This window comes from Diadema setosum, chromosome 8 (assembly GCF_964275005.1).
Source record: "Diadema setosum chromosome 8, eeDiaSeto1, whole genome shotgun sequence".
Taxonomy (NCBI): domain Eukaryota; kingdom Metazoa; phylum Echinodermata; class Echinoidea; order Diadematoida; family Diadematidae; genus Diadema; species Diadema setosum.
Window position 1 is genome coordinate 19302026 of NC_092692.1, and position 72089 is coordinate 19374114.

A 72089-nucleotide genomic window follows, 5' to 3' on the forward strand; every position below is an offset into this window, starting at 1 on the left:
GGGTAGCCGCCAGACGCCCTTAAAGACCCAAATTTTTCCAGCTAGGCTAGCCTAGCTGAAAAAGTAACCTCATGAAACCCACTGGAACTTGTTCGTTACACTTACAGGATAAATGAATGACCATTGCCAGACGTTTTAAGTGGTGGGGGGTAGCCGCCAGACGCCCTTAAAGACCCAATTTTTACCAGCTAGGCTAGCCTAGCTGAAAAAGTAACCTCATGAAACCCACTGGAACTTGTTCGTTACACTTACAGGATAAATGAATGACCATTGCCAGACGTTTTAAGTGGTGGGGGGTAGCCGCCAGACGCCCTTAAAGACCCAAATTTTTCCAGCTAGGCTAGCCTAGCTGAAAAAGTAACCTCATGAAACCCACTGGAACTTGTTCGTTACACTTACAGGATAAATGAATGACCATTGCCAGACGTTTTAAGTGGTGGGGGGTAGCCGCCAGACGCCCTTAAAGACCCAAATTTTTCCAGCTAGGCTAGCGTAGCTGAAAAAGTAACCTCATGAAACCCACTGGAACTTGTTCGTTACACTTACAGGATAAATGAATGACCATTGCCAGACGTTTTAAGTGGTGGGGGGTAGCCGCCAGACGCCCTTAAAGACCCAACTTTTTCCAGCTAGGCTTGCCTAGCTGAACAAGTAACCTTGTGAAACCCACTGGAACTTGTTCTTTACACTTACAGGATATATGCATGACCGTTGCCAGACGTTTTAAATGGTGGTGGGGGGGGGGGGGGTAGCCGCCAGACGCCCTCAAAGACCCAATTTTACCAGCTAGACTAACCTATATATACCTGGAAAAATAACCTCCTGAAACCCACTGGAACTTGTTCTTGTGATACACTCAAAGGATAATTGAATGATTGTTGCCAGACAATAGCCGCCAGACGCCCCAAAGACCAAACTCTTACCAGCTAGGCTAGCCTAGCTGAAAATTAGAAAAGTAACCCCATGAAACCCACTGGAACTTGTTCTTACACTTACAGAATAAATGCATGACCGTTGCCAGACGCTTTCAGTGGTGGGGCGTAGCCCCCAGACGCTCTCAAAGACCCAATTTTACCAGCTATAATGTTCACATATTTCAGAAATAATAGCAGTGTAATTCCATAACTATACCGCTTGCTTGCGAGTTCACCTGTCTATGCATACCTTATTCTTTTGTTCTGCTTCCTTGAGCCCCAACTCATGCATTCTTATGGTGACTCTCCCATGTCATCATCCTTGTTCATTGCAGTTTGTTCTATTTTTTGAAAATATTCTTATTCTTCATCCCAATTATCACAAATTCTGAAACTCTGTCCTCAGTATAACTAATTCATAGTTGTACAAATGTAAAAATCTGAGAATCACCCGGAGGTCTCCTTTAATGGGGGAGTTTCTTGAGCGCACAGGGAAGCATACTTTGAAATATCAATAGGGCAAGTGTTGAGACGAAATACTGTAGAAATATGAGAATATACAGTGCTGTGGTTTTGGTAGAAGAAATAGGGTATCTGTATTTGTCCTCAGTGATAACCAAAAAACTTATGTGGAAAGAATGATAGACATCAAAAAAGAATTGCCCAATCAAACATGTCGGGAATTTTCTCAAACATCAGTGTTCTCATTTTCTTTGCAGTGTAAAACAAAAATAAAAAACAAAAAAGCAGGGCCGGATACAGTACCCGGATGGAAATTGGTGGGATGGGCGTAAACCCGCGGGTATTATAACATACTGACGTGAAAAAAAAAAAAAAAAAAACAAGACCAAGAACTACTTTCTTTCTGTGCCCTGGGGAGAAATATTCATCAATTGCATTTTGGAAATGTTGGAAATCACAACTTTTGATGAAATTGTCTCCTACAGTATCTCTTCTTATATCATGAAGGCTTTTTTTTATAATTAAGTTTCTTTCCTCTATGACCATGATAAAACAAACCCCTGATGATTAAAACAAAAGACAATCAAAACTTGGCAAATGAACTCTTTGGACATTAGCAAAAGGGAATACATTAACAGTTTTTGCAAACACTTTATACAATTGTCTAATACTCCATCAAGCTCATAAAAAATACAATTCTACTGCAACAAGAAATCCATTCAGTAAGACTCGTCCTCGGTGTACATCGCTTAAAATGCCAACTTTTTAAAAATAATGCCCCAGCTCTTAAATTTACTTTAAAAAGGGGAATTAAAGCTCAACACCTTTGGCCTATGACTTTTTTTAGGTACCGTATCACCTTACGGTTGAGGAGATGGGTAAAGAAAAATTATTAACGAAATAAAACTTATAGGAACATGCTTCACATGACCTCATCGTTTTCTTCTCTTAAGAAAGAAACGAAATCTGAAAATTGTTCAAGAGTGTTTTTGAACAAGTACATTGCAAAAGCAGAAAAAAAAATCAGTGTTTTTAAGAAACATAACTCACAACAACAAGGAATTCCTGTCGTGTCTAGTATTGCACGTATTTTGGTTTGGAGGGTTTAGGATGCTAATATTTCAAGACAAGTTTATGCTCCCGGCACTTCAATGAACTTAACTGTAAAGTAATGATCAACCTCTCTTGGCAATAAACTCAACATTTGCTGTTCTTCAGTAAAGCACATGACAGAAACATATGAGAAACATGTCTAAAATTCATGTGAAGAAGGTCACAGCAACAACAAAAATACTATGTTATCTATAAACTAATACTGCATGTACTTAGTTTCGAGGGATTTAGATGCAAAATGTTATGACAAAAGCCCCTACGTGGCTACCAGCAATTAAACATCCTTCAACTTCTTTAGCAAATGAGCTCATGTGTATCATCTTCTTGTTGAGAAGACGAAGATGAGTAATGATAAAATAACCAAACTATCAACTTTCCTTAACATGTTTTACATGAAATCATTATTGCCTTCTCGTAACGAAATAGGAAAAAAAACAGAACATCTTAAATTGTTCAAAATCGCTTCTTGATAACGATGAAAGCAAAGGAAACTTAGTGTTTGTAACCACTATGACACGTGTCTACAGATCTGTCATGCTCATAAGAAACGTAACTCACAGGAATATGATTTTATACAGTGTAAAAAGTACTTGGTTTGGAGGACATTTAGATGCCAACTTTTCAAGAATAATACACCAGCACTGACATTAACTGATGAAAAAAAGTAATGCTTAGCTTCTTTATCCAATTAGCCCATAGGTAATTCCTTGTAATTGAAAAAAAAAACCCGAGTACACATAAAAATATAGACTTTCCGTAACATGTATCACAGGTCATGATCTCCACATTTTTGCTCCTCTTAACTTAAAAGAAATAAATATATATCTAAATTTGTTTTAAATGACCTTTAAACAATATGAAGAAAAAAAATTCTGTGTCTGCAAAGGCTTGACACGTGTCTAATACTGGGTCACGCTCATATTAAACGTAGCTCACAGGAACAAGGAATTCACGTGTGTATAAAATAATACTGCAGAGAAGGTGCAAAGTTGAACCCTTTATTGAGGGTGCGAAAATATTCCCTCGGATACATCTTTCCACCCACACTAAGTGGTGCTAGGTTGCACCTCTTCTTGAGGGTGCATCTTTCCACCCACACTAAGGGGTGCTAAGTTGCACCTTTCTTGAGGGTGCGATCTTGCACCCTTTACCTTTCGGCGCACCTTTGCACCCCGTGTAGCCTTTTCATCTTGGTGCAACTTTACATCCTTTCGTGAGGGTGCAAAGTAACACCCAAAGTTCCAAGATTGTGCCTTGTTTTGAGGGTGCAATCTTGGAACTTTGCGTGCTACTTTGTACCCTCAAGAAAGGGTGAAAGTTACATCCTCGGGAGCAACTTTGCCCCTTGAAAAAGGCGCAACCTCTTTCCTTTAGGTGCAACTTTATGCCCGAAGGATGCAAGAATGTACCCTCTCTTGAGGGTGCAATCTTGTGCCTTATTGGTATGATGTTGCACCTATGTGGTGCTTATTTGCTCCATGACTGCTGCAAAATTGCTCCTTTAAAGGAGCAAGTCAGTGTCACCGCCTGCTCCCTTATAGGGGCAATATTGCCCATCATCTCAAGGTGCAACTTAGCATCACATAATCGGGTACGATTTAGTTCCTTAACTACTCTAAACCTTGAATAGTGCGAACTGATGTAAGCCTATTTGCTCAGAATATAACTTATGTTGTTGCACTCTGCAAAGTAAATGGGATTAGTGTAACTTAGATCTTGTGAATCATGAAATGTGTGTGCGTGTGGAATTTGTGAGTTGTGAAAATGTTAATGTAAAAGTTAACTTAGTTGTGTTTGAATAATATACTGAAACCAAAAATTTACCCAATTACCTTTTCAATATTAAAAAAAGGTGAGCACTATAGCTATCAAACAGTTAACCTTCTCGGCAAGAGTATACATCTGCATGACGGAAGAGGTGAAAATATGATATGCAGTTGTCTGGATACTTTTTATTCAAAACGTTTGAATGCGTACTTATTCACATAATCTATAAGAATAACATATTATGCTTCTTACCAGTACTCAAAGCCTCTAAAACAAGAGCATGCTTCTTACACTTCTAAAGTATACACCATATCTTAAAAACAAAATGTAAGAGGATTTAAGAAGCTGTTTGTATACATTCAAACGAATCCATATTTCCATCTAAAATCTAAAACGTGTCTTGTTAAAGGGGAATTCGTTTTATAATGACGATGCCAATTGTCTGAAAGTCCTTATCACGACATGTCTTGGAGTTCACGCTTATTGAAAACATGAGATTCTTGGCACGTAGATTACAACTATGGTTTAAAGAGTTAACTGAGATACGCATACCGTATACGGGCATTTCGATAAAAACATTTAAATACAAGGCACTGTAAATAATATGAAAATCAAACTTGATACCAGCCCTTATCGGCAACCAATAGAGACTATGGAGGACTGCAGTTATAATTGTGTTCAGATATTGTTTTGGGTGATACACGCATGCCAACTGATTTGGGATCAATTCCGAGTCCCTCGAGCTGAGATTCCGGAACTGCAATGAGCAAACCATCATTATGCATAACAAAGTGACTGAGAATAATGCATGCACCAGTTTCTGTTTCGTTGTTCTATACACAGAAAGTTGTTTCGTTTTCCAATCCTGTGCAGGCACACAGATTTTACAGAATTCAATCATCTTTGGCTATAACGCCATGGTCGCGTGCAAAATGAATGCAGCTTATCTAACTTAACCTGTAGTTACTGAATAGGGGACTACTGTATATTCAATTTATACATTATTAATCGGATGATAGAACCTGTCAAAGAGTAAATTGCGGATATCATATACCATTGTCAAATTCACTTTAATTCTATAAATAGTATCAATGGAATGTTATGAACCACTTCAGCATTAACAATCATTATCATAATCATTTCCCTGAAACGGCTGCATTTGTATGAGAGGGAAGAGTTTGGCATCATACATAGCAAGAGTCGTGACTACAAAACTAAATACATGTATTATACAAGGTTTTAGGACACTTTGAATCATGCCCCCCCCCCAAAAAAAAAAAAAACCAACAACAACAAACAAACAAAAAAACAAACCAACAACTTAGTGAAATGTTGTACAATGTATGCCCTACTTCCATTAACCTATGATCTTTGACCTTTGAATACATGGCCCGCATTTTTTCAACGAATAGGCATTTGGATGCAACGTAGGTAATATATAAAAGAAAAAATGTTTTAGGAAAATACATTCACTTCAGAAATGATTATGGAACAAATAGCAAAATATTGACACGTTCACTTCTTCCGTAATGACATGACAGAAAACTTTCCTCACCGAATCGTTCTGCCGTAATTCATGAGCAAGTCATGGATATATACTTAGTTCGATTAAAAGTATACATTGAGTCATTGCAAAAGCATTTAATGAAAAGTATGCTTCAGAACTACATCATTGTCATTTATTCTATAACACTAATAATATAGAGCTATTGGTCCGCCATATTGCCTAACAGGTCGTTGTCCTCCTATCACTATACCACGTTTGTTTAGCAAATAAGGCACAGAATTTAATTTTGCACTTGTTGCCAAAGACTCTAATCTTCTTTACCGCTATTCCCAGACATGTATGTTGGTGCTGTATGAATTAGAAACGGAAGCTTACAAATATTCACCATCTAACAAGGCAAAAGCGAAGTGATGTCTCGTCCACGTATCGACTTTGTGATTACAGAGATTTTCAAATGGCATAGGCCTAGTTCATTGACTTTTTGACTGTTAACGTAGTCGGACTTCACCAATATTAACACTTGACAGCAATCATTAGATGATCTGAGGAGTGAATTTGGTGGTCATATAGCTCAAAAGTGTGGAAAGTTATTGAAAGAACACCAGAATACTATGTCGACAGTGTTTATCAGGTGAGATACAAACATAGAACAAGTTCCAGTGGGTTTCAGGAGGTTACTTTTCCAGCCATCAGGGCTATAGTCTACTCTCTAAAAAAAAAAATCGAGTGAAAATATTCACTCTAAAGAGAGTGAATGCAAAAAAGAGTGAATTTCGAGTGAAAATGTTCATTTTCACTCATTTTGGAGTGACGTCAGGGATCACTCCAAAATCTTCGAGTGATCCCTGACGTCACTCCAAAATGAGTGAAAATGAGCATTTTCACTCAAAATTCACTCCAATTTCACTCGAAATTCACTCTTTTTTGTATTCACTCTTTTTAGAGTGAAAATTTTCACTCGATTTTTTTTTAGAGAGTAGCTGGTAAAATTGGGTCTTTGAGGGCATCTGGCGGCTACCCCCCCCCCCCCCCCCCACTTCTTAAAACGTCTGGCAACGGCCGTGCATATATCCTGTAAGTGTAAATAATAAGTTCCAGTGGGTTTCATTAGGTTATATTTTCAGCTAGGCTAGCCTAGCTGGAAAAAGTTGGGTCTTTAAGGGCGTCTGGCGGCTACCCCCCACCACTTAAAACGTCTGACAATGGTCATTCATTTATCCTGTAAGTGTAACGAACAAGTTCCAGTGGGTTTCATTAGGTTACTTTTTCAGCTAGGCTAGCCTAGCTGGAAAAAATTGGGTCTTTAAGGGCGTCTGGCGGCTACCCCCACCACTTAAAACGTCTGGCAATGGTCATTCATTTATCCTGTAAGTGTAACGAACAAGTTCCAGTTGTTTTCATGGGGTTACTTTTCCAGCTAGGCTAGCCTAGCTGGAAAAATTTGGGTCTTTAAGGGCGTCTGGCGGCTACCCCCCACCACTTAAAACGTCTGGCAATGGTCATTCATTTATCCTGTAAGTGTAACGAACAAGTTCCAGTGGTTTTCATGAGGTTACTTTTCCAGCTAGGCTAGCCTAGCTGGAGTTGGGCCTTTAAGAGCGTCTGGCGGCTACCCCCCACCACTTAAAACGTCTGGCAATGGTCATTCATTTATCCTGTAAGTGTAACGAACAAGTTCCAGTTGTTTTCATGGGGTTACTTTTCCAGCTAGGCTAGCCTAATTTTGAGGGGTCCTTTTTTTGGCCCTCCTGGCCACACCCACCACCGATGACCAGCCAGACGTGCATTTCCATACTTAGGGGCGTATGTACTAAATTGCTATATACATAAAAATTGGTAACCTTTTCAGCTAGGCTGACCCCCGCTGGCTCCCGGACTAATAGCTGACAAGTTAAAAAAAGAAACAAATACAAAACAAAAAGAATAAGAAATAATAAAAGAGATAAAGGTTTTCAGTGCGAAATGTAGTATAACCTTACCATGCTCACACCTCAAAAGCTCTACCTAATTTTATTTAGTGTCACTTACGTACTTCATGGTTAAAAAAAAAAAAAAAATGTGTGGGGACTGAAATTGATGACACCATAATTACCTTTGTATGGTGCACCCCCCCCCCAAAAAAAAAAAAAAAAATTGTTGGGGTCCGAGCCCCCATGGCCCCCACCGTTCCGCCGACCATATATGTGTGTATGTATGTATATATACATTAAATATATATATATATATATATATATATATATATATATATATATATGCATTGTGGGACTTTCAACTTTGATACTTATCAGAAAGTGCAGTGCAGGCATACAAAATAGAGGAAACATTATATATATATATGATATATATTTTTCATATTCCTTTCTAGTACGGAGAATTTACAGGGTATACTTTACTGCATATTAACTTGATGTTTTCTTCCTTCGTCAGTCAAGTATTTCAGTGGTTCAAATTTGTTGTTATATCAGATCATGTTCAATATAATGAACATTTATTCAATACACGCCTACCACGTTCAGACTGAATTAAGATTTTGTCTGCTCTGACATTACCGAATCTTTTGCCACTGTAAACAGCAAACTTGACAAATTCATTTCAAGTATATAGTCGGTCGCATTTAAAGGTACTAGCCCACATTTGCAAACCCACGAAAATCAAAACTGCATAAAACAGGTCCAATATGACTTCAAGTACAAGTTATAACAGTAACATACCTCACCTGTCGCTCTTTGTCTATACTATTCGATAAAAGAGAGAAAATCATCGTTTTAAAATCAATTTTCAAACCGGGTCAACCTGACCCAAAATCGAATTACGAGCGCGGGCTATAGCTACGTACATTGTACATGTATTAAACACGTACGTGGACCGGAGCTAGCGAGCGTTATACGCATGCATACGGATTACGGTGCATTTTCATTTATTTTTATGAAAGTAATGGACTAATTGGAACGAAATTTTGCACAGGTGTTACTGCAATCATACCCAAACTCCATGCTAACTATGAGACCAATTGCTGCAGGTTTACAAATGTGGGCTAATGCCTTTAAGAAAGGACATATAAATCTGCAGATATCGTCGCGTAGAAAATGTACAAACTCAACATATTGGATTTGAATGACGGCGAAATATTTTCTGCTACTTTTCTTCTGTAACAATACATCTCTCGGTCGCACACATCACAGACAGAACTAAAGTACAACACCCATTGCCATGATTACATACTATCCTGACATATTTTTTTTTTTCTCCAAATCGATCTATGATACCTTTAACCATGCAATATGAAATGTTGAATTATTTTCCATTAGATACATACTCCCCCCCCCCAAAAAAAAGGAAGCAAAAAGAAACAAAATACAATAGTGTTCCCCCAACACTCCATCCTCAACACAATAAAAGTTCAGTTACATGCAAACATTCTCATTTTGATTTTTTTTTCTTTTAAACGCAAGCTGTAACACAATGTGTTGCAGTGTAATTGTGATATGAAACGTTTTCAATATCGTCTGCTACTTTTCTCTTTTAAAAAACAATTTTTCATCAGAGTTTATTTGCATTTAGCAAAAGAAATTTCGATCTTACTAATCCTCATTCGTTAAACAAAATTATGAACAGTATTGCAAAATCATTCTATTTACTTGTACTACGTGACAGTATGTTATGAAATGAAACAAAATCTGATAAATTCACAGCAATTACAAGTGCCATGTAACATTTGGTGTAATCCAAACTATGCATTGTTATAATACAGTGTGCATTTTTTTTAATTGATATTTGCATCTTAACTGCTACGCAGTAGCCATAATAAATTCTGATTGGCAAGTGGATTTCGGTTTTCCATCACTCTCATGAAACAAAAGAATAATGAGTCTGTGTTTCTAAGTAAAAATTAGTGTATTTATTGTGAAATTATAGAGGAGTTATATTTTTGATTGGGCATTATTGGAAAATAGGTCAGAAATAAACTAAAGCCGACCATGCAGTAAATCCTTTGTGAAATACATTGTAAGTGAAAGGTGAATAGCTGTAATAACAGTACATTACACAGTATTACACAAACATAGAAAAGATATTCATGTCAGCTGGTGTGCCGAACATCAGTATAACAATATACGTTGAACATTGTACATTCGCGTTCAATAATTCATCTTTGCGCTTTGAATGTATTTGTTGTTTAGCACAATATATCGGGTATATCACTTGAAATTATGATAGTACCACACTCTCATGCTTGAAACTTGCAAAGGCATGAAAGAGAAACAAATCAGCTGTTCCACGACATCATTTTGGAAATGGATCTGTGATTCAACCCGCACGGTTATCAACATGTTATGTCTTTGTGGCATGCAAAACATGTGAAAACATGAAGAATTTGTATGTATATATCCAATACTACTTTAGTATCCAAAAACAAATTGTCTCGGTAATGGTTGTTAACAACTCATTGGTTATGTCTGTTTTATTTTCATTGAGCTGTGTCTAACACCATTTCATTCTTTTAAAGGACCTACACCAGATCGGGTGAATATATGATATTTATGCCTACTCAAATGTTGTCCTTCATCTGTTGGTACAACTGCAAAGAAAACATAGCATTCATTTCTCTTCCTGCACGAAAGCAATGGTAGTAGCGATCTTTCTGTTTACTTTTGCCCGGTCTGCTGCCATTCCAACTCGTCTTTGTGATTTCTTCTTGCGCAAAGGTAGATCTCGTGCAGCCTTTACCCTTTTACTCTGGCTCTGGGTGATCTTTCTTTTGAATCTGACACTGTGCACAACAGGGGCAGGGACTAAGCCTTCATCTGTGTTCATCATGTCCTGTAGTGTCATTACGAGTGCTGTTGGATGATCATCTGCATACTGCAGGATTGCTACATTGTCGCACATGTACGACATGTCCTTGATAAGGTCCAGTTTCTCTCTGCATCTGAGAGCAATCCGCTTCGTGGCTGATTTTCGGTCCATCCTTCCTTCCAAAGGCTCTAGTGAGCACTGCGAATCGACTGGAGGCACCGCATGATGCACGTCAGGTTCAAGAGTCATCCCAATGTAAGATGTTACTTCCTTGTCGAGGGTGAAAAATGGTGACTCTCTGAACATCTCAGGCAATTGCAACCAATTTGCTCCTTGCCCATGTAGAAGAACGGCAAACATATGCTTACATGGAAGGTGTGACCACGACCATATTAAGCACAGCTCGGGAGCCCACTCTCGGTCTTCAGGTAGACATCATACATCTTCTTTTTGGAGAAGACCTCACTCTTCACCTGCAATATCATGAGAGTCATTGCACACACAAAATACACATCAGTCTTCATGTTTGTTTGTTTTCTTCAGATTCGTCATTGTTCATGCGTTCATTGCAAATATAGATTATATTTGAACATTGTTTCTTGGTATTAGTCTCTGAAAACTATACATTCAATGGTATGTGTGCATTTTTCGAGATTAAGAGAAATGATTGAAACAGGTACGATTTGAACATGCCATCTGCTACTTCCTTTGGAACAGTCTACATTTCTCACATGATATAGTATGAAAATGAGCTGGGACCAGCTACACCATGTCACTTGGGACAAGACAATGGAGCGTGCTAATCGGTATAGATGAAAGACAATGAAATAGAAGAAATAGGACCCCAATGTCTTGTGCACGATATAGATAATACTAAGTGCAAAGAAATGATAGGGAGGATGTCTCTGTAGGTATCTATAAGCAGGTCTACAGTTATGCAATTGACTCATTTTCGATTTATAGTTATCGCAGAATTAAAGAAGACATGAATGTTCACGCACACAAAGAACAATGCATAGACATACACCCAAATCATGATAAACATGCCTGATAATGATTGTCTGATATCTTTAGAACATCATCTTTTTCAAGGGTGTTTGCCATCTCCACTTTCTTCATGCAGTGCTTTATGAAGCCAGCTGGTCTGTCCTTCAGGTACTCTGGTATTGCCTCACTGTAACTTCTTCCCAGGCATCCCATTGCGCTCACATTCTCCTTGATGTATCTGTATTATATGAAATGCGATCAAAAGCACAAATGGTACATTATTCTTATTATGAAGACTTCAATGCTAATATTTCCAATCAAACTGAAAATATTGATAGTGAATATTTTCCAGCATAATGAAGGCTTACGCAGTTACTCTCAAATGTTTGCCAAACAAACTGAAAATGGGGCCACTCACATTTGGGCAAAAATACATCTCCACGAAAGAAGCTATGCGATCATTCACTTTCACACTTGAGTCAGCAATTCACGCCGCGAGTATTCAATTCCGTCGGAAGGCGATGGAGCGGCTTTTATACGAGCATCCAAATTTCCATTTCCCCTTCACAAGAACATTTAAAGGGATTGTACAGTATTGATGGAGATGAAAATTGGGCTTTATACCAAGAAAACACAAATAGAACAGTACAGAACATACGATTTTAAGAGGAATTCAAAGTTCATCTTAAATATCTGAAACATCAAAAAACAAAGTATAACAAAACAATCGTAATGTGGGTTCCACACTTTATTAGGATCGCTCTATTTTGGATATCTTTGCCATTTCAAAATCAATTTTCATCAAATAAACGTTGAAATCTTCATGGAATTACATGCTCTTTCATATTTCGTAAGAAGTTTCTCAATATCTCACACACACACACACACACACACACACACAAAATGATAGAAACCTTAAGTTAAGTCTCAACCAAACCTATACAAGCCCTTTAATTACCAATCGAGTTCATCCATTGAAGTTTAGATTGAAAGGAATAGCGGCCGGATTGCCAGCGGCAGAAGATGTTGACGTGATAAATGGCGAGCGCATGTCACACAAAAATGCGTAACATCTACTAATTCACAGAGAGAAACAGAAAAAGAAAAGAAAATCATATATATCGGTGCAGACACATGTTCTGATTGCCAATGAATAAAACCACTAACTGCGCTGAGATCTGCTCTCCTTTATTCATTTGAAATACCAGTTTGCTTAGCATCCTTATAAGTGTCACAATAGTCTATACTTTTCCCAAAAAGAAAACCCATGGCATATTTGGGAAGAACCAAACATCAGCGACATGTCATAACAAAGAAATCAGGTACTGCGTGGTATTCTCATCAAAGGCAATGATGCTGTGTTGCACCCTATGGCAGTGAAAATGAACAGGCTGGAATGTAATTTCACGAATAATTACGCATGTACCTATCCCCCCCCCCAAAAAAAAAAAAAAAAAAAAAAAAGAAAAGAAAAGAAAACCAACAACAACCAAGCAACCAAGGAACCAACCAACAAGCAAACACCCCCCCCCAAAAAAAAAAACAAAACAACAACAACAAACAAACATGAAAATATAATACACACGACTTTTTAAAGCGTTAACGATGAAGTAAAACACACAATCATTTACGTACAAATTGTGGGGTGAAACTGTAATTGATATCAAGCCTATTCCATTACTCCCAAGAAAAACAGGTTGCGTCTATCGCGATATTGAATGACATCTTCGCGAAGTTGGAAAACTTTATACGGATTTGATTGACAATGTTTCAGATTTGATTGAAGTGATTGCAGATTCAGTTCATCGCAAAATGAATGTGAACGTCAATACGTCCGTGTTAATGTCCACCCCCCCCCAGCAATCCCTAAATTTAGTGATATGAAATGCCATTTTCACTGGGACATTAACCGCATAAACTCATAGAACTGCTTCAATACTGCACATGCCTTCAAGATTTTGACTGTATGCAGGCACTGCAGTTATTGGAAATTAGATCACTCATGTGTATGAACTGGGATTGCTTGAAGGAGGAAGGTGGGAATAGCAGTACAATATTGAGCACCCGTATATGAACAGACTCAAGTCCAGAAGTAAATATATACATATACATTAAAAGATCTTGTTGCAGTAGAATAGGTGCAATGATTACAAATCTTTTCAGTTCGGCTCAGTTTCTCTTTTCATGAATTACAGTTAAAGTTGGTTATGTGAAATCCATTCAGATCATCAAATTGAATTTGGTTTTACACTTGTGGTGATTTCTTTTTCGTTAGTAAGTTGATATTGTTATACACGTCCAAACACAATCTTCAAGTGATTCCTGAGGTCACTTCAAAATTAGTGAAAATACACATTTTCACTAATAATTCACTCAAATTTCACTTTGAACTTACTCTCTCTCTCTCTCTCTGTTATCTACTTCTTCAATAGTGAACATTTACACTTGTTATTACAGACATTACCTATTAATCGTGGAGTTCCCTAGATAGTATACACTTACCCGTGATTAACAAAAACAAGCAAGCAAAGAAAATCCAAACAAACGAGAAAAAGGTGTACACAAACGTAATATTCATCTTTTCACAAACAAGAAAAACATATGAATTATTCCTCATACTTTTGCATCATTGCTGGAAGATATTCCGTCAGCAGGCAGTGCAACATGCCACATACGCTCGAATCTTTCCTTTTCTCCAGGAAGGCATACTTGAATACCTTGTTCTGAGCTTCAAGTCCGTTGTTGGTGTTTACTTGGATGCCTTCATTGTTCCTGTAGGCCCACACCCACCGCTGTAAAATTAGTACAAAGAAACAGAAAAAGAAAGGAATGAAAGACAATCAAAGTGTTCGCGTGTACTACTGTAATCCTCTAGTTCTGACTGCATTTTTAATGGTAAACCATCTTTGCTCATGTTTTCTTGCATGGAAATAATTCATCTCACAAATACTGGTGAATTACCATCTAACATCCAATATTTGTGATGTAATTGTTTTCCATATTTAACACATTTCCCTTGGTCATCTTTGCACATTTCCCGACGTTTGCATGTTTCCAGGCGAAACCTGCATGCATTTCCCGGCATTTGCACATTCCAAGCTCCAAAGATCCTCCCCCACCTTCATCCACCACGAAAGAAAACTGGCGAAAGATGCTGACTCATCATGGCTCGCCTAGAGTGTCAGAAAATGGGAGGGCTGTGGAGCCGGGAAATGTGCAAACGCCGGGTAATGTACAAACACCGGGAGATGTGCAAACGTCTCGCCGGGAATTGTGCAAACGCCGGGTAATGTACAAACACCGGGAGATGTGCAAACGTCTCGCCGGGAATTGTGCAAACGCCGGGAAATGTACAAACGTCTTGCCGGGAAATGTGTTAATGCCGGGAAAATGTGCAAACGTCTTGCCGGCAAATGTGCACACGCCGGGAAATGTGCAAATATCTCGCCAGGAAATGTGCAAATTTCATCGATGGGAGATGTTCAAACACGACGCCGGGAAATGTAAAAAAGTTCAGTTTTGCGGGGAAATGTGCAAATGTAGTCGGGAATGGGCAAATCATTTACTCTAGCAATACTGTGTATAAAGATGATCGACAAACTCCATGTCAACATTGCGCATGAACCTTGACAGATTTTTCAACAAAATTGGCAGGTAGCACCATTATGGCAATGGGCCACCTCAATTTATTTAGACTACTCATCCTCCCACCTCCCCCCCCCCCCCGAAAAATGGGTGGGGGGGGGGGGGACCTCAAAGTCCCTGCACTTCTTCCCAGAAATTCTTCTTATATTCTATAACCAAATAAGATAGAGCTTGGTTGGTACTATAAAGACATTGATGACAGTAGTTCAAGTTTAATGACAAATCCAGAGATGCAGAGCACGAGCATGGGGGGGGGGGGGGGGGCTTCAACTCCCCTCCCTACCCGTGTAGCCTCCATTCGGGGAGGTGAAGCTTAAGATTCCTAGATCTCTGGAATTTTTAATCTTCTTCTGTCGAACCAAAAACGATAGAACTACGTTAATGCTATGCAGGGTTACTGAAAGTTCAGGTGTGATAATGGCGGATCCAGGGGTGCCCTGATAGGGAGGTGGGGTGTGAGGCGGATGAGGGAGGGGGTTTTCCACATTGTTCTTTAAAAATCTCTACGAATTTTCACTTACACTGTACTTTGATGTTGAGTTGTTAAAATTATCCCCTCCCTCCCCACCCCCACCCCTCCCCGCCGAAGAGGAGGGGAGTTAGGGGTGGGTGAGTTGAAGCCTCACAGTTCCTGAACTCTTAATTTTTATATTTATCTACTGTAGATTTGAAAAAGAACAAATGCAGTGCTATGAAGACCTTAAGGACTGAAATCTCATGTTTGATTATGGCGGGTGCAGCTAGGGATGCTCTGATAGGGGATGGGTCGGGTGAAGGGATGAGGGACATTTTCCAAATTTTCTCCCTCTTCTTGAAAAAATCTTTGACAAATTTTCACCTTCCCAACCCCAAAGGTGGGAGGAGTTTGAGCCCCCCCCCCCCCACCCCCATCTCATCCCCTCAGTAGGGACCGAGACAAGAGGGTGGGGTCGTCTGGGTGAAATTCAGAATTTCAGGTATTTCTTGAAAACCCTACGCACGACAAAAGGAATACATAATCAAATTTGAAGAAATTTTCTGTAAAACTAAGATGAACAGAAATCAATTTTATCACAAATTGGGAAGGTTGATCTCCTTTGATGTTTACGTGCAATAGCTGATTGGTCTTCAGTAAACAGCCTCTCAATCAATGAAAAAAAAAATGAATTACTACATATATGTTCACGTTTCAGGACAAGAAGTTTGCTTCCTCCGATAACTTTCAATGAGTCTATTCTTCGTCCTATTACATGTGCACGCAATTTAGGCATGTTAGGGGTTCTTTTTGATGATCAACTGCATTTGACCGATCATATTAACAGTATATGTTGTACAGCATCATTTGGACTACAAAGAATTGCTTCAATTATACGTTATCTTGATGAAATTGCGACTAAACGGCTTATACATGCTTTTGTAATGAGTAGAATTGATAATTGTTGTGAATTGTTATATGGTTTGTCAGATTCAATGTTAGGTAGACTGCATCGAATTAAAAATTAAGCTGCAAGATTGGTTACCCGAACTCACACATGTGACTCTATTTCTTCAACATTACACATGTTGCACTGGTTGCCAGTCAAAGATAGGTTAGTTTGCAAGTTACTTGTAATTTCACATAAATGTCAACATCAGTTAGCTCCACATTACTTGCAACAGCTCCTCCAAGAATATCAACCTGTCAGACAACTTCGCTCCAGCACCAAACAATATTCAAAACCGGTTAATGTATCAACTAAGTCATACGGTCAACGACCGTCAACTATCATTTGAATATATAATAATCAACTCCCCAATGATATCAGAGAATGTTCATTATTACATCAGTTCAAGTCTTTATTGAAGTCTCATTTGTTTGTAAAGTAACTTCTATTGTTTTGTAAATTGTTGAATGATGTGTTTAAGTTGATATATATATGTGACCCACTTTGGCAAAATCAGGCTCTTGTCGGCAAAAACCAAAAATGAGTTTTTCATTTCATCTTGTAGAGAATTTTGTCCTCTTTCATATGATACCCAATTTGAAAATTTTGAATAAAATTTGACGAAGTTATGAGAATTTGAAGTTGATAAGGTATGAAAACATGAAACTGAGATAATCGCTTTCAAAGTTCAATGAACTTTCCCCAAAACAGAACAGTTTACATGCTGACACAAACTCCATAGCAACAGTATCTCATATTCAAGCAATCACCCTCAAATATCACACACACACTTCAGACACACTTTACCGTATGATATTAGGAAATTAGTGTTCTTTGTCTTATCAATTTAAAGTAAGAGCCAATTAAAAACAATGAAAAACAAAAGATATTAAAGTGTGCAGCCAAAAACGGCGATAGTTCCCACATTACAATCACTACAACACATTTTCAATATTGCTGAAATCATAAATATCAATTATTAATATTTTGTGTAATTTGTATTTTTGATTACATTGTAGAAATATTAATTGCTTGATTAGCATAATAATGATAAATTTGAGATTAAAATGAAAACAATAGAAAACACAGTTTTTTTAACATCTTTCTCTCTCAAATTGATGTTGTACAGTAGTGAAGCATGTTGTGGTTTCTGTTTCTTTGCCATAGTGCTAGACACAATTAAATGATGTACATGTCTCTCCTTATAATCTAGTTTTTGGCATTAAAAATAAGAAATAGCATATGCACTTAAAGGTACAATACAGCCATAGACCTGGGACAGAATACCACCGTTTCAATGACATTAAAAAAAAGGGTTGACGTCTTCCGCAAGTCTCAAATTAGGTGCAGGCGAATTTCCCAGTTGTCAAGTACTGTTTCTACATGATTTATTAGCTATTGTTGCAAAGGGAAACTTACAGAATTAATATATTTATGAAAAAAATCATAACATAACACAAAAAATTGTTCCTTTCCAACCTGCTAGCACTAATGACCATTGACTCTTAAAGCAAGTGTTTGAAATCTCCTAGGTTGAAACTGATCTAAAATGATACAAAGTTATCAATATGTTTGTATCACATTAACTGTATTACAGGTTGTATGACTGTACTGTACCTTTGAGCATTTCACTCTGTCCACCAAGATGAAAAAGCACAACACAGAAATGCACTTTCATCCAACATTTTCATCCTATCTTTAGACATGTATACACATACAGATTACAAATTGTATACTGATATTTACAATGTAATCTTTATTCTGTCAGTATAACAAACTGTACAATGTTTCCCTTACGTTCATCTGGAAAATTAAACTATCTGTGGAAATATAACAATAGTTCAGCATTACAGAAGTAAAATCATATTTAGATAAATAAAAATATAAAATTTCAGCAAGTATATGTTCTATTATCAATAGTTTAGAAGATGCATACCAATGCACTTGCTGTTCATCTGGGGAAAAAATGAAAATGAAAATGTATAAAAATGCTGACCAGAAAGCAGACTTGAGATTTACTTTTAATTTCAACCAAAGGAAATGTTTAAAAGCACACATGGAAAAATTGTTAAAACGTAGTACAATGTATCTGTAGTGACACCTACTGAGCCTTTGTATGCATTAATTTAATATGGCCAATTATCTTGCAAAATCATGGAATAGTGACTTGCATACATACAGCCTACCTCAAATGAGTGCAAAAAAGTCATGTTTGTATAATTACAACTCTGTTTCACATGAAAATTATATAAAGTGGCTGACAACACATTGGGAAGAAGTACTGTTGTCTATTTGATTCATTCAATTAAAGATAATGGCTTCTGAAAAATATGAATACAGGTAACAACCACTAGAATATGAACTTCATCCAAAGGAAATTATTTTTAATGCTAACAAGCATGCAGGTTACAATGACATTGACGTAACATGCTATGGAATATTGCATTATGAAAGGATAAGAGAAATACTTCTAGAGGCACAAGGAAAAGAAACTGTTATTTCAGCATTACTGACTGTGATTGCCAAAGGACACTGTGATATCTGAGAAATGTTTAAGGAAATAATTATGATTGATATCATCTGATGTGAATTACGTACAGCGGTTGTCTTGAAGGATGATACTGGCTCCACAATAGATCAGATAAAACACAAAGCAACAGAACATATTATTAAGACAGACAAGCATCAGCATGAAATCTTGCGAAGGTTGAGCTTGTACGTCAGTCATGATACAGCATGTTCTGTACCATGGGACAGTCACACACCAAGTCCTTGACGATGAAGTCACTATTTCATTGGAAAGTCCAACACAGGTAAGTCGCTGGTTTATAAACGGTCACCATTTCAGAGAAGAGCTCATTCCAGAACTTTAGCAAAAGTTCAAATTAAATAAAAATAATCGTCAGTTCATGACAGTCTCCAATAATTTCTAAAGATTAAAAAAAAAAAAAAAAAGGGGGGGGGGGGGGGGTTAAAACACAAGGCAAGCCATACCAGATAGCATCTTAATTTGTTTATCCTGGCCTGGGACAACTGGTCTATGAAGTGGATTTCACTGAAGAGCTTGCAGCGGCAAGTCCTCTTCTTCAGTTGAATCACATCCACAAGCGACTCAACATTTTACATCACCTGTTGAATTTTCACCGTGCTGTCATCAATATGTTCACTGAGCGTAACGCTATCCTCATCTTCAGAACGATGCACAGCCTCATCCATGCTCCTGTAGACTGTAAATCCTCACTGCACTTGAGTTCTAATAAATGAGAATTTCAAGATACAATTTTAGCAATGAATACAAATGAACCCCAATTGCATAGAAAATCATGTGCATGCATCTTTATTACGGGTCTGCATTATAAAATACCCTAAGACAAGTTAAGTCGATCACTGTACTGCTGTTTATCTCATCATGCATGCAAGGTTAACATTTCATTTGTTGCAGCCAAACATCATTGGATCTACACGGTAACTTCTACGTGCTACCTTGACATGTATTGCAGTTGTCAAGAAATCACCATTGATTTCGATGGATGGAAATGTAGTAATCTCACCATTTTTTTTTTTTTTGTAAAGAACTAAGCAATTACTTACAATCATGCAGTAATCATGGTGGTGCTATAGCTCGCATACCACGTTTAACTACAAGGCTTATCAATAGAACCGTCAGTGTCTGATCTTGTCATTGGACATTGTATGTTAGTATTATATATTCTTGTTTTGTCAGAGTTTAATACATGCCAACAATAACGCAAGGCTTTGTTTACTTCACTAGCTAAGCGAGATCAGAGTCTGCTGACTATGATGATACTGGAGTGGTCGCATTTGATGAGGGACACTGCCGAATTCAATTCTATTCTGTGATTGTCACTGTAGGCAACATGTCGTGTCAACATGACAATAGAAGAGAATAAAAAATGAGTACATTAAATCAGCGATAATGCGAAAATGACCATCATTCCTTGCTGCATCGTGATGCAGCAATGATTCTTATTTTACTAATAAGAATCACCAAGTCTCGCATGAGCCTCACGATGAAAAAATTACGCCTATCGTTAGATGTACACAAGACTGTGATAAAGTGTGATCGTAAGTGAGTCAGTCAAGCAAGTTGATCAATACATAATGAAACTCACCAGCAGAGTCGTCAGAGTTGTCTTTTGTGGTGGCAAAGTAATCAGAGATGAACTCTTCCGTTTCATCTACGGATATTCTTCAGCAAGTTTCAGCTTTCTTGCATGATTCGGCAACTCTTCAATCAATAGCAAGACGGTCCATTGTTGTACGGTAGTGTTGCGTGCACTCGTGTTCGTGTAATCGGCTTTGCTTCGGTGCCACGCCACGTGGAAAGCTACATGTGGGGCTAACACTGCGATGACCGCACCGCGACGTAAACAGGACCAGCTGTTCAGTGATGTCTTGTTGACCAATGGGCTGGCTTGATTTAGATCACGTGCCTAACGACACGCGTTGTTTACAGTCTTGGCAACAATTTTGCATAAAAGGCGTCTCCTTTAGACAGTCTTTTCATTGGCTGGATTATGGATGACATCACCCTACATTCCATATTTGGAATCTGCAGACCTTGCTCGTTCTAACGATACCTAATGTGTTGGGGTTCGGCTCAACAAAAGACATGAAGGTGTGGATGAAATGATGATAAAATTCGCGTATTTTGCCCAAAATCAGGATGATCAGTGAGATTTTCCGTCAAAATCTGAGTTTGAAAGGCTTCAAAAATCATCTAATTTCTCATATTTTTAATTGTGCTACTGAAATAATTCCAACGGCATATGATTCTTGAGATGTTGCTCAATTCAAACATACCAAAATGTCAATTTGGCCCCTGTGACCCAGATTCACCTTATTTTGCCCGCTGCGCCGTTCGAGCATTGCCGACAAGCGCCTGATTTTGCCAAAGCGGGTCACATATATATATATATGTAATTTCCTTCTTTTATATCTGTGTGTTCTTACATATGAGTCTAACCCCCCAAACCCCAAATTGTCTCAAGGGGGCGACCAATGTTGTACAGAGGCGGATTGTCTGGTCTGTTAGCTTCTCTCTGTACTGGTCGGGGGTTAGGTAATCACATAGACACCAATCATAATAAAATTTACAATACCAAAATTTAAAAGGGACCTAATATTTCTCCACAGGAGTAAGGACAAAATATGAACAGGAGTACAGTTTATATATTTAACTCTAATGCTACTAACAGCATATTTATTCACCGGCCTTCCCGTAGGCCTGAAATAATGAATTGCTCACAAACAATTTCCTTTTTAAAACTCATGACACATTAATAGTTTTTTGCAAATATCTACGGAACGACATTTTGTCACCCTTGCAACACTAATCAATAATACATAATATAACTGAACCTCTCTCTCGCACTCATCTCTTTAATACTCATTAACAGGAGACTCTTTACGACCATTTTACTCTACGGGAGGGGAAGGGGCTTGGTTATTTGGGAAAATGAAATTAGTAGGGGTATGGCCACTTAGCTCGACGTCTTTTTGGTAGACGCATGAAGACCTCCTCCGCATGTCGATGTCGTCATCGCCGATGAGCTGGGGTGTCCAGTCGGAAATCTGCATCTACCACAAACCTGTAAACCGGTTCATCACCAAGGGCGTGGGGAGTCCAGCATCAACACAGTCGCTGTCACTTTACTTTGCCCATGGACCTACAACAATAAGTCCATGCTTTGCCTCAGTCGGACGGAACGCTCCAACCATCATGACCATGACGCCAACCAAACAGTTGTCGCTCGAGTTCATTACACTCTGGCTTTGGGTGAGCCGAATTAAATCATGTGAACAGTCCGATTAACATCATCGGAATGACGCTCACAGTTCTATGTCAGCGAGGTACACAGTGTCAGTGCAGGTTAATAATTAATTTGGAGAGGACATGATGGGCGAAGGAAGGGGGTTTCCAACTCAATTTAGTGGTCTCCAACCAAAAATCTGCTCCTGTCTCCTCAAACAAACAAACAAACAAACAAACAAACAACTCTCAAAGTTCCAAAATACTCTGCAGTTCTTAATTGCTTCTCTACATAATGTGTAGGAGCTCGATCGAATTTTGCTTGCCACTTCTCTCCTCTCATCTCAGTCATTCACCAAGTTTGACACTCACCAACTTTTTTAAACAACTCTCAAACATGCTCTTTTATACCAAATTAACTATTCACATTTTCTTTTCCTACCATTATTTCATTAGTTAAATTTGATCTTTGGGAGTGTCTCCACAAAATAATAAAATCCCATTGGTGAAATGTCCCATTAGCTCCTACCATTATTTCCTATGCAAAATCTGCTGTAGTGTTTCCTGTCAATTTCCTCATAATTATAATTAACGATATCAAACAAGGGGCAGGAGACAAAGAGCCAGTGTCCACATTGCTCACCAATGGTCTCTAATTTGTTTGACTACTTCTTAACACCGGAATCATTGCACATGAAAATTAGGGGGTGAAGCGCCTCCTCACACTAGTTACGTTCAGTTATTTGGGGTGGGGCTCTGGTGCTGAGGATTATGGACCTGTTATGGGGGAGTTAATTGCTAAACTCATAAACTGCCGTCAATCACTCTTCTCTTGGGAAGGGGAATTGACCACGAGAGAACAAAGGAAGTCTGGCAGGAAGCAAAACAAAGGATTTCACCAGGACCTCACTGACTGCATAAACTCAAAGAAGGGGCTGTATAGGGCTGTGTACTTTTGTGTCACCGGGAAATTTTTTGTGCTAGTAGCCACTGGGCTACATGCATAATTTGTCTTTTCTCATTTCTAAAAGACTCAGAGACTTGAATGTAATTTGAGCTCTAGAAAAATGTTTTATAATTATTATTATTTGATGAAATTCATGTCTGCTATAATCGTCACGTGGTGGCTGCCCTCGTCTTAGCCCCCGCTCTGAGGAAAGGGAACAAATTGAACTTGTTGCCGTTTCGAACAAAGTGGGATTCTATTACCCAAGCGATGCTACCACGTTTGGTGAAAATTCGTCAAAGATTTATAAAACAGATGCAGAAAATGTGGAAAATCCCCCTTCTTCCTCTAATTTCCCCCTCCCCCGGATTCACCATAATCAAACGTGACATTTCAGTCACTAACGTCTTCATTAGCACTAACTTTAGCACTAACTTTCTGCCAAGTTTGGTGATAATCTGTAGTGAGATTTATGAAGATGCTGAAAATGTGGACAATGCCTCTCCTCTGCGTCACCCCCCCCCCCCCCCCCCCATTCAGGGCACTCCTCGATCCACTATAATCAAAGATGAAATTTCAGTCATTAATCTCTTCAAAGCACTAACTTTGCTCTATCTTTTTTCGGTTCGGCAGAAGAAGAGGGGAAAAATCCATAGTTCAGGGCCTTTGAGACTTCAACCCATCCTCCTCCTTCGGTGACGGTGTGTGTGAGTGGGGGGGGGGGGGGGGACTCATTTTAAGAAATTACGACCATATCACTGTTAAGATGCTATCTGCCAAATCTGGTGAAAATTCGTTGTGAGGTTTACAAGAAATGTTGAAAATGTTAGGATAAAGGACAAAATGGTCGCTATAGACAGGTGGTGGCTGAGACATGGGATAAAGGTAGTAATGATTCATCCACATGTTTGATTGAGAGTATCTGTCCCATCTGTACTTAATATAGGTGAAATGAACATTTGCACATTGACCGGCGTCACGTTTACACATTTCCCGTTGATGAAATTTAGAGATTTGCACATTTCCCGGCAAGACGTTTGCACATTCCCCGGCGTTTGCGCATTTCCCGGCGTTTGCGCATTTCCCGGTATTTGCACATTTCCCGGCTCCACAAGGGCCTATCAACGCCAATATTGTGCTGTTCATCTATATGAAAAACATAATTGCTCTTTTTTTATCTTTCAATTTTTTTTATTAAAGAACATCAAACAAAATTACAGAGATCAAAAACATGATTATAATTGCTCTTCATGAACGCGGTTATGCATGCTTGCTTAGATTTTATTGCTTTTGTTTTTCCTATAATAAAAACAATGTTTAAGTTACAGAATGATACTCACCCTACTGTGTGGGATCCATTGCTTGGAAAACCAGGTCTGCAACCTTTTGTTATCCATCCATATCTGCGATGTCTTCAGGGATTCCAGGGCCCTTTCATAGTCTGCTGGTGTCACAGCATGCGCACATTTACGCAACATAGAAAGCAAATTCTCTTTGCAGGCTGCTGGAACACAATTACATGACTTCGCCACCCAGCGGACCCAACTCTGTTCTCGGTGGAAATCACACAAAAAGACATGACACCCTGAAGATTGAAACACATAGTAACAATAATATGTTTCACTTATTGACATTAGACCTGCATCTGAAAAATCTTGCTGTTGCTGAATGTAACGATATACGTTAGCACATCGCACATTCACTTGCTGATCGTTTCTTCGTATGTATTTAATTTTCAGGCAGACGGACTTTGCGGTTAGGAGATGACAACGAAAAAACGAGTCGTTACAGTTTGTGCTGTAGGGCCAACAACAATGTCTATTTTTACAACTATTTCAACTAGTCACATTGAATACTGAATCATGTGATATTAAAGGGAGTGCCTAGTAACTGGTCAGTGGGAATCACTGGGAAGGCTGGGGGATGATTGTTCGAATCTTTGTTGGATTCATTTTAGAGTACATTATGTCTATTGTTGTGTGATAATTAATTGCTTCAGAATGGTCTCATATTCTAGTAATGTGCACTTCAGTGGTTCCAGGCTAGCATGCCTGTACACTGACGGGACATTAAACTGCTTATTACAGGAACACGCGACCGTTCTGAAGCAAATTATTTTCACACAACAATACATTATATAATATACTCTTTAACGAATCCTTCAAGAATTCGAACAATCATCCCCCAGCATTCCCACTGATAAATGCTGATCAGTTACTCGCCATCTCCTTTAACAAAGCATGATGTATACGTGGGAAATGCAAATCACACGTTTTTTACAGCATAAGGATAGTATCAAATAACTTCTCTCTTCTCATAGAGTACACTGATATACGAATGATATTTGGAAAACTAAAATATGATAGCACAAACAATAACCATTGTATTATATTATATTTGCATTAAATATTCAAAACGTTTCGCAACGTCGCGTCGGACGTTACGAGGATTTGAAATTTCGCTTTTTTTTTTTTCATGTGAAAACGTTGCATATGTCATATACATCATGCCTGAAGGCAAAACAATGACCCTCATCATTTCACAAAACTATGTATAGACACATTCATTTGATATCGACACCCTGACATACCTCCCAAGAGGCCTTGATCAGGAGGAAATAGATTACATGTACTAAGTCTGGTGAGATGAAATTCCCATATAGGCCTATCACAAAAATATATGCTATAATGTCCTTGATGTGCATTGCTTCAGTTTCTTGATGAGACAGAAAAGGTACGCATGATTTCTTCTTTTTTTTTCTTTTCTCAACTAGACATTATTGCCTATTGTATGCATACCTAAAAAAAAAAAAATGATTACAAAATTATATGCTATATACATGCAATTATCATATAAAAGCGTTTCCTTTTTTTTTGGGGGGGGGGGGAAAGGAGGGTTATGGATCTGTATGGATCATGTAGCTCATGTTTGTAAAATTATTTAACGTAATATTGGCGTCATTGATAGGTTTAAACTGTTTCTTCCCCAACACTCTTTACTTATACTGTTTTCGTCTTTGATATTATACCTTGTTTGAATTACGGAATTTCAGCATGAGGAAACACGCATCAAATATTATTAGATAGGGTTTTATTGTTACAAAAGAAGGCACTTCGAATCATTTGTAATGCCGCTCCTTGCTCTCATACAGCTCTTGTTTTTTGAAAGTAAGATTCTGGAAAATGAAGATTTGTTATTATTTCATTTAAGACAATTTATGTATAATTATAATAGCAATTGTCTTCGCGTTATTTGATGTTATGTTTCCTCGTATCCTGACATACCATAGTTACCCAACAAGACAGTCTAATGAATTTCATTTGACCCTCCTTAGAACTGTGTTACCTCACCAGACATGTATTCATACAGGTGCAAGATTCTGGAACACCCTTTGTCCAGACATAAAAAATGATCCTTCTTTGTATTCGTTTAAAAAAAATATTGAAATCATTCCTCCCTAAGTGTTATGATGTAACAGAAAGAAACTAAGTTTGTTTGTTAATTTTGATAGCATGTAGGTTTTTAAGCACCATGATCCCATTGATTCTTCATAGGTATGTCAGGTCGCGTCTTTTGCGGCATTCCTCATCACATCCCTTGTTTATTTAGGTGCACACTTGTATACTATTACACGTGATCTCACAGAACAGATGATATGTTCTGCTATCAGCAATTCCTTACAATTATATTGTATAATATATCACTTTCTCGTCGCTTTCAGCGCTCTACACTTCATGATAATCTGTATCTATTAAAAAGAATACGATATTTCATTACTCAGAAAACAGCTGCATTATTTTACAAATCTGTTATTCAAGCTCATTTTGATAACTGTTCTGTGGTGCGGGGAAACCCCAACAAAACACATATTAGATAAGTTGCAATCTCTGCAAAACCGATCCTTGAGGGCAGTGTTGAAGGTGAACCAGTTATTCCCAAGTAGATCATTGTATTCCTCATTAAAACTAGATCGATTGCAAATTCGCAGATCAAAGCATTTAGCTCAAGTTATGTATCGATGTGTTCATCATACTGCCCCTCAGTATCTGAATGAACTCTTCACAGTACGTCAATCACATTAAGCCACAAGGTCGGGCGACATGCAATTGAACATTACACGCCCTGAAACAGATTATGGTAAAAGATGTTTTGTATATAAAGGTGCTTCTTTATGGAATGATGTAGTTCGACATATTTCTTCTGATATTTCCCTTGATACATTCAAAAAACAACTACATGAATATATAAAATAATTATGAATATAGGATGCGTAACCGGATGGAGTTTAAACCATTTTTTTTTTCACTCATCAATTCACAGTCAAAATATCTCAGCAATACCGATTCTCTTCTGTATTTGAAATTCAGTGTCACATTCCCTTATTTTTTGTTTTTTTATGTCGTAATCTAAGGCCCTGTAGATTTTTTTTTTCCTTTTTCTTTTTTTGTGTCTGAAACAAGCTATCATGGTGCTTATACCTTGTTTCTTGTTCTTTGCATATTATGTGATGTATATCCTTGTCGTACTGTATGTATAATGTTTGCATTTTTAACCTGTATGTGTGGACCCCTCTGAAAACCAGCCTTTGGCTGACGAGGGTGTTCCACCCCATGAGTGGAAAATAAAAATTGAATTGAATTGATTGAATGATATGGCTAATAGATTCTGTTGATTTGATCTTGAATGTATCGATTGATCTAGGCTTTTTGTTTTTGTCTCTTTAGTCGTCTCTTTACTTCTATTTCTGTTCCCCCCCCCCCCCTTTCCACTTCCATATTTTTTTTTTTTCATCCCGCAAATGTGTAGTTAAGTTTTCACCTAATTTTTTTCTCCTGTGAGGTGCCCAAATTGTACAAGCATAGTCTTTTGAGTGGGTACCTCCACTTTTTGCAGGATGTAAAAATATGTTAGTATGAAAAATGCCTCATTTTGAAATGACATACTGACAAACGTTTCCCTTTGCTGTCTATGTATCATTCGTTCAAACGCATGTCGAATTTATAATTTTGTGCATTCTGTTGAAAGAATTGAAAATAAAACCTTTGAATTGAATCAAATGGATGAGTGAAAATGGTAACTCTGGAGTGCAACTAGTTTCAGGGAGCTTAACAGCAAATGAATGATCCTGTATACCATCATAGTCATTAAAACATATGAAACATACGGTCATGGGCAATGGATGAAAACATGTGTTTATGTAATAGAACATCAGCACCATTGTGCTGATTTGCTTCCTTGAAATTGCTCTAAGATTATAAGTATGATGGTATAGCGACAATGCGCAATCCCCTTCGCGTCTTTCGCGAAATGAATTACCGCTTCATGACGTTGGAACAAACCTCTCTTCGACCAATCTTAGTGACTACTTTTTAGATTTGATTTACATGAACACAAGTTCGACTGACTGAAAATGTATTTGAATGACAAAAGAACCGGTTATGGATAAAACCCTCGAAGTGAATAGACGCAGTATTAATTTTGCATGACGACCTCACGAAAGAGACCGTAATATCCTACATCTTAAATCAGAGTAACTTCTAACATGACTGGAACGTTCCATAACGGATTTATACATTTTCCGCAACGACGTTATCTACATTATCTACTCTACCTGGAAAGGTCTCTTCAATTGCTCGTATCTCCCGTTCCGAGAAATCTGTCATGAAATGTCTCGGAGTCCAAGGCCTTTCGTCTTCCAGCATCCACTGCTGAATAGTTCGGAGTCCCTCCTGAATGGCTGCAACTGTCTCGAACTGGACGACGAATTGTCCTGCGACGCTATATCCAAAGTTTGTTTTCACAGCCAAGAAGAACATGGGAAGCTCGTATCTCGTTGTCTTATATGTGGCATCCAAAAGGCAAAGGGTATTGCCGTATCTAACATTAAGAAAATATAAATTTTGAATTCAAATTGGCTATCATGAAACTCAATATGCATGGTTACTTTGGATTCTATGTATTTTTTATTTTGTTCAAAATGAAGTTTCAAAAACAAGATGAAAATACAAATCTGAAGTTGATATACTACTTACGGTAGAAAAAACATGGCTATCATAAATTCAGCATGTGGAATTAACTTTGGCTACATTGACCCAAAAATGATTGACGCTTTCAGTAATGTATTAGGCATTAATGTGTTTTTCCTTCTTTTATGTACTAGGAAATTAAGTGCATTGTACAATTTGAAAGTCCTATGAAATTACTATGATTAAGGAGATGTTAATTACGACAACTTTGCGATGTTTTGTGCTGTTAGGAGTAATGGGATACGGGCATAGGAATAAACACGTTTTCACACTATAGCTTTGTATGAAATTAATAATAAATTTCAAGAAAAAGAAAGCTATATACAAAATCAAGAAGTAACCAAAAAAAAAAAAAAAAAAAACCAATTAGGGTAATTATTAATCATCCCCACCCCCTCCCTTAAGATAGGGGGAAAAATACCCCCGGCTCCAAACTTATAGTTAGTGACAACGTTGTACTAAATTTTAGTGTTATAAGGTTTAGGCTATAAGGGCTTGAGGTTGGGTAAAGTTTAGGATTAGGTTCAGGATTCTAAGACCAGGGTTAGGGTTTTTTGAAGGATCTTGGGTAATTCTCCAAGGTATAATTGACCTAGAAAAAAAAAAGAGATAGAGAGAGAGAGAAGAACAAAACATAGAAATATGTCCTGCATGTGCAGTGATTTAAGTTTTGAATCCCTAAGCATGAAAATCTTCATCAATATTATTGTTCACGACATTATTTATAACAGCATCCATCAAAGGACTGAAGAATATAGTAACGGGTACATGTATGAAGAAACACGTTGTTGCGATAGAGAAGGAACGAAATTTATTGCAGTAGGGACTGTATACATTGGAATAAATATCAACAAGGAAGGACATAGTTGCAGAGTGGTGATTTCCCATCACTCAACAATAGTGTAAGTATCTAAACAGGATCTGTACATGCAGATATTAAATAACCTTTGGAGAAGGTGTCTTTGATACTCGGTTTGATGGCAGAAGAAGAATGTTGCTTTCTCTTCTTTCTTTGGTATTGGAAGGACTTCATCTTCGTCATTCATGTCGTCAGCATTCAATGACTGCTCAACATCTGTAATGCAGAATATAGATATTACAAAATGAGAAGATAGGTGTACTTTAAATGCAAATCAAATTACAGACAATGACTAAATGGAAACTACAAATTTATGCAATGCAGAAGTACTTCCTTTGCAAGCCCACCAAACACCAATATCATATTTAAGTCCTCCCATTACATTGAATATGAATAATACATGTACCAGAAACGTTAAACATAAGGTCTGTATTTAAAAATGGCGTGCTGCAGGAATTGAGTCATCTTGAAACTTGCACTGTGGTTGAAAAGTTATAAATAAGTAATTACTTGTTGACGGTCAATAACACTCTCGTTCAAAGGGCATCCCTCACATCTTTTTTTATACCAATGTAAACATTTTGGAATTTACCACAATTTGTTTTGTTTTTGTTTTTGTTCGTGATTGCTAGTTTGTTTACTTGTTTGTTTGTTTGTTTGTTTGTTTGTTTGTTTGGTTTGTTTGGTTGGTTGGTTGGTTTGTTCTTTCTTCTTCTTTTTTTTTGGAGGGGGGGGGGGTGTAAATTAGGCACCTTGTGCAGTTGTTTCCGCTGTCGGTTCAGATGTTTCAAGCACAAGCTTGTACTTATCCCTTGGATTCTGTGTCCTCCACTCCTCGACTTGTTTTTGTAGGTTTTCTTGATCCAGTTTGGCATATCTAGTCAATTGAATGAATGAATGAATGAATGAATGAGTGAATGAATGCACGCATGCATGCATGCATATACGGATCAATCAAATAATCAACCAATCAATCAATCCATACGTAAGTACATACATTGTATACATTCATACCTACTTACATACATACATACATAACTGATTTACCCAAAATCTTAATAAAATTGTTTTTTACACTCAGGTCAGTTTTCTCCTTAGCCCAGGACAAGAGCTTAGAACGGGATTTATTGGCGAGTGTAAAAAGCTGAAAAAATTGATACGGACTAACGATAGTCCTGGGTCAGAGAAAGTAAGGGGTTAAGAAACAAAAGTGTAAAAAGGGCTTTGGAGTGTGTTTTGACCATAGAGCTGTATTGAACATGGAAGCGCACATCACAAGTGTGTGTAAATCATCATACCATATGATATATAATCGTAGACGTATTACGACATATTTTGATGAGAACAGTATGAAAATGATCGTACAAGCATGCATTGTCAGTAAATTGGATTATTGTAACGTGTTATTATATGGACTCCCTGATTCTCAAGTTGGGCGCCCGCAGCGATTCCAAAACTCCTGCGCAATGCTTATCTGTAACAAACCCAGGTTTTCAAGGATTACTTCTCTTCTGAAAGACTTACACTGGCTTCCGATTCGTTAACGAGTATTGTTTAAGATTTTATTGATTGTATATAGATCACTCATCGGTCAAGCCCCCAGGTACATATCCGAATCATTAGTATTCAAATCTTATAGACACACTCACAATTTGCGCAGTTCTAAGGACACTCTACTTTTACAAATTCCAACATGTAAAACAAAAGTAACTACTGGGAGACAGAGCATTTGCCTGTGCAGCTCCCAAACTCTGGAATGATCTTCCATTAGAAGTCCGGAAATGCCCAACCGTAGCTGTCTTTAAATCACGGCTCCAAACACATCTTTTCATTTAATTGTTCATTATTATCAAGCACATCAGAAGCTTTTGCAGCGCAGAAGAATATATGTTTATAGGTTTTGCGCTTTATAAATTGATATATTATATATAAAAAAAAAAGGAGTAATGTCTGACTTTATAGGTGGAGAGCAAGGAACCTCTCTCCACGTTCCTACCATCAGGCAGATCCGGGTCACTACGATAAAATCAGCAGAGAAGGGAATCAACCAGTTAGTGTGTGTGTATAGATGTATGTTTACGTTTGTGTGTGCATTTATGAGTGCCATTTCATATCTCCTTTGCTATGTCAGGAAATATTTCCGCGCACACACGCCCTTTGAAATATATGCTGTCACATCCGCCTTTGTTCTTGTGTTCGCACAGGCGTGACGTCCCTTTTGTTAAAACGCAAGCAATTGCTTGTGGAGGGCAAGCAGAAGGTACAAGCAAAAGGTTTATAGATTTAAGCAATTGCTTGAGTTAGACCTTCTGCTTGACGAACTTGTGCTTTTGCTTAAAGCAATTGCTTGTTTCATGCATTGTGCCCATACACGTGGCTTGTTTACTTCTACTTATAGGAGTGCTTGCTCACGACTTCGGTGGTCATGTGTCTCTTGGACAAAATTCTGGAAAGTAACATTCCACCTGTACACTAGTTTCAAGCTACTAACATTCACATTGGATAATGCTCGAAGAAGCGATAATGATTAGAATGCGAGTGTGCACCAGTTTCGTCACTCTTTAAAATCGTGAAAATGGATGGAATTCCATCATCAAAAAAAAAAAAAAAAAAAAAAAAAAAATCACGCCTCCGGAGACACCTGAAGGTGGAGGCTAAGATGTAATTATTCAATCAATACGTTATTATTATCAGTCTTATTTATTATATATCATTATTCCGCGTAAACATTCACACTGAATACGACAATCGCCTCATTCCTTATCATGTATTATAATGTTGAAGAACTTCGAAAGAAACATGTATTTTCATGTGCTGGAACCACATAAGACGAGTATAGAAAAAAATGTAATAATCACTGGAAACATGTGTAGACAATAAAAACAATAATGAAAGTTTCTGCAAAGCAATGAACATGACCATTACAACATTAAATGTTCTTGACATGAAATATTAAAATTTGACAAATCTGTTACTCAATAAGCTGAAAATTATAAACTTACCTGATAATTCCAAGTGAATATCATGTAAGCTGCCCAAGTTATTATAAGGCTGATAGTGTCAGATACACCATAACATTATTATGTATCTTTCAAAGTATTGAACTTATCAAGTACATGTCATGAAGAATGCATATTTTTTCAAAACATCAGCAGTTGTTGCTTTGCTGGGTGCAGTTTATGTGCTGTAAGAAAATTCTAGCTTATTCCTGCGAAACCTATAACAAAAAGTCCCCATGTTTGCGATAAGCTAATCAAAAATCTTATTTCGGGTATAAAAAAAAATGATATAGCTCTGATTTATTACACCTGCCCTTTGCGAACTACGTAATAATGATGGCATACTGGTAAGCACAGATGAAGAGCTGATAAATCAGTCTGCATCATAAGTTATGACAGCATACCTCAACTTCATACGGGCCGCGTATAGGTTTCTAATAACCCGGTCAGTTGGATAGTATGCTGTGTCTGAAGAAACTGGACGTGACTTTGGGTTTGGGAAAAGCACCGTTTCCATATACACCTTTAGGTGCCGCCTGGCCTCACTAACAGTGGTCACACCATGGCCAACTAGTTCCTCTAGTTTGTTCTTGACGCTCACATTAATAGTGTTGAAAAATCCAGTTAGCTATATAAACGGGAGAGCATAAGAATAATTAGGTGAATGGTACTAAAGAGAATGTGCCAGCAATGTTAATTTTCAGAGAAAATAACACTGCAATAATAGCAATTCTGCGTTATATGCATTACAATACGTCACTAGTGTTCAGTTTTAAATATATAAAAATTTCCTTTTTTTTAAGCTGCATACACCTGCTTTACACTTTCTCTGTATAATTGGTGTTCTGTAGACACTTTTTCCACATTTATAATTTTTGGGAATTACCTTGATGATCATTTACAAGCTATTTAAGTATTTCAAGTAAAATTGTTTCCACATGATGTTACCATGGAAACGCGTAATCGGTTACTAAAGTGTGCATTATTTAACCTGCTCAAAATGACATAGAGATGAGAACTTACCAATTTCCTTCTGAACCATTAGCAACAAATAGAATTAGCCAACGCACTCATTTTACCTTTGCCCGTCAATTTTACAATGGAAGTCAGTGATCATTAATTGCTTCATAAGATTTTTTTTTTTTTTTTTTGTACAAAAAGATGTGATTATAGCGTTTACACAGGTCTAATTCAAGAGAAAGTGTCTTGAAAAGAAAAACACAATTATCTTATTTGTCAAGTTTGGAAGAACATTGCTCTAAAAGTCAGAGATAAGTTGCAACGCAATATTTCTCATTATTTCCATGATTTTTGTTTCCTTTACAACGACAACAAAATGCTAACAATCCCCAAAAGGTCTCTTCTACCTTTTCTATGATTGCGTTTGCATTTGCAAAACTTAATCGCCTTTGAGTGAGTAGTTGCATCAAAACAATTTGTCACTTTTCCAAGACAGACCGATTAATCGATGATCGTTATTATCATGGTATTCACACGCTGTATGGGCCGGGGTATAATGAAAAGTATGGTTACCGTCCCCGTTGGATGCGTGCCCGCGTGTTTTTCATCAGACGGCAGTCATGTAGATCCTGCTCTCTGTCATCACCGCCGTGCCAGTTGCAACGGCATGGCGCAGGGCCCAGCTTGCATCATCTTTCGCTCTTTTGCTGGCTGATGTAGCCTGAGATGGGGTAGTATAGATAAAATCTACAGCTCCACGTAGACCTAAAGATCTTTGGAATTTATTGCTCTTCTTGAGCAGGTAAACCAATACTCTCCCAAACAGAAAACTACAGTATAATAAGATCATCGATTGAATGCACACATTAATGTAACTTATTATTTCCGATATGCATCTGCAATTCCATTACAACAACGCTTGCTTAAAAGGGTTAGTGTATCTCATGTGTAGAGTCTACACATATATATTGTTGTTAATTATAAGCCTTTTCGAACAGTTGCTAATTTACACTTTCTGTTGTATGGTCAATTCCAAAGGCATCCATTGTATTCATTGACCTTAAAAATAAAATTTTATACATTTACATCTGCCACATTGGCTAATGGGAAGCCGAGATTCATAATGTTATCTTTCTATAATAATGTATGTTCTAATTTGCATATTATCATAACTATGGAATGAAAGCTGCATTCTGTGTGTATATTATGTAGTATATATATATATATATATATATATATATATATATATAATACATGTGATGTATTTATGAATATGTGATTATTGCACACGTCTGATTTTTCCGTTAGTAAATATGACTCATTTTTGGCTTTTGATAAACCCATCCCTGCCCGATTTCCTCATCACCCCCCCCCCCCCTCCCTGGACTTGTTGCCCCTAGGAATAAAGAGGGATTTTATTATCGTTCGGATGCAAATTTCCCCGTTTGGCCAGAAAATTTGTTATTGCTTTTTTTTTTTAAGTCATGCTGATAATGTGACGTTTCAACCTCATTCTTATTCTCCTCATCCCCTTACATAATCTTCAGTCATAAATGATTTCTTGTCACTGTATAGCTGTATCTTTTTCCATTACACATGAGGAGATAAAAAATATCAAGTGTTGGGTCTTTCAGGAGTTCTGACTTACTATCACAACTAGTTCCCTTAGGCGGCAGGTGGGAGGGCTCAAGTAAACAAAAGGAGAAGTCACCATACAGTGTACATGTTCTCTTCAAAGTTTAGTGAAAATCATTCTTGGGGTTAACAAAAACAAAAAGAACAAATTACAATGGTAAAAATTCATGATAATTTTTTATACAACTGTTTTATCCATCGCCAACGTAATACTGTTGAAGTATGTGTTTCGTACTTTTCTCGTCAGTGTTTGTACATTTCCAGTTGAAATTTAAAGTTATTAAATCTTCAGGCGAAACGTTTTCACATTTCTTGTTGAAACAACTTTCAAGATTGTACATTTTCCCAGCGAGACATTGGTACATTTCCTGAAGTTTGTACAAATCCCGGCTCCACATAGACCCGTGAATGAATTGCCCACGACACGTGGAGGGTCCGTCTGTATTCATTCATCGAAAAAAAAAATACCAAGGGTGCTAACTGGGTGTAGTGGTCTCTCTATCCACCAACTTAAATTAAAAAAAAAAAAGAAGAAAGGAATACCAAAAACTGGCGAATGAAACCCACCCATTGTGCTTCGCCCCCGATACCAGGAAAAGGAGTCAACCAGGCACATTGTGTCATATATCTGTGTTTTAAAAACGAAACAAAATAAATCAAATCATATATAATAGCTTCCATTTTTTGTGATACTGAAATGACCCTACTATCAAACAAACAAGTAACATTGCACATTGCGTACCTGAAAATGGGGGAATCTGATGACTTCCTTCATGAAAACACGGGCTGGGCACCCTTTTTTCTTTGATCCTTGGATTACTCGCCGTCTCTTCCGCGGTATGGGATGATCAGTCTGTATATATATATATTTTTTTTGATGTAAATGAAAAAAAAAATGTATTAAGTAACTGTACTATCACATGGCAAACAGCTTGCAGAGGGACGTGTATGAAAAAGGGGAAAGATATGACTACTCCGTTAGTGTTATATCATTTTTTTTTTATTTGAGTAAAACGTGACGAATGATTCGAAAGAGGTTAAAAGAACAAGACCGAAATTGATTAACTGAAATAAACTTCACTGAGAACAAAAAGTGTCATCAATAGATTCTGTGACTGACATCATACCTACAGTCTAAAAAAAAAAAAATCTTAATTGGTGTACTAGTCTAGCCTTACTCTTCACGAGGCGTGCAAGAGGAACATCACTGTCTGAATCAGAGGACACATCGTTGTCTGGGCAGGATTGGACATCCTTTTATGTCATTGTGACGGTACCCTCCCAGGGCACCCCGAACCAATCCATGGTTACCCGCGTACCCATCGTTAGCTTCCCGTTGAACTGTAGCTGATGAGCCTCCACAGTATTCTGGTCTTGGGTCAGGTCCCACTTGACAATCAATCACGAGCTCAGACCTAAGTGAATGTAAAAATTTTGAAAGGATTCCAGTCCAGTAAGTATCGTGTTGCCAGGTCGGTGTAATAATACGAGTACTTTTAAAGTCTGTTCGTGCGCGTTCGCATAACTGTGTGTGTTTTCTAGCAATCATTCCACTCACAGTTACGACAATGACTGGACTCACGAAAAACTCGTCATGCTGTTTGAATATGCGGATGGTCCATGTATGTGGATGTCTCTGTGGTTTATTTTGTAGCTTAGTATTAATTCCCTTGTATATTTGTTATGTTTTTAGTCAGCTTCTTGCCATATTGTACATGTTGTTGTTTTATTCTTCACTATAGGGCACTACTCACAAGCCTATCTTCTCGAGGGGTCCTAACACCATCCAATGATCCATTTCATGATGTGATCAAATTGATACATATTCTTTTTTATGTCAAATTATGTGTCATCACCAGTTATTTTTTCTGTAAGCCTTGGTGTTTTCCTAGCCTCAAATATGACAATGTCTGCACAAATTCAATACAGCAATATGTCTCAAAATCAGCTCGTTATCAGCTACGCAACCTAGGATTCATTAGTAAATATCAAATGCTTTAATTACACATGCTTAAATCTCATCCAGTTTGCATTTCCGTAATGGCCTTATGTTTGGCTTGCCTCAAACCTTGCAAAATTAGCAAGATTACAGAATGCCACTGCCCGTGTAGTGACCCTTTCTAACAAGCACACTCACACCACACAAGTTCTCAAATCAGTTCATTGGTTGCCTGTAAAAGAACGCATTGTTGTAAGATTCTCAAGTATGTCAAGGTCATAAAGTTTTATGATAATCAACCTACGCGTTTCAAGGAATTGGGGGTGATCAACAAAATCTCTGAGATCAATAAACAATATTTGTCAGCTCTAAGAATACTTTGATACAAGGCATGAAGCAAAGTAAATCAAGTATTTTTGAAAGGTAGAGAACAATATACCGGTACCTTGCTTTCGAGGCATCTCTTGATGTGTTTTTGCGTTTCCCCATGTTGGGAACCAAAGCGTGATCCCACTATGCACTGTAAGGAAAGGGAAGAAACCATGATTGCGCATGATCATTATGACATTGGAAATACTGTACTAGTATTTTTTTTTTTTTTTACTTAACATGTTCCTAAAGACACGATGAGAATTCACAAACATGTACCAAGTGTGCGGCATACATCATGCATTTTAAATGCATAAGTTGCGGTTATTTTACAAAATTATATTAAATACACACATAGTACCTACACACGTCACTCCCTCACACACACACACACACACACACACACACAAGCACACACTCAAACACACATGATACATGCTAATTATGCATTACTTGAACACCAGGTGCGAACATACAGATTCAAACTACACATAAGTTTTTCAGTGATACTGAGTGAAAGTTATACAAAAATCAAATCCAAGTAGACCAAGACCTCTGCATAGGCCAATAGTCAAACGTTACTGCTGGACCAACTTTCTGAACTAACCAAATCTTTGTCAGAATTGTAGACTTGTGAGTTAGGCGAAGTCTAGGTCGTCGACTTCCATTCAGTAACCCCTTCAATCAAGGCTTATTCATGCCGGGTATAACAATAAAGATCCAACAACACTAGGACCTAGTCCATCTTAGTCTCGTCTAGGTCTTGATAATGACATTAAATGTAATCGTTAGGCCTAACAGTTTCAGTGCTTATTAAATAAGAGTCTAACTCGATCTAAATTATAACACTGGCAACATCAGGCCTCTACTTTTTTCCTAGCAGTTTTTCTTCTTCTTCTTCTTCTTCTTCTTCTTCTTCTTCTTCTTCTTCCACAGTCCGCCTCTGGCGTATTACTATTATCGTACCTTGTGCTTGTCAAGTGCTGGGTGTACAGTGTGCAATAATTATGTTTGAAATAGTTTCCAATACTAGTAACGGGAACACTGTACTTCTATACAAACCTAGTCGGTCCGAATAAAAAAAGGATCTTTTAAAAAATGCTAGATTTGGCTATTTAGTATTTCCCTATAAATGACGATTGATGAAGACGTTGGTTAGGCTGCATAATGTTAAGCGTCGCTACATGCCCGTAGAGTTAAAATGTCTCAATGTTGCAACTTTCGGCCAATGAAAAAGTGACGCGTCGGCTCTGACAAAGAGACATTCGCACACATTGAAGCAACGTGTCACTTCGTGGAGTACCGCGACCTACAAACTTTGTTTTCACAAAGAGGCGTTTTAGTGCACGTTGGAAAGTGTCTCTTTTGTGATATCTGAATCCGCTGATTTAGGTAAATGTCGTTTGATGTGTACGTCATAATTACGTAACCATTGAAATATGGGCCTCCAAATTTAGCAGGAATGTAAAGGGTCTAGAGTACTATCAAAAAACGTGAAAATCTCGAAAACGTGAAATCCAACCATTTTTCACTAAAATGCCAGTTCGTGGTGACAGCGACGAGTTGTTGAAGCCAAATAAACTTACATCAATTACAATGACTATCAGTAGTTATGACTGAGAAGAAAAATTATATCTTTCGTAGACCGCATTTCTCACTAAAATGACCCATATTCTTTAATAGCTCCTGTAAAAGTGGATTTTTTTTTTTTTTTGCATTTTGCGCAACCAGGAACTAGTGCAAAAATAAAAGCGCGCAAATATTTTTGTTTTATAAATGTTCCAGTAGTTGATGTCTTGATTCGATTCCGCAGAATTAAAAACACGCAAAACTCATCTTACCCGGCTGAGCGTGAAAAATTAGTACCATGAAAATATCCACTTTTGCAGTATTATAATGTACAGTGTATGTACCTATTATATTAAAGCTGGAAGGGGGAAAAGAATGATATGATAATGTTATCAAGTCATAGGGAGCTTTGGAAAGAGACTTACAACTTACAAGTGTACAGTAGGTTTTAATAGGTTTGAAGATGAGTACATTTCATTTATTAAATGCTGGTGATGTGACCACCATGTTTTGTGTGTGAAATGAATAGCAGCAGAGTTACAACAAAGTATGCTCAGATACTTGCCTTAGTTTAAGTGCTTGTTAGCATTGCAAAGTGCATTTTCTACTTTAAACACTACCCCAGTGTGTCATATACTAAGTATACTGTATCAGAGAGCAAAATAATACTTCATGAGTCTTTATCGATGTTACATTACATGGCATGCAGTAAAATTGTGCAATTTCAAGTGCCAGTCCTCTGATCTACATAATTGTAAAAACCTTTCATTTTCAGCAGGTGTGATATCTGAATAGTGTGGTCCAGTACTATGAGTGGGTACAGTTACGTACTGAAATATTATTCAGATTAGTCATGATGATGGAGGGAAGTGTTAAAGAATTAAGCCTATCTTTTTCATTTGTGTTTCATTATGAATACTGTCAATTTATGGAAGGTATGTAGCAGCAGTGTTTGAATCATTACAAAAAGTCTACACGCGAACGATGACAAACAGATAATGAGCTATGACGTAGATCCGTCATTTGCATACCACCCATCACAGTGCGTTGAGCGCTAAAGAATAATACATATTCATGATGCAATCACGCGCTGCAAATGCTATACGTTGAGCTAATGTATTAATGAAATCTAAATAGTAATAAAGACGCGCGCACCTTTTGTCACGTCACGAATTTGCATACGCGCTACGTCACGATCACGCGTTGACCCGATGCGACCTCGTAAGGCCAATGACATTTAGCCAATCAGCGTAGCGTATTCAAGTGAGAAGCACGCAGGGACGCGCAATTCCTTTAGTGTATGAACATAATAATTGGTGGGTTATTCACTCGGGGCTAAACTGACATGGTTTATGAATATTGAAAAGGTACCGATGGCGAAGTTTCACGAAATTCCTCCAAACTCAGTATGAATACACGTGAGTATTTGCTGCAACTTACTAGGCAGGTGCATTGTGCAAATACAACAGGTATGGCAGTAAAATAACCCTCTCAAAATGGCCTTCAGGCTCACAGTTGGCACAGCGTGCTGTCAATGTAAAATTGCATGTTGTCGTAGAGCTGATTGCGTTTGAGTGAGAATTGACAACTAATTTTCAACTCGAAAGGTACCGATGTAAAATTTTCACAAAACTCTTCAAATGAGGTATGTAGAGCAAGCTTGAAATCTAGATTTTCATAAAAACCAGGTGCATTTAAGCAAAAAGACATATTCTGGGAGGTATGAGTTCGTTAAGTCGAGAGTCCGTGTAAATGTCCTATACCTGATTGTGCGCTCTGCGCGGTGCATTTAAAAACGCTCCTTTCCTATGGAGGATGTCACCGCGCTTTTTGTAATGTTGTAGTATTTTCTTAAATTTCGTTTAAAAGTTGTTTTGTTCTACCTTTTATGAATGTTTGTCCACGTATGATCTAGTTCTGATGAAGATGAGACAATGTACTGTGTAACAAAATCTTAACAGTTGACAGAGAGGGAGCACCTGTTACATGTGACAGCATGCTGTGCATGTTTCTGTTTCAACCAGAGTTTCGATAGAGGTACCACACAGGTTGATGACAGCCCAACATGTGTACATGTACATGTATGTCTGTACCAGGTAGTTTTAGTTTGCATACTATGATACGTATTAGATAGATACAAGTGGTGATTTGTGACGTGATCGAATTACAAGATTAAGCACCCCATGTTGTTGCAAGAACAGGAGAGATGCTAGTTCATTGATAAAAGTGCATGGCTCTGATCATGGGTAGGACCTACCCTTCATCCTGCAATATTTTTAACATCCATAGAATTTTGCTGACCGCACCAAGGTGCTATTTTCTGATTAAGATTTAACAAAATAAAGCCAAGGAAGCTTTAAGACTAGTTTCGTGTTACTTAGAATAATATTTTTGTGTTTACAGCCATTTTTAGATTAAAATATGCAGTTTTTTGGCTTTTTAAACGTAACATTAAAAACAGCACAATTTCATGCCCATCATTAAAAGGAAGGATTGTGCTTTTGTTGAACATTTGATGAATGAAATGTATGAAAGTAGTATAGTACAAAATTTTTTTTATATTGAGAGCATGCCATGTGCTCTTCAAATAAAAATATATGGATGTATTAATATTTAGGGTTTTGTTCATAACTTTTGGTGTCCACCAAACATAAATAAATCACACAATTGCAGTTGATATTGCAATAGCTGTTTTGTAATATAGCATTCAAAAGAGATCAGAGGAACAGTCCAACAATTAAAAAGGTTTTTATTCCCCATTACTCTGATATTAAAAATATACTATCACTTGCAACATCACTTGAAATTTTAGTGTCCACAGTTATGAACATAATACAGCCCTATTCTGAAGTAATGGAAAATAATTTTCTAAACTTTTGTATCACCAGGGATTGTTTTCATAAAAATATAAGAAAATATTACTTCACATAAGCATTTTACTTTTTTCTTTTAAATTTTCATCAATTACGAAGGTGGACATGGTTATGAACAAAAGAGTTATGAACGTAAGATTCGGTTTTTATTTAATATCAATGTCAAAGTTATGTAGCTGTTTCTTAACAATTCTGAACTATTCTGTCTTTTTCAGTATAAAAACACAAACTACTAATGATTTTATGTGTTGTATACTACATATTGTTGTACTTCCTTTCATCTCTTCCTTATGTTCATAACCTGGACACCACGTCCAACAGTTATGAACATAACGACAACTTCATAAAATTAAACATTTATCTTCAAATTAATCTTGTAAAATGAATTTGATTTTAATTCATTATTTCTTTAGTCTTAACTAGTTTCTTGTAAGTTTTGATGCATATCAAAGAGTAATCTGTTTCTTTAAAATAACCGTCAGTAGTGTCCTGCAGTTATGAACATAACCTTTTTTTGACAACAGCAAATTCTTACAGTGAAAAAGAATAAGAATGAATACAACTTTAGTTATGGTATATGTTGGTCCACTCCATTACCTTTGTTTATTGAAATGTTGTTAATGGGGATATGATATCAATTCAGGGATGTTTGCTAAATTTCTTCAGCACAGGTCACAAATCTGATGTTCATAACTATTGTCTACAATGGATTCAATCACTATGCTATGTGAAGATGCAAATCCCTGAATTTCTCGTATATGATGATAGTCGTAGCAATTATCAACTAATATATCACTGAAGTTTTTCTGAAACTGCTTCCATAAATGAATCAAATAAAAAAAAAAAGGAAATGGACATGGAGTTATGAACAAAGACACTTGATGTTTCGATGTTTGATTACATGTGCACTGCCCATGGAACAGCTCTTAAAATTGGTGTGTGAGTAATACAGGGTGTAAGGAAGATTGTAAGGAGAGAATCAGTTTCATTCCAAGAACTTCATTTTTTGACCCCATATGTTACACTTTGGGTACCCATGATTGGAGCCATGCACAAAATCATTACTGTCTCTTTGGCATGCTTTGGTGTGAAGGTAACAGGAAATGGAAAGATTAGATTATAATTTTGGTGCATGTTTGCTATTAAAAGGCGAGTACACATTGGGTGTTCAAAAATCAGTGCTACAGCAGTCAACAAACTATTTTGATAGTGTGTAGTTAAATGCATTTTGTTAAGAAGTGTGTGTGAATGTCCAATGTATGTTTTTAATTGTTGTCTTTAGCAGAGATACAACACTAATTCTCTTGTACAGAAATTATATTGTGTGGAACTTTAAAGCCACAAGGTTACAACTGAAATGTTTTGTTAAAGAAAGAATAAAAGCCTATTGTGTTTGAAGTCCAGACCTGTTTGTCAATATTATTTCTGACTGTGCAGTACCAGAGTGTATGACATTGTGTGCTTGTGTGTGTGTTTATGTGTGTGTGTGTGTGTGTGTGTGCATAGGAATTATATATACAATAAAGAATTATATAGAGAGAGGTGTCATCATTATCAATAAGGAAGTTTACATAATTGGTATTTGTACAGAATTATCCTTTAATCTTTTTTGATACCAGACTGTTGTAAATGTATGGATATTGGTAATGTATTGATATTAAACTCAACAATGTTCACAAATATTACCAATGTCCATATACATAACATTCATGGTGTCTAATATAGTATGAGAGAGGGGATTTAATTCTCGCTTCTTCTTCAATCCATAATTCATTGCTTATAAATATGCAATATAATTTTCCTCTGAATGGTCCACTCAATTTTAAATGTTAAACTTTTTATACATATGGCACACATCAAAGAAATGGTTCTTCTTGCAACAATGCACTGAAATAAAGCTGGAGCTCTTTAGGTTATCGACATGTACAATGTACTTCTGCCACACATTAACATATATTTTGTACTATGTATTCAAATCGCATCTCCCTCTGTGTTAACTTACAAGAAGAGGAAGAAGAAGAAGAAGATGAAAGAAGAAAATAAGATAGACAGTCAGTCCATCAAATGTCTTGGGTCTGTACAGCAGTCTCATTCATTAATTGTTCTCTGCAAAGGTATGGTAGTTTATGAAGACCTGTGCGAAAAGTTCCAGGGTAAAAGACACACGAGAGGAGGAGAAAGCATCACATATAACCTGCCTGGTTCTTGTAAGCTTTTGACCGCATGATTTGTTTGTTTGTTTGTCTTTGTTTGTTTGTTTGTTTTTTTTTTTTTTTAAATCTTACAGGGCTTTCCCTAGCTCAGTGGGTAAGAGCACTGGTTTAGTAACCTAAAGGTTTCGGGTTCGAATCCTGAAGGAATTCCCTTTTCTTTGCTCATCTTTCACTTACATTATCATGATTATAATCTGCCTGTAAAAGATTTAAAGAAATTTATTAAAGGTAAGTTTGTATCATTAGTTCTGCGTCCCCTGCCCAATACCCTGCAAATTTAAAAAGCACTCCAACAACCTCGTCAGGCTCAAAAGGGCCATCACACTAAAGTGGCAACACTGAAGTGGAAATACATTTACAAGAGGGACTATTACCATCATGCAAGCGAAACTTCTCCATCAGTAAATAATGATACCGTCCACCTTTTTATCTCCTTGCAATCAAACTTAACCTTGTTATGATTTATCAGTTCAGCTCACTTGACCACCGTGTCCAGAATGTCGTTATTCTTCTTAATTGTGTCATCGCTCGCTCTGGAAACAAAAGAGAAACATTAGTTATCTTCGATTTAGAGACATGATACATGCACTTATAATACGATTAATCTCGATGAGAAAAATGCATGCCAATGTTAATACACACGATGAAACATGTATATTTTGTGGATATGTATGTGCATGTTTCCGAAGGTGTGTGTTCGTGTGCGTGTGTGCGTGATTTGTCAAGTGTTGAGAGACACGCACACTTCTCAGAACAATTTAAAGCAACCAATAACATACAGGGCAGTAACTAAGCATATACCAGGGTCTTGTTTCATACAGAGTTGTGATTTGTTACGCTCGATTTATCAAGCGTACTGTAACACGGTGAATCGAAGGTAAGATCAGTATTGCAGAATTTACACTGATTGAGGTGTACTGTAACATCACTAATACGTAAATTTCATCCTCTATACGTTTTATTTTCTTTTTTGTTGAAAAATTTCGTTACTATAATGTTTAAAGTGTGTATAGATGCATGATAAAGTGGACTCCCGTTATAACAAAGTTCTCGGGACCAACAGTTTTCTTTCATTATTTCGAAATTTCGTTAACTGAACAAAATAAACAGCAAAAAAAAAAAAGAAGAAAAGAAAAGAAAGAAAAACGAAAAGAGGGAAAAAAGAAAGAAAAACGAAAAAAAGGGGAAAAATAGAGCTGGTAATAATGCGGCCTGATCGAATGTTTACTTCTTTGTAACCAGAATTTCGTTTATGTGTTCGTTATAACGGGAATGCACTGTATGATTGTAGAAAGCCAAATAAAAGAAATGAAGAGGGTGTGGAGGGCAATTAAACCTTTTGAATACATATACATAAAAATTGCAATATTATAGCTATTGATATCATATATATTTAAAAGCTTCTTAATGAAGAAATAGAGGTGAAGTGTGGACATTAAAAGATACATTGGAAATTATTTGAATAGTTTTTTTTTCTGTAATAAAAACAATTTTAATACAAAAATCATTTCCATTGGACCAGGCCACATAGGGAATAAATAAACTATGGTATAACATAATCAGAATATATCTAGGGAAATGCCTCAGATGATAAAAAATACCAATACCTTTGGCAATACGATTGCACACGACACCAATGTGTTCATGCCATGAAAGCTTGTCATCTATATACACTCCTAAAAACTTTACACAAGACAAACGAGAAATTGTTTGACCATTAAAATACAAAACAGCATTCTCATCAAATTTCCTCTTATTGAATACCATAAACTGAGTTTTACTTACATTTATCACTAATTTACAAGAGCAAGTCACGACCCGAGATTCGTGATACTGGAAATGCCCGCGAAAATTCTCATTTTTTATTCTTTATACACGTCATGTATAACTCCGCCGAACTAAAAACGATACGTACCCACGAACAGTGACGACGCTTCCGATTCCCCGCGCCGATTTGACGATCTTTTGCAGACTGATATATGCGAATTGTTGGATGTTGCCATTTTTTTTTTCAACATTCACATCCTTCGCAAATCGTTCGCCTGGGCTAATTTCACTAAGCACGTGAACGATTTGCAAAGGACGCGAATGTCGGAAAAAGAGGGCAAACTCCAACATTTTCGGAAAAAGTTTATTTTTCCAATTAAGTGTGTTGATTTCGACAGTATAAACCACTCTTGCGTAGTTTGCTTATTGTGTGTAACTACGGCCAGTCATTATACAAGAAAAACAAAAACAAAAACAAAAAACGCAACTTAAATGTGAACGCGAATTTTCCAATAATCATGGGCAAAATGTTTCCAATGAGTTGCTAGCTTTGTTTAGTTGATATCAAATTCATTCTCTTTTCTTTCTCTCCCTTCCTTTTTTTTATCTCTGTTGTTTGTTGGTTTATGCACGCACGCTCGTTGTGCGTGAATGCCGACTTCTTTTCTGAGGACCCACCCCCATATAATTAGCATCTAATCTGATTAATAACTGGTGTCCCTACACATTATCTTAATTTCTAAATATAACAGGCGTACTTTTTGGTCATTTTAAATGTGTTTTGTGACTTTGATCAAAAATTTGTATCAGCTTTACGGGATTTTAGCTCACCTGAGCCGAAGGCTCAAGTGAGCTATTGCGATCGCTCTTCGTCCGGCGTCCGTCGTGCGTCGTGCGTTGTCCGTCGTGACGTGCGTCGTGTGTAAACTTCTTACATCTTCTTCTTGAAAACCCCATGACCGATTTTCACCAAACTTGCAGCAGGTAGCATCACTAGTGGGGTAGGATCTGGCTTGTGCCGAAAGGGTGGGTTGGGTGGTGGCGCGTCGCGTTAATGGGAACACCACCCTTCGTCCAAAGCCCCCCCCCCCCCCCGATTTTGCCGAAAGGGTGCGTTGGTACAAATGGTTGTTTGAAGGTTGAATATAAATTCAAAACTCGTCTTTTAATATTACATGAGAAAAAGCGCACCCTTTCGGCAAAACCGGGGGGCTTTGGACGAAGGGTGGGGTTCCAGTCAACGCGACGCGACCCAACGCTCCCAACGCACCCTTTCGGCAAAACCGGGGGGGGGGGGGGGGGGGGGGGCTTTGGACGAAGGGTGGTGTTCCCATTAACGCGACGCGCCACCACCCAACCCACCCTTTCGGCACAAGCCGTAGGATCTCAATTTGTTCAAATAGGTGCCATGTCTCACCTTGGGGGGCCCCTGAATCTTTTTTTTTTTTTTTTTCAAACTGCATAGTCCAATTTTCTACATACTTGACAGGTATTTTTACCAGTGTGATGGAATATGCAAGTGGCACCCTGTTGAGGACGCCCTCAACACAGGACATAATATTGGATGGAATGATGCAACAATATTAGCGTTTGAAAAGAATTTTTGGCCAAGAAAAATGAAAGAGTCCATCTGGATAAACAGAATCAAACCCACATCCAAATGGGATTCCGGATACAGCTTATGGCCAATCTTCGGTCCAATAATCAAGAAACAAGCAGGCCGTGTCAGACCAGAGAAACGGTACAATCATTTGGCCTGAATAAGTCCATAGGAGTGGACGAAAGCTAGCCAGCAAGTCACTAAAGGTTGGTAGAGGCCTAAATCTCATATTGTTCACTATTTCTGATTACACCCTGTGATGCGCAATCACGTACGTATACTGTACCGGAGAGTGAACTGGGACGCCGTGGCTGTGGGGTTCAGCACCAGGTGGAACTACCACATAATATTATTGCTTGGATGCTGTTGACGGCATGCATGTGGCAGTTAAGAAGCAATCCATTTCAGGATCTTTGTTTCTTAATTACAAAGGCTTTCACAGTGTTGTTCCCCTGGCAGTCGTGGATGCAGGATACAGATTTCTCTGTGTGGATGTTGGAGCAGAAGGAGGCCCCTCAGATGGAGGGACATAGCAGCACTGCAGCCTGCACGAAGCAGTAGATGGGGGCAAAGCAGGACTGCCTCAACCAGAGCCAATCCCGAGCCATGACAGGCCCATTCCTTACCACTTCGTTGCTGACGACGCTTTCGCTCTTAAGCCATGGTTGATGAAGCCGTACTCTCATTGATCACAAGTTCCAAGACATGTTATCTTCAACTACAGGTTGAGCCGTAACGTGCCAGGAGGGTCGTTGAAAATGCCTTTGGCATCATGGCGCACAGGTAATTATCTCAACATCTATATTCTCTGTCTTTCTACCATCTGTTGATTTCTAAGGTTTCTTTCATTGTATACAACCATGTCTAATAGGTTTCTCTCATCTGTTGATTTTTCAGTGTTGTCTCCCGTTGTATGTATACACATGTTTCATAGGAAAACCTATATCTGAAAACTACATTGTGTATTAACATTTTCATTTCAGGTTCAGATGTTTCCTAACTACACTCCAACAGAGGCCAGAGACTGTCAACCTGATCATACTGTGTGCCTGCGTAATGCACAATTAGATCCTGAAGAGGCAGCCAATGATGGCAGCAGCAGATGTTGACCATGAAGATCCTGCTACACACAGGATGATACCCGGGGCATGGAGGGAGGACCCGGCAGTTCAGGGATTGATACTAGCTCTGACAAGCAACACTTCCATCAAGGAGGTAAAGGAGCAACGTGAATACCTATCTCATTACTACGTCTCCCAGCCCGCTGGTGCTGTTCCGTGGCAAGAAAGAATGGTCAACCCGTAATGTCAAAGTTCTGTTGCTGGACTTTTTCGTTCTGTTCTATGTTCCCTTTGGCAGCTGTAGGTGGAGAATCACAAGTGGGCATACTGCAAGCTTTACCAGGATATAGTGTATCAAGTGATGTGGATACGAGGGCATTGTGGTGCAATCGCATGGAGATTTGCGAATGTAAAGCCTTGATTTGGATGACATTTTCTATACCATTCTGTGAAATTTCCATTCTGGTACGTTGAGAACTGAAAGGTGTCCGTTGTCTAGAAATAATAATTGAACGTCTTGTTGTTTCCTAAGCTCTATGACTCACATTACAATAATAATCTCTTTGTAAAGATACGCTAATTCCATCCTCATGAGACAACGTAATGATTGTTGCTCCATGTCATTTTTTTTTTTACTATGCAATGTGATGATATTGATAGCGCGAGTGTAGTAAGTTCAGGGTAAATCTTTTTCACAATTTGACATAATTTATGTATTTCCAATTTGATTTTATATCTGTTATCATCGGGAGGGGATGAAAATAAGTAAACTTCTAACAAGCCACTTGGGAGAAAATGTTTATCTACAAGAAAAGTAAAAACAAACAAACCAAAAACAAACAAACAGCAAAACAATTGAGGGGCAATCTGTTATCCCCAAACCAACGCTCAAAAACAGCGAATCATTTAATTAGGGTATCCTGTTGTACACTGTAAAGTCAGTTAACAATGTTCTTTTAAAAGTACATGCATGCATTTATTGAGGTAAAAGGAGCTGTCAAAGTCAGAAACATATAACACGAGCTGCACACTTTCATGTTTCGTACTTTATAGTATTCTTAACTTGTGTTATCACTTGGTGATATGGAACGATTGTGACAAATCAGTGAAAGTAAATGAATCTTCTTTTCTATTATTCGAAGTGTGTGTGAGAGTGAATTTTCTCATGCATAATTTAAATATTACATGTACGTTCAACACCAGAAACAGTAATGTTTTGTTTTTATTCATATCGAGCAAGAAGAGGTCCCTCGATAGTGTGAATGCATATTCATAATGAGCAATGACAATGAAACCTTATGATTGTGTTATGTCCATACGTGTTACTGAAATTGTGGTATTTCTGTGATGGGCGCATACCATATCGAAGTATTTCCATTATATTTATTGTTGGCTTGATTGCATTTTAAAAATAAATAAAACAGTGTCTCCATAACTTGATTTCTTCTTTCTATGCTGAAAAGCAATGCTAAAAACACAGTTAAAATTAATTACATTTAAAGGTGTAAGAAATACTCCGTTCCCATCACACACACACACACACAAAAATATTTCGATCGTAATCGATCGTAACAGGAGAAAGCATCTTATATCTTCCCTTAGCTATTAAAGTTCTTTCAAGGGAACCCAAAACAAAGACAAATGGAAACGCACTTAGAACACTCTTTCTGTCCTTTTTTTTTTCGGTCATTTCCCCCCCCCCCCCCCAGCCACGCAACTCTTCAGATACTCGAACAACTCGCTCATTTGACTGCCTTGTGTTGGTCAGGGAAGATGCAGTTGTAATATGTAATGTGTAATGTTTAACAAAAACATATTAATTCAGTTAACTGTTATCATCGGGAGAGGTTAAAAATAGATAAATTTTTACGAAGCGACTTGGGAGAAAATGTTAATTTACAAGAAAAAGTAAAAAAAAAAAAAAAAAAAAAAAAAGATTTAGGGGCAATCTCTGTAAATCCCCAAACCAACGCTCCAAAACATCAAATCAATTAACTAAGGTTTCATGTTGTACGCTGTAAAGTCAGTAAACAATGCTCTTTTAAAAGTACATGCATGTATTTAGTGAGACACAAGGAGCCGTCAAAGTCAGAAACATATACCACTAGCTGCACACTTTCATGTTTAATACTTCATAGTATTCTGAACTTGTGTTATCACTTGGTGATATTGAACGATTGTGACAAAATAGTGAAAGTAAATGACTCTTCTTTTCTATTATTCTAAGTGTGTGTAAGAGTATTTTTTTTTCTCATACATACAACGTTTACATTTTACATGCACATACGTTCAACACCAAAAACAGGAAGGTTTTGTTGTTATTCGTATCAAGCAAGAAGAGGTCCCTTGGTAGTATGAAATGCATGTTTATAATGGGCAATGACAATAAAACCTTACGTGTTTCTGAAATTGTGATATTTCTGTGATGGCCGCATACCACACTGAAGTAAAGAATGTATTAACACTGCAGAAAAATGTTGACATCATTGCATGTTCAATTTAAACTAAAACAATGTATCCATATTATAACTTTGCTCCTTTTTTTCTATGCTGAAAAGTAATGCTAAAAAGGTAGTTAAATTTAATTACATTTAAAGTATAGGAAATATTCCGTTCTCACAAAAGGTATTTCGATCGTAATAACGCAATATCATTTCTACTCTTGAAAACAGGAGAAAGCATCTTATATCCTCCCTAAGCTATAAAAGTTCCTTCAAAGGAAACCAGGACAAAGACAATATTAACAGTAACGCACTTAGAACACTCTTTCTGTCCTTTTTTCGTGGTCACCCCCACCACGCAGCTCATCAGATACTGAAGCAACTAGCTCATTTGACAGCCTTGTGGTGATCACAGAAGATGCAGGTGTAATCATGTAATGTGTAATGTTTAACAAAAACATATTAATTCAGTTAACTGTTATCATCGTTATAGGTTGAAAACAAATAGATTTTTAACAAGCGACTTGGGAGGAAAATATTTATTTACAAGAAAAAAAAAAATCCAAACCAACGCCCCAAAACATCGAATCAATTAACTAAGGTATCATGTTGTACGCTGTAAAGTCAGTAAACAATGCTCTTTTAAAAGTACACGCATGTATTTTTGAGGCAAAAGGAGCAGATAAAATATGTAATGTGTAATGTTTGACAAAAAATATAAAAATGCAAGTTAGAAAGTTTATCTGGCCGTTTGCCTACTGTATCACTTGCAACAGTCTCTTCCCGCACTATATGTGTTTCTCAAAATATTCCCACGTGGTTACGATCTTGCCGTCCCTTGTGGTCCTCTTGGACTGCCCTGATCCACTTTTCCTTTTCTTTTTTTTTTTTAATCTTCCCCAGGTGGGTCCGCATGTTCTCATACAATTTCTTGCACTGGTCCCCTGAAAGTAAAATGTTATTGAAGTAAATGCATACATAGCAAATTAACGAGAAAAGTTTTTATTTATCTAGTTTTTTATCACATAAACGTTTGAAATTGTTCCATGAAATATACATTTCAATGTCTTCTGCACAGACGACGGTACATAGTAATTCAGTGGTGAATCTAACTAATAAATGACAGGGAAGCTCAATTAAATGTTTAAAAGAAAATAGAATATGTAATGCATGTTTTCAGACCACGGATCTTCTAAGTACATCATGTAGCTCAATGTTCAGACCATTAGGGTCTTTCAACAGCGATCATGGAGGAAATGTAATGAAACAATACGATATGTAACTTGGACCGGCTTTTCTTAAGAAGAAGAGTACTCACCAGAGGCAGGTGGATCTAGTTGCGCCCCAGCTTGTGTCCACAATCTGGCCTTGGCGGCGATACATTTAATCACTCGTTTCTCTATTGTCGCACAATGTGGTCTCTCTTTGATAAATTCGGCCACGTGTTCTGTGGACTCAATGGTCCACGTGTAATTTAGGATGTCCATTTTGGACCCCCTGATTCTCTTCCCGTTCCCCATTGCCTTCGACCTTGCAAGGGCTCAGCTTCCACTGCTGAAGTTCTGTTTGAACTGTAAAGGTCTGCTCCATTGTAGGTTTGTCGTCAGAAGAGGAGTAGCTGGTAGGTGCCATGATGTACGTATAGTGGTTACACTGTATTATGACCATCATTCTTGACCAGCTGTTGGGTAGGCTTAGACTATGCGCCTGGCATGCGAAAACTGTGCGAGGTTATTGTGCAAAATTAAAAAATCCAGTACATAGTTTGAGCCGAGTATTGGGTATTTCTACCCTCACATTCTTCTTTAGTCCCCTATCATGATAGAAGGAATTACTTACAATAGACTCCACAACCAGTATCTAGATACTTCCTTTTGAGTAGACATACTTTTCATCTCTACATGAACCACAATAGACTTTTACATTTTTTCTTACTTGTAAATTTACATTTACATTTTTTTTTGTCATCAGTTATAATATCATTAGAATAAAATATTGACCCGATCTATTGAGTCATAACGCTTGACCTATGGATAAAAAAGCAACAGCAACAACAACATTTAACAACAACATTTAACAACAACAACAACAACACACACACACACACACACACACATACACACACACACACACACACACACTCACAAATGACCGCTTTTCCAGTATCAGACGATGCCATTTTCACTCCTTATACAAATCGTGATACCCTCGAGTCGTTCCTCGTCGCAACTCCTGGTGTCATGCCCCTTAATAGGTGGCAGTTTAGATAGAAAAACAAATCACCAATAGAAGCAGTGTAAAGTTTAATCGCCAGTGTTTGGATGATGTTGAAGAATCAATGTTTTGATTAAGGAGGTACGATACTGACTACCAGCTCTACCACTTAACATCTTTTGTTTCGATACATATAGCCACTTGTGGCGAGTGTCAGCACTTCTGGTTGGGTATATTCTTGAACCCATTTTATAAGCTCGTATAGAATTGCTTTGCACTCCCGATGCTTATACACCAGGAAAAAGAGGGTGCATGAGTTGCCGTGCACCCGTTAATGTTCCCTCTTTGCACAGTTTGACTTGGCGTCTTTACGATACCTTATCTAGCAAGATGGACATGGAATATATAACTTCGTCCCAGGCGTATCCTGACTCCAACACACAACAAAATTTGTGGCAAAAACTTGCGTTTTATTCTGCAATTCTGATATCCTTTTTCGCGATCATCATCAACATTTTTACGATGTCCGTAATTCTTGCATGTCGCCGCTTACGGAGGAAACATAACATCCTCATATTCCACTTGGCCTCATCTGATTGTGTTGCTGCTCTAAGTGGACTTGGATGGCTTGCTTACCTTTTCAGGGCAGATTTTGAGGTTCGTTTCAATTTTTATTCTAAATTAAGTTATCCTGAAGCATTTCTTTTATCCTAAAGCATCTCATTGATTATTATGAGGATACCAAGATTTGTTTTTTTACATGAAATGTATCTGAATCCGTTTATATCTTCTTTGATATTTGCAATACTATGCTATCCAAAATTTGTCATTTGAAGGAAGACCATGTGTATAGTCAGTTATAATGTAATATTTCTATTTTGAGTTTTCTCGCAATCAAATATCGCTTTTCAATTCATATCTTAATTTTGTGTACTTTGAGTGCCAACTGGCACAACAACAACAGTAACAACAACAGCAACAACAACAACAGCTTAGAATCATTCATGGGCCTACTTACAAAAGGCCTAGGCACAGAACGGCATGAAGTATACATTATGATATCGCTACTCCTACATAATTTCATTTGTATGAGGAATGCCATTACATTAATATGATTACGCCCATGGGTTGTTGGTCTCTCACTTTTTGTCTTCTTCAATCAGATCAGTGACTACCACCACCGGCTGTATTGGCTCAAAATGGTTAGCGCATTTATTCTGTTCTTGCCCAGCACGCTTCTGTCGGTACTGACGACACTAGAACTAGCCATCTATCGGCTGATTGTGGTACGCCTCGACCCACTGGGTCACGACAGTTGGGTCACTCCAAAAAGACTGATCCTAGCAGTTGTGTTAACTTCGCTCGTTGTCGGACTCACAAGTTTGCTCATAGCATATTTTGGACGTGGCTTACCAATAGTTGTTTTGATGTATGCTGTTTCAATCCTCGCGATCCAAATAGCCATTGTGGTAACATATTACGCAGTTTATAGAGCAATTCAGTCGGCATCTCGAAATGCTGGTCTATCACCTAGAAATAGGACCAATAAGAAAATGTTAATTACGTTTGTTTTAATTTCCATGACGACCATACTATGTGTGTGCCCTCTAAACATCCAGATTATCTTGATGTATCCGTTCGAGGATGGAATCAGGAGCTCAAGCGTTTTAGGAAGTGTTTGCCAGTCTCTCCCGGTACTCAACAGCGTTCTGAATCCCGTGATCTACTGGTGTCGACTCGTGGATTTCCGGGCAGTGTTGCGAGGTTGGTGCCACAGATGCAGGAGAGAAAGACGAGAACAAGAAACACGACCAAACAGGTCATCTGAAAGGGAAACAAACTTAAATTTGATTTCTCAGGCGTAATGGAAAGAAGGCAAGAATCAAGCGAATCCTGAACATGGTACATCGATTGCGCCCCATGCATGTATTTTTCTTTTTCAATTTCATTATGCGAAGGCTTTATTAAAGCTTGAAGACAATTTCACATCGGTCTTTGCCTTCAAGAATATAAAATACTAGTGATTTTCCTTGCATGTTGTCTTCGCAAGTAACCAACCCTGATGGGAAACCAAGTATGAAATCGCTGGTGAAGTGCCTGGAGAATTTGTCTCAAGGACCAATATCATTCACAGTTGTGATCTAGAGCACCGGTGTTGGCGAAAATGGGACTTGCATTACTTGGAGTACAGACTTGTTCAGCATTTCACAGTGGTACATTAAAGTTAAGTCGGGGTGTACCATTTCTTCAGGTCCTCTTGTTATGTTTACAAGCCACAAGAAAGTTTGCTCTCAAGTAAACGTCTGATCGCTTGTTGACCCACGTGGAGCTGGGAAATGTGCAAACGCCGGAAATTATGCAAACGTCTCATTTCCCGGCGATGCGTCGCTGGGAAATGTACAAATCATTTACGTCACGACGTTTGCACATTTTCCCGGCAAAATTGAACATTTGCACATATCCCGGCGTCATTGTTTGCACATTTTCCGGCGAGACGTTTGCACATTTACCGGCTCCACAACCCACCCTAGATCTAACGTATAGTCGACCACAATGGTCAAGACCTAATAAAATTATCCGTTTGTTTCTCACAGTTTTCGGTCACCCGTGCTTTCAGCTCTCTTTCTCGGAGGCTATGGACAAAATATTTAGGACAACTTACATCAATAGAGTGATTTGAGAATAATCGAAGCTTCACTTTCTGACTTGCTGCATAACTGATTTATGAACGATAGTGCAATTTGAAACTTTGTTATAATCAGTGGAAAACCCATACGGAAAAATTATGTTATATTGCATTTATAAGTATAATTTATTATTGTCATTATTTTTGCACCAATAACTTTCTTGTCGTTTACAAGGAAAATGAAATTTAGGCCGGAAAAAAAAAATGCATTCAATTTGCAAAATTTATCAACAAAGAAAAGATTTGTCAAATCAATTCCATGAAATTCATTCGAAAAGATAGCGAATCACCGGGACACAAATTGTATAGGGGCCTACAAAGTTTACATAAATACAAGCTGAAGTGGAGTTGATTTATGACTGTTGGCTTTAAACGTGTCACTTTTCGCTGTTTAAGTTTGTTGTTGGCCTGAAGTACTCCTGCCGGAATGGATAAACAAGCAGATATCCGGGCTATGTTCTGTAAGGTGACGGAGTGGTTTGCAAGCGACCACTAATAAAGTATCAGTGATGGTGATAAGAGAAATTCAGAGGTAACCATTCTATAAGCTAGGAATCTTACTCTTAGCAGAGTGTATGATAATCAGTAAATGTGAAAATTGGGAGTGCCAAAACATTAATGATCATGTGTGACATTGTAGCAAGATTTGAACTTACCAGTTGTGGAGGTAGAGAAAACCAAACATGTAGAGTTTTGATGTTATCAATGCTTTGGAATACTATCAAAGCACGTAAACATTTTTCATGTTTGTTCATGCGACTCATGATTTACTTCGTTATCATATCACAGTTCAGTTCTACCTCTAGTCTTGGTACATTTTAAGAATTGCGATAACTATACAGTTCTGACAGTCTTTTGTTTACAGTTTACCACTTTGAAAACTGTTATTACGCAATCATGATATGAGTAGTTTATAGCAAACGTCATCTTTAAGTGAGGATCATGTTATAGGAGACCCAACACTTCGTTGAAATTCCATTTGTAAAAACCAGGTTTAAAAAAAAAAAAGGTTAAAACAGCGATGACAATTGACGTGCAGAGTAGCAAAATAACTAAACATACTTGGGAGTGGTCACTGTTTAAAGAAGACACTACAAAAACGAAAGTGGTAGAACACAGAATGGATTGGAAGCAGGAATTTCTTTGGACGCTGTCATGAAGGTTGACGCTGAAAGTATATTAAGTGTAATATAAAAGATGGGGGTCTAGAGCTGTCTAGGAACAGTACCCTCTGGAAAACCACCTTCCGGATAACTACTAGGGCAATTCCCCCTTAGGGCAACTACCCACCGGACAACTACCCCTCTAAGGCAATTACCCTCCAGGGCAATTACCCCTTAGGACAACTACCTCCCGGACAACTACCCTCCTAGCGCAATCACCCCCTGGGCGATTCCCCCTTAGGGGGTAATTTACCGGGATGTAGTTACCTGGGCGGTAGTTTTCCGGGTGGTAATTATCCGGGGGGTAGTTACCCGGTGGGTAGTTATCCGGTGGGTAGTTGTCCTAGGGGGAAATTGTCCTGCGGGGTAATTGCCCTAGGAAGGTAATTGTCCGGAGGGGTAGTTCCCCTAGGGGGGAATAGCCCTGGGGGGTAATTATCCTTGTGGTACTTATCCGGAGGGTAGTTGCCCAGGGGGTAAGTGCCCGGATACGTAAAAGATGATATATCAGTGATCAACATTCTAAGACATCATTCTTATGCCAACTCTGGTGCTATTCGTATGATTATTTGTCTATTGTCATTACTAGTGTTGATTCCGTGTGTACTTTTTTTAAACACTTTTCTATCACGCGAGTAATGCATTTTTTTTTTTTCTCCCATTAACCGTTGAGGGATGTAATATGTATAATAATTTATGCGCGTATGCACATTCGCAATGAATTACTATAACCTTGTGGTAGTTATCCGGAGGGTAGCTGCCCAGGGGGTAAGTGCCCGGATACGTAAAAGATGATATATCAGCGATCAACATTCTAAGACATCATTCTTATGCCAACTCTGGCAACTATTCGTATGATTATTTGTCTATTGTCATTACTAGTGTTGATTCCGCGTGTACTTTTTTTTAACACTTTTCTATCACGCGAGTAATGCATTTTTTTCTCCCGTTAACCGTTGAGGGATGTAATATGTATAATATGCGCGTATGCACATTCGCAATGAATTACTATAACCTATATTCTCATGCCAACGGACAATGTTTCCTGTCGAGTAATTGATATTTTGAATTTCGAAAGAATTCATGAAGAGTGTACAATCATTTTTAGTACAGGACTACATGTGCGGTGTGTATATGGTATATACATGGCCGGCGGAGTCGTGGGGGCCGTGGGGGCTCGGGCCCCCAAACTTTTTGTGCACCATACAAAGGAATAAATAAGGTATCATCACTTTGGGCCCCCACACTTTTTTTAACCCGGAAGTACGTAAGTGGCACTAAATAGCGATAGATAGAGATCTTGAAGTGTGAGCGCGGTAAGGTAATGTTTTTCCACTTAAGACCTTTTCAGCTGAAGAAACCCGGAAGTGGCAGGGGAGAGATGAGCCGAGGACCTTTTTTTTTGTTTGTTTTTTGTTAGTTTTTTTGTTAGTTTTGTTTTGTTTTTTTTTTGCTTGTTAGCTCATGAAACTCGGAAGTGGGCCCCCACACTTTTGAAAACGCTCCGCCGGCCCTGTTATACACGTTTAACAAGAAAATAATGATATCAAAGGTGTAGCTTTGCAGAAGTTCGGGTATCACTTTATACATGTGTGATGTATAATTGGATGGTTGAGCAATACTTAGTGTGTGTGTGTATGTAAATTTAATGTATATATATATATATATATATATATATATATATATATATATATATATACATACTCTATAAGTGCCTTCATTTTCAGCAAGAAAGTTGACATATTTAGCATTTGTACAAAATATCCTTGTAGCTTGTTTGATATTACTGTTATAGATGTATTATTATCAGTAAAGATTTCTGGACATTATTTAGTGTGTACACCCACACAGACGATTTATGCTTGTATATTCTGTACGTGGTTGTGTTTTTCTTTTCCCATTCTTGGTGACTGGCCATGCTATTCTTATTGTTTTCACATTGTTTTTAGTGATGTGTGAAATATGTAGTAGTAATAAGATGCACGTATAACAAGAATGGTCAAATTAGATGCAAATCAAATTAAAGTGCTGGTTCGAATACACGGTGGTTAGAAATATTCCTTTCGCACTTACAGTGTATATACCTCAAAGTTCATAATTCTCAATAACTAACATTTGTTGCATCAGTCAAAAGGTTATTTATTTCAAATATTTGTTTTTCCGAACTTGAAACAGCGTTTGTTGTTCTACAGCTTAGTTTGTAAAAACCAGATAAATGAATATATATATATATATATATATATATATATATATACACATGTGTAATAAAAAATAAAAACTAGATAAACGAATATATATATAACGGTGTATATATATATATATATATACATGTGTAATAAAAAAAAAAGAAAAACTAGATAAACGAATATATATATATATATATATATATATATATATATAGATATATGTATATATATACACAATTAAATATGGTTTGCTAATTCGAAATTGAGGCAATGGATGTATAGACAACGAACAGATGCACAGCAATGACACAATAGAATGTGGAATGCCATTAACAAAATTGTGTACATGAGTTTGTACGTGTTTGTATGTGTGTGTGTGTGTGCTTTGTAGGATGTGTAATTGTGTTCTCCAGGTGAAAATCTGATGGGTTGCAAGAATAGGGTCCCATAGCATAAACTATGGTAACTTTACAATCAATGGTAAGTGTCATAGCAACACTATTCCATATCAATCAAAACCAAGAAATAACTTCAGAGTTACCATTAATTGTACAGTTACCATAGTTTTATAAACCAAGTCCTATAACTTTGCTCTCATTGCTGATTAAGTAATACAAATGCACATACAACTTTATTTATATAATAAAGCCACTTACATATATCTCAGGGATCCATAGACAATTCCTTTAATTATCTCTGTTTTTACCATTTTCAGTCTGTTTGCAGTGTGAATAACAATGTGAGTTGGAGATCTGAAAGGGCCATATTGAAGCACTCTGTAATTATAAATCAATGGACTATTGATAAGTTTGCAAACAATATTCTGTGTGTGTTTAATGCTACGACACAATGCAATAATGCAAATCCGTTAACCAGTTTGAATGACACACACAAAAAAGTATCAGTCAGCTCCCTTTCACGTAAACAATTAAAGTCATGCTGCTTTATTTCACTCTTTTTTGTTTTGAATACAAATACAAATACATGTAATACTCTGTATGGACATTTCATCGAACATCAAGGTGCATTCCAAATAACACACAGTCACTTCCTGCAGTGATCCTCTTCATACCACACAATATCACTCTTTCTGAAAAGTTTTCTGGAATAAAAAGAAGAAGAAGAAGTTTCACTGGAATCCCACTTTTGAAATACCTTGGGCAGACACAAAATCAGTAGAGTCTAGAATTTCTGTATTTTTGTGTCATAATACATCATCACACCCAATGCCAGGTAGGGCATGCATTTAAAATCCTTTTTCCCTAAGCTCATAGAGCTCAAAGTAAAAACTGAGTCAGTGTAACAGTCTCTGCACACACATGAAATAAAACATTTCACTCATTGAAACCATCATAATAAAAAAAAGAAAAAAAAAATGACCAGCATTGCACAATGATCACTACATATATAAGGTCAATATAATTACTTTTTATAATCATACCTACTGACAACTATATTCAACATTGAGAAAAAAAAGGTATTTAGTGCCATCCATAAGGGGTTTTACCCCACTCCGAGAGATGTGCCTAACATGTATAAAATTATCACATTGTAATTTGTACTTATGAAGATTGTTTGCTGGAAATAAATGTCGTTGGATTGAACTGAACACATTCCCTCCAATAAGCACAGCTGTGCAAACTTGTATGAAATTTTATCAAGGTGCTAACATTAGAAAGATGTGATGAAAACAGAAAACCATGTCATGTGTTTCCTTTTCCTCTCCTTTTTACATTCCATGGCAGTTTTATGCATTTCTCATGGATCAACCAATCTACTTCATAAATATAACACTAAATCAACGACACAAGGATACTTCTTTTGAACAGGTTCACTCCTGGTCAAACACTGGGCCCATAGTGTTTTGTGTTTGATCGGCAAAATTATTTGTTGGACATATGAATTGTAATCACGATAGCAGCAAGTAGTTTTGCAGACTGTCTGTAGGCAACCTTTCTAAAGGTTACAGCTTTGAGCTTCAGAGGGATGCTACATGATGAATCCCCCTATATAAGGTGCCAACCAGAGTGTGTGTTTCGCATCTAAAGATTCGCGAAATTAAAATGCATGCGAAATTTCTTGTCAACACTATATGCATTGAACGCTAGTGGCAATTCGCGAAAATTTCATGCCGCAAGTATATCATGTTTTACAGTATTTATTTCTTCTGAATTTGATGCCGCACACCGAGTATGTATTGTCTTTTAGAAAATGACGTTTACATACACAAAATAATGTTTGTGTGGATTATTTTTCAAATCTACAGGCTGGTGGCCCTACCATTTTCTTTATTTGGCTATGGCACACAGCCAAGCTGTGTTGTTTCCTGGACTACATAATGCCAACATTACGTAGCCACCAAGTTTACCTTTGACACAACACCTACAGAGGAATTCTTAACTCCATTACAATGCATCACATCTATATTGGATTACACAAAATTGGTAAATTACAAAGTTGCAATAAAAGCAAAAACATGAATGAGGGGCAAAGGAATGCAGGCAAACTTATTTATGACATCTTGTGATACCTTCCCATCTTCATTTTAACAGTGCTACATGTACTTGTTCTCTGAGACCTGAATAGCCACCTGTATAAGGACCCTCCATGATATAAGTTTTCTAACATAGCTCCATGATCTAAGTTTTCTAACATAGCTCCCTGTGGGATGGAATGGGAGATCCAGCCCAAGAAGCCTTAAATATAAGCAGCCACCCACCAATTAACTTTCTCTACCGTCACCATGCACAAGTTAGGAGAAGTAGGCCTTCTCCCTATTATAACCACTAGCGATAAAGACAGTTTGACACTCATTAACCTACTCTACAGCTTGACATGCCATCGACATGACATATAGCAATGACAAACATAATACCAAGTCAACAAATGCAAAGTCAAGAAAGGGGGCTAAAGAATCTTTGGCGAAGGATAAGTCATAGGAAGAAAGCTAACAATGATGACAGTGTTGGCTCCATAGAAAAGTAAAACCACTGGAGTTCAGTAAAATTCTTTCTGCAACTGCAATGCTACAGCTCGGATCAAGAAGAGGAAATTCCAGCCAAACCTGTGGCTACGAGATCTTCAGGGAGTGGGCCGACACAGCTCAGGGCATCCTGCTGAGCCCAGAATTTCAGCAAGAGCACCCATGGGTTTCACAGGAGTTGAGGCTCCATGCTCTCAATGCCCTCTGATGGGCATACCGATTCCATCAGGGAGACTATGAGAGATTTCTCTACCTGGAGTCTCTGTCACCATAAATCATGAGAGTTGCTGACAGGAAACCGTGTGGAAATCCCTCAAGAGGAAAGCAGTGCACTCAGATGGACAAAAAATGAACGAGTGTTGCAGAGATCTCCTGTAATAAGTTGATGAGATTGGTTGCCTATGGGGGAGCCTTGGCTAGCCTGCTAGCTATGGCAGAAGAGCTCCAAGTTACGCCAAAGGACAGACAGACACTAATCTTGGCTCTGCTGGCCGTCTCCGGTGCCCACTGGACATAGGCCTCAAGATGGGCCTGCTTCGTGATCAGACAACGTCATGTCACAGCACTTTAAGCCATAGGTTTCACAATAAGAAACCAAGAAGGAGAAAATACTGTAACAAATATGCTTCAGGTCTGGTAGGAGACTACGGGTGTGATTTATGCTTCCTTAGTGAGGGCAGAATGTGCGTTTTGAAATGCTGATCGCAAACGCCGATTGTAAACATGCTTCCTTTTCTAAGGTGAATGCTTCGAACTCCAAGCCCTTTAGCTGAATCTGCTTGGTTCAACTGCGCATGTACATTGACCCCAGGTGGGAAGGCAGGTGAAACTCCGGCATGCTTTTTTTTTTTCATAATCGCCGCTGCTACTTGTGGTTTGTGTCCGCTCATTGATGGCATATTGTTCAGTCATCTCTCGTTTGCGCTTAATGATAATACCGTTGTCTCTTTTGTACCTCGATATTTTCGCTCATTACTTATGGTGCAGATTTTCCATCACGAGGTGGAGAAATAGCTGCAAGTTTTTAGTGTGTTTGTAAGTGTTGTTGGCTCAGCAATGTCTTCTACTACTACCAGACATGAGTTGTAACCGTGCCTTGGGCTCATCGATATTGTCAAGCTACCACCATCCTCTGCCGCATGTGAGTCCAGCGATATTTGCCTCTTCTCCATTCTTATCTCGCCATTGCAGGCAGGGGCACCGTCGTTGGAGAGCCTTGCAGCTCGACCTATTACACGTTTGAGAGTATTGATGCCGCAATGTTGGTCATTGAATCCCAATTCTTTTCGAACCGAAAAAAGTTTGGCAGATTGGAGAGACAAGGACTGTGGTGGGAGAATATTTGGACATCCTTCTCAAGTATTCAATGGAAGGAAAACTTCAGAATGTCAAGGCTTGCATTCAACTACCTAGAGGATGAACTACGTGAACAGAAAATATATTCAGAAGGATGATCAGCAAGGACCAGTAATTTCACAGAGAAATGGGTGGTCATTACTCTGTGGCACCTTGCCACGGCCAATGCATTTCAATGCAATCAGTCAGCTACTTGGAGTTGGGCAGATGAACCAAAGAAAGTTTGGCAGATTGGCGAGATCACACTGTGGTGGGGGAATGTTTGGACATCCTTTTCAATGGAAGGAAAACTTAAGAATGTCAAGGCTTGCATTCAACCACCTAGTGGATGAACTACAGGAATACATACAGAAAGACAACAAGTGAGGGCCAGTAATTTCCCCCCCAAAAAAGGGTGGCAATTACTCTGTGGCGCCTTGCCACGCCAAATGCATTTCGCTGCATCAGCCAGCTATTTGGAGTTGGGCGGACAACAGCCTGGCCGATCACCCATGATGTATGCAGGGCGATTGGGAGAATCCTGTCAAGGTACATCAAATTCCCCACTGCCAACTATCTGCAGGAAGTGAGACAAGGATTTCTGGCAATGGGGATGCCTCAGGCCATTGGTGCCATTGATGGTACCCACATTCCGATCAAGGCCCCAGTGGAAAATACAGATGACTATTTTAACAGAAAAGATTTCCACAGGCCATTGGTGCCATCGATGGTACCCACATTCCGATCAAGGCCCCAGTGGAAAATACAGATGACTATTTTAACAGAAAAGATTTCCACAGGCCATTGGTGCCATCGATGGTACCCACATTCCGATCAAGGTCCCAGTGGAAAATAAAAATGATTTTTTTAACGGAAAAGATTTCCTCAGGCCATTGGCGCCATCGATGGTACCCACATTCCAATCAAGGTCCCAGTGGAAAATAAAGATGACTATTTTAACAGAAAAGATTTCCTCAGGCCATTGGCGCCATCGATGGTACCCACATTCCAATCAAAGCCCCAGTGGAAAATAAAGATGACTATTTTAACACAAAAGATTTCCTCAGGCCATTGGCGCCATCGATGGTACCCACATTCCGATCAAGGTCCCAGTGGAAAATAAAAATGACTGTTTTAACGGAAAAGATTTCCTCAGGCCATTGGCGCCATCGACGGTACCCACATTCCAATCAAAGCCCCAGTGGAAAAAAAAGATGTTTTTTTTTAACACAAAAGATTTCCTCAGGCCACTGGCGCCATCAATGGTACCCACATTCCGATCAAGGTCCAAGTGGAAAAAAGAAATGACTATTTTAACCGAAAAGATTTCCTCAGGCCATTGGCGCCATCGATGGTACCCACATTCCGATCAAGGTCCCAGTGGAAAATAAAAATGACTATTTTAATGGAAAAGATTTCTTCAGGCCATTGGCGCCATCGATGGTACCCACACTCCGATCAAGGTCCCAGTGGAAAATAAAAATGACTATTTTAACAGAAAAGATTTCCTCAGGCCATTGGTGCCATCGATGGTACCCACATTCCATCAAAGCCCCAGTGGAAAATAAAGATGACTATTTTAACACAAAAGATTTCCTCAGGCCATTGGCGCCATCGATGGTACCCACATTCCGATCAAGGTCCCAGTGGAAAATAAAAATGACTGTTTTAACAGAAAAGATTTCCTCAGGCCATTGGCGCCATCGACGGTACCCACATTCCAATCAAAGCCCCAGTGGAAAATAAAGATGACTATTTTAACACAAAAGATTTCCTCAGGCCATTGGCGCAATCAATGGTACCCACATTCCGATCAAGGTCCCAGTGGAAAATAAAGAGGACTATTTTAACACAAAAGATTTCCTCAGGCCATTGGTGCCATCGATGGTACCCACATTCCGATCAAGGTCCCAGTGGAAAATAGAAATGACTATTTTAATGGAAAAGATTTCCTCAGGACATTGGCGCCATCGACGGTACCCACATTCCAATCAAAGCCCCAGTGGAAAATAAAGATGACTATTTAACACAAAAGATTTCCTCAGGCCACTGGCGCCATCAATGGTACCCACATTCCGATCAAGGTCCCAGTGGAAAATAGAAATGACTATTTTAACCGAAAAGATTTCATCAGGCCATTGGCGCCATCGATGGTACCCACATTCCGATCAAGGTCCCAGTGGAAAATAAAAATGACTATTCTAATGGAAAAGATTTCTTCAGGCCATTGGCGCCATCGATGGTACCCACATTCCCATCAAGGTCCCAGTGGAAAATAAAAATGACTATTTTAACGAAAAAGATTTCCTCAGGCCATTGGCACCATCGATGGTACCCACATTCCAATCAAGGTCCCAGTGGAAAATAAAAATGACTATTTTAAAGGTAAAAGATTTCCTCAGGCCATTGGCACCATCGATGGTACCCACATTCCAATCAAGGTCCCAGTGGAAAATAAAAATGACTATTTTAACGGAAAAGATTTCCTCAGGCAATTGGTGCCATCAATGGTACCCACATTCCAATCAAGGTCCCAGTGGAAAATAAAAATGACTATCTTAACAGAAAAGATTTCTTTTCTGTTATCATGCAAGCTACTGTGAACCATAGGTGCAGGTAAAGACCATCTGATGATTACATTGGATCAGAATTGTTAATTTATGAAGAGTTCAGAATAAAATTTCACACATAATAATCTCTACTGGTCTTGCCAGGTTTTAAAACTTTTTTTTTTTTAAAGTAGGATCACTGAATTTGTGTGTTACTATTAGTGCTAAATCTTTGAAAAAAAAAAGTAAAAATGTGTGACCTGAAAAAAATCTTGTACCTAAAAGAAAGGGCTGAAATGTGAAAAAAAAAAGCATTATTTTATGAAAAATGAATGAAGAAATTTTTGTTGATGCCATTAAGTCTACATCCTGCAACTTTTCAAATGCATGTGTAGGCCTATTACAATCTGACGCATTTTTTTTTTTTTTTTTTTTTGCATAGGTCTTTGTTATGTAATCATTGACAATCAGTGGTGTTTGATTTGGTATTACACAAAAGAAAAATTGCACATCTTACATGACTATGAAGCTACCCTTCTGTATGTCGGGGAACAGATTTTGCTGGTTCAATTGATTTTGTAGAAGATAAGGTAGATTACATAGTGACTCCCTAGTACAGTGCCTTTTGAAACTTCTTACACACATTGAGTAAAATTGGGGCAAGAATGGGGTGTGGCATGCTGCTGGTCCACTTGGGTGACTTGCTGTATTGCTTGGAACAGAGATTCCGGTCACAAAGAATCTCGAAAAAGCTGAAACTCACCTTCGGCAATGAGGAGTGGTGAGAGAGAGAGCACTTCGGATGACTAAGGAAACATTCGCTTGGCTATGCCCCAAGCTCCATCCACACATCGAAAAGCATGATACAAAATTCCGAGCCTGCATCACAGTTGATCTCAGAGTTGCCATTACATTATGGCGTTTGGCATCAAACATTGAGAACAGGACTCTTGAGCAGCTGTTGGAAGCGGGGAAACCAAAAGCATGCCAGATTGTTCACGAAACAACAGCAATGATCATGGAACATTTCAAAGATGAGTGCAATAACTTCCCTACAGGAAAAAGGCTCACAGATACCCTAAAGGGATCCAGTTAAAGACCAAATAAAATGGTTTAGGAATTTTTTTGTTAATGATATAATAATGTTATATTCTAAGTAATTCTGTGGTCGTGTGGGGTTTTTTTACTGTTCTGAATTTTGTTCTATATTTGTTAACATAATGGATGCAATTTCCTTGGTTTAGGAAAACTTTCTATACTTTCACCGCATGCGGCGCACTATCACTTCTAAATTGTGATGACGTCAAAGATCGGAGTCATCGATATCGATTGTCCCACCAGCCTAGCCATGCCAGCGAGCTAGCAAGGCTAGCGCTGGCGGGGGAGCGAGCTAGCGAGCGCATAGCGCTGCGCTGCACTCAGTTGCAGTTCAGGCTGGACATCGGAGCGTACTACTTATCAAGCCTTCAAGGAATTAACTTTTTTTCTTTGTTTTTGTTTTGTCCTGGAGGAGGTTCTATAATAATTTTCACAATGCCCAGTTCCTGCGTGGTTGGAGGATGTACCAGAAATTCTAAAGCGAACTCAAATATTAATTTTTTTAAGTTTCCGCGAAGTCAAGTTGTATCTCGTGAGTGGATTAAGTTCATCTGGAACACGCGCTCCAATTTCCAGCTCACCAACAGCAGCTGTATTTGCAGTGCCCACTTTCTTGACGGATGTCGAGAACAAACTTCTCTATTGAAAGCTAGACTGGGGTTCAAGACCAACCACAGGCTGAAAACCGACGCAGTCCCCAGTCTAAAGGCACCGTCAGGGAAAGGTGGATCACAAACAAGATCACAAAAGAAATCACAATTGAAAATTGTTGCAACATATAGGGACTGTGGGCATCTTTGTGAATGGCAAAGTAGGTCAAAGATTGGGAATGTAATGGCTAGCAACTTGCTCCTACCTGCAGCCATTCTCTTCTCTGGAGGAAGTCCAGCCAAGATGCTATGTGCCTTCAAGCACATGAACTTAAAGACTGTTTCTACGAGTGCCTTCCTGGAGCACCAGCGGGACTACCTGCAGCCAGCCATCATCCAAGTCCATGCTGCGGAGGAAGCAGAGATCTTGGCCCAGGTGAAAAGAAACTGGTACTTGGTGGAGATGTCCAGGCAGATTAAATATGGTTCTTACACCCTCACGGACATAAAGACAGAGAAGATTGTGGTTGTCCGGCAAGTAGCCTACAAGCTGTCGCAGTTAATTTAACGAGTGTTAAACTTTGCTTTATGGGTTACGCGTACGGTAGCCAGCTAGGTACGGTTGATCCGTAATGTGTTCTTTGTACTTAGTTGCATGGATGCTAAAAAAAAACAAACCCCAAAACTTTGCTTTAACTGAAGTAAAACTTTGCTTTAATACTCAGCCCAGCTGACATTATGGCCCAAACTTTCTTTCCCGTTTAGCAACAGTATCTGAGCAGATTTGCCAATGTCTGGAACAGACACCACCACCACTGGAGCTGAATCATCTGTGCTCCAAGCTCAAAACTGGTTGTCACCAGCTAACAAGACTCCGATCAGATATTGATGATTACAATTACAGAGAACTACATGATAGCCTTCAGGTACGTTTATACAGCAATCTATAGTAAAGAAATGTAAATTTTAGGAAGTTTAGACCCATGACTCTACCTGTAGTACTGTAGACAGTAGTTCGACCAGGGCCCTGTCTCATAAACAGTTCACCTTAACTATGGGTGGATTATGCAAGTGAAGTTTGAACAATGACAACCTTTCAAAATTCAAATAATGTACATTTGACACACTGAATAGGAGCTTAATTGCAGACCCCGTTAAAAATAATGTTTATAATCAATGTTCTTCTAAATAAAGCTGGAGCATCTAATTTCGCTTGTGCTACCACCTTCAGTATAGACCGCATACAGCCAAAGACTGGGAAGGTAATGGCTGGCAACTTGCTACTATCTGCTGCCATTCTCTTCTCTGGTGGCAGTCCAGCCAAGATGCTCTGTGCCTTCACGCACATGAACTTGAAGGCCATTTCTATGAATGCCTTCCCGGAGCACCACAGGGACTACCTGCAGCCAGCCATCATTCGAGTTCATGCTGCAGAGGAGGCAGAAACTTGGCCCAGGTCAAGGAAAAGAAACTGGTACTTGATGGAGATGGCTGGGCAGATTTTCCTGGGGAGGGGGGGCGTTTCATGAAAGATCTTTTCGGATGTTTTATCCGACAAGACTTGTTTTATCCGACAAAAACAGGTTATATCCGACAACATTCTTTTATCCGACAAAAATTCCATTTCATGAAACTTTGTCGTAAGAAAAACACCAACAAATCATCAATTTCATCCGACATATTTGTCAGTTGCCTTTCATCTACCGACAAATATGATTTTATGTGACAAATCCATTGAGGAGGTTCCTTGACAACCAAAATGGCTCATATGCTGAATGTGTTGGGGGCTGCAGCTAGGAGGAGGGAGTGAATCTTCAGAGATAGAGCAAATCCCCTTGACATGTATGATGAAAAGGACATGTTCAAGAAATACAGATTTAACCCGGAAGGAGTCATGTTCCTCATTGACTTGTTAAAGAATGATTTGGAGCATGTTACTGGAAGAAGTAAAGCCTTGCCAGCCAGCCTGCAGGTTTTTGCAGCCCTGCGTTTCTATGCAACAGGGGCTATGTTAGACTGCTCACCAACTCAGCATGGCTGTAGAATCTCAACAGCCTCTCCATTGGTGAGGAGAGTCACTACAGCTATCTGTCATAAAAAAAAGATGAGATAAGGTCTTCAAAATGCATAATTTCTATATTTTTCCTTTCCTAATATTAAAAGGCCAACTTGTCTAGGTACTCTCTACACTCTAGTCTAACAATACCGACTCACCACAGTCAACTTTGCCAATCAAGAATTGTTTGCTTTTATTCTAAAAAAATACTGTTTTTAACTCGAGTATTTCGTTTATTCAAGTTTATAGTCTATGCCTGTATCCGTTAACTACAAATCAAATGTTTCCTTTGTAACTGGAAATGAAGGAGAGCCGAATGGGATTCTGACATGGTCACCACTCGTGTGAGTAGTCGAGAGCATTTCACATTCATCAGTCCTACACGTACCCAAAACTGCTGGCTTTTATTGCAATACCTTACAACATGTTTTTTGCCGCGGCAGCTCAGCAGCTTGAGCATGGATAGGCAATGCTGCCAGTTGTTTATGCCAAAATCAATGTCAATAAAATTCATTTTACTTAAACAATTCTACCAGCATCTGGTTTAGAACATCATGGAATTCAGACCACAACGATGGGGAGAAATGGAGCGATAACAAAATAACCAAACTAAGCTGTAGAAAAAATGTGGTTCATCCGGCCATTCAGCATGTGTTGGTAAAACTGCCGGCAGCAACGTTCACTATTTACTCCCATCAAAAATCCCGTCAAATTTTGTTAATTATTCGCATTTTTCTGGCATTGTTTGTGACCCTCTTTTCCTAGCCCCATGCATATAGATGGCGCTTTTTCAAATTTGTTGGCCACAACGCATTTTTCATTGGCAAAATGTGACATTTTAGGGGTAGACTCTAGGTTTTGAGCAATTTTTTGGCATGTGTTGTGTGTGTATGAGTGTGTTGATATGTTGATATGTGTGCTGGTAATGGCTGGCAACTTGCTACTCTCTGCTGCAATTCTCTTCTCTGGAGGAAGTTCAGAACTTAAAAACCATTTCTATGAGTGCCCTCCTGGAGCAACAGCGGGACTACCTGCAGCCAGCCATCATCCGAGTTCATGCTGCAGAGGAGGCAGAAATCTTGGCTCAGGTCAAGGGAAACAAGTTCATACTTGGTGGAGATGGCTGGGCAGATTCTCCCAAACACTCTGCCAAGTATGGTTCTTACACCCTCATGGACATGAAAACAAAGGAGATTGCAGGTGTCCAGCTACTACAAGTAAGTACTGGAGCATTCATATTGATTATTTGTGCACAAGACAGTTTATGAATTTTCATATTTCTCAAGACAATGCTTTAAGTTTGGGTAGATAATACAAGTAAAATTTAAACATTGAGAAACCCTTTCAAAATTCAATTAATGTGCATTTGACACACTCAATAGGAAGCTTGATGGCAGGCCCTGTAACTGATATGTTTGATATGTTTATAATCAATATTTTCATAAATCACAAAGCTGGAGAATTCAATTCAATTTGTGGTATACACCCTTCAGTAGACTACATCAATGAAAACACCTTTGTAATGGCATCAGAGAAACAGGTTCAGTGGAATCATTTTGGTTTACAAATATGCAAAAGAAAATTGTGATTGTTTGTATTTATTCATG

General features: G+C 38.2%; 1 long non-coding RNA gene and 1 pseudogene across 1 annotated transcript; both read right to left on the reverse strand.

The window, feature by feature from the left end:
* Positions 1–9593: 9593 nt before the first annotated feature.
* Positions 9594–29004, reverse strand: LOC140232283 (uncharacterized; annotated as a pseudogene).
* An 8066-nt stretch (positions 29005–37070) lies between these two features.
* Positions 37071–39007, reverse strand: LOC140231915 (uncharacterized). The gene is made up of 3 exons (XR_011901463.1): positions 38968–39007; positions 38175–38249; positions 37071–37205 (listed from the first exon to the last, which is right to left on the reverse strand). It is a non-coding gene; the product is annotated as an uncharacterized lncRNA (long non-coding RNA).
* Between the last annotated feature and the right edge of the window lie 33082 nt (positions 39008–72089).